The following is a 60,948-nucleotide window of genomic DNA, read 5'->3' as shown; positions in this document are numbered from 1 at the left end:
TGACTATCTGGAGAGCCTCCTGGTCCAGGGGCAAATGCAACTGGTACAACAGATGGATTGTGCAATGTTCTTCCTGCCCCTACCTGCCACCTATCCTGAGCAAGAACTGTGAGTCTAAGAAAAAAAAATCCAGATTGTATACTAGTGTTGAATTGGGAATTACCTAAATATCCACAGCCAATAATTTTGCTAGAATTAAACCTGAACCCGTCTCTCCCTATACAGAGCCTTCTAGCATCCTGAAGGCAAAAAGAAAGATGACTTTAACAGAGACATGCAAGGACTGTTATCTAGGCAAAAGGGGCTGAGGCATAATTTATTGGTCTGAGATATCTAGTGGGGTCAACATCTTCAGACATTAGGACATTGGCAGTGTGTTTTGATCATCCTGTAATCACATGTACAGTCAAGTATCATCTATACTTATGGTTGATCTTGTCCACTTGTCTCAGGTAGATATTACAATGAGAATGTTGAGCTGCAAGCACCCCACAGATGAGGCCTTGGACCTGACTGTCAAACCAACTGTAACTGGCCACAAAGAAAGGAGAATCTTTACTTTGTAGTCCCCACTCCCCACATCCTTGGAGACAGTCCAGAAGAACATAATGATAAATATCAAATGATCCTGACAAATCAAGGAGAACCTGGACAATACTATCATTCCTATCTCATGATTAATGCTGTCTCCATGCTATCCTCTGATGTGAAACTTGAGTGTCAGGGTCTGAAAGGACATCAAATTGATGACTAAATTAAGGGCTCTGAGAAGATAAATGGTTGCAGTATGCTACTTGTATTGCTATTTTTCTAAGTTGCTTATACTGCATGCCCTTTTGTGCCAATGTTCTTTCCCTATTGTTTTCATCACCAAGATTCTATCTATGTTTCACCAAAGTTCTCTAAAGATGAGGTTAAACTGAAGTGACTTTATGTACGATGTTTAAGAAAGTTGTGTCTTCTCACAGTGTGAATTATATACAGTAGTGTTATATATGAGAATATAAGTAACATATAACGATAAATTGCAGAATTAATCTAATTTGATGTTTCAGCATAACTTTGTAAGTAAAATGGAATACCAGTTTGGGTTGCTCATCTACTTCTGGGGGAATGTTTTGAGTGATAACACTAAAGTAATTTATTTTAATTAACGTATAGAATAAGATGCTGAAGTTCATGTTTATCTGTGTTTCAATACATTAAATATAGAATATCCTGTTAAAAATTTGAATGGGGTAGGGAAAAGTTATAGTATCCTGCAGTACTTTGTATGATCAGAATATCCTAATCTGAAAAATACATAAATTGGGAAATACTATATACTCAGCTGAGAAATTGGTAACCCTCCCCACCACTCAGGAGCTACTCTCATGCTTAATAATAATAATAATAAAGTTGGAAGGGACCTTGGAGGTCATCTAGTCCAACCCTCTGCTCAGCAGGAAACCCCATACCATTTCAGACAAATGGGTGTCCAGTCTCTTTGTAAAAACTTCCAGTGTTGGAGCATTCACCGCTTCTGGAGGCAGATTGTTCTACTGGTTAATTGTTCTAACTGTCAGAAAGTTTCTCCTTAGTTCTAGGTTGCTTCTCTCCTTGATTAGTTTCCATCCATTGCTTCTTGTCTTGCCCTTAGGTGCTTTGGAGAATAGCTTGACTCCCTCTTCTTTGTGGCAGCCCCTGAGATATTGGAACACTGCTATCATGTCCCCCCTCGTCCTTCTCTTCATTAAACCAGACATACTCAATTCCAGCAATCGTTCCTTATATGTTTCAGCCTCTAATCATCTTTGTTGCCCTTCTCTGTACTCTTTCTAGAGTCTCAACATCTTTTTTACATCGTGGTGACCAAAACTGGATGCAGTATTCCAAGTGTGGCCTTACCAAGGCATTGTAAAGTGGTATTAATACTTCACATGATCTTGATTCTATCCCTCTGTTAATGCAGCCTAACACTGTGTTGGCTTTTTTGGCAGTGCAGCACACTGCTGGCTCATATGTAAGTGATGTCCACTTCACTAGAGCAGGGCCTTCTGTAAATCTTCAACTCTTGACTTCAAACAGCTTAATTTGACTGATTGGCTCAAACTGACTTCACTCAGATGCTCAATATGGTCTACTTAAATAAAAAAACCTTACCCCAGTTAGAATGAAACCACATTAAATAGTATTTCCTTTTACACAAAAGCCCTATTTTTCTCATAAAACTAAGATCAGGGAAGAAGTCAATTGAAGTGCCCTATGACAGACAGGTGATTACAGATCAGCAGCATCAGAACAGACATAGGTTAGACTCAGTAGTCTTCTTAGAGAAGAGACATGAAGAGAAGAGATCTGACATCATAGCTAGCTAAGATTCTTTATTAAAATTAGTCTGAAGCCACATTTGATTGAACAATGGTCTAAACCAGGGTTATCAAACTGCTGGCCCACAGGCCAGTTGCATCATATGGATGCCATGCCCACCCCAGCTCCAGGAATGTGAAAAACGTTGTGATGCATTAAGACACGTCACGTGATGCAGCGAGTTTGATATCTGTGGTCTAAACAAAGAGAAAAAGAACACAGAATGTACAATTTTATTTTGACAAATACAAAACATAAAATGAGTAAATAAAAAGGCCCTATTAATAACAATAAATTCACAAGTTTTTTTTTATAAATTCCATATAACAGAAGAATTGATAAAGTTACACCTGTTGTCATTAACAAAACAATAAATTCTGTCAAACTTGATAAAAATGTGATTCTTGCCTCTGGCAGACCAGTTATTCTAAGTTTGTCTAAGTTATTCTAAGATGTTTTTTTTTATAATAAAGCAAATGAGAACATCTTTTTTAAATCCTCAAATAAATGGTTAAATTTTCAACATTGAGTACTAATTAATTTGGCTTCCCGAAGTAAATAGACAATCAGCTCCTTATTTTTAAGTGAGGCATTAGATCATATAAACTGATTCAACAACTCTAATTCTGAAGAATATCTGACTCATAATTTGCAGTAATTCTAACATTTCTTATAATATTGTGCCAGAAGAGAACCACCTGATCCCTTCGCAAACGTCTTCGAGAGTGATTGTGTGGGATTTATGCTAATTCATCAATGTTAATTGTCATTTTTAATTGTAATTCTTGGTTAAAGGCAGAAAGTAAACCTCTTGATTTCCATAATGATTGCTATTTTGGTTCAACTATTACATTGTCCAAATCAGTATCCCAAGCCCCTTCAAGCCATAAGAGGGATTCATAATTTTAATTTTTAAAAATGGCATATACTGTAGATTTTTAACATTATTCCTTTTGGTTGTGCCAAGTAATATGATATTAAATTATCAAACATTTATGTATTTATTAAATTGATTGTTGCCCGTTAACATTATCAAGTGACTCTGCAAAGATAATGCAAGGATAAGTTCCAATTCCTAACTAATTCTTTTTCCTGTTCTGTGTTAATCTAGTGCTCAGTCTTTTCTTTACCATGTTGCCTGGCCTTGGTATAACAATCATTTATCTCATAAAAGTTGTAATTTCTCAATAATTTTAATTAAGTTAATTCATTTTGATTCTCCCACTTGAAAAAAAGCATTAGCTGTGTTAGAGGGGAGGTGAGACTAAAACCACAATCAATTGTGCTCCACAATATAAAGGCCTAATCCCATTTTTTATTCAAGGCAGCTTAAACCCATTGCTTTTTCTTTACATTATATTTTCTGGTTTTGTTTGGCATCTTTTCTCTCAAAACTTTGGTTCTTGGCTCTTGCTGCTTATAGTAATAGCTAAAGATATGGGGATTTGTGTTCATATAGAAATTCTATTGCAATTATTTTATTTGAATTAATATATTAATTTCACCTGTCTAATTAATTTGATCAGTATTACATTAAACACCCTTTAGATATGACCAGAAATAATTGATTAATTAAACATTGTTTACCTTTTAACAAATAGTATGAAAAATAGCTGTACACAATATCTACCGCAACTATGAATTTTCTTATCATCACTGTACTTTTCCTGTTCTTCTTTCCTTCCCTCAAGGAACTAACAGCACCAGAAAATCTGCATATTATGTATCACCTATGGATCAAATGCCTGGCAGCTTGGATATTTCTGAAGAGATTTAATGGAGTTCATGTTATGCATGCCAAAGCTCCAATGTATCCTAATGAGCCTTTCCTTGTGTTCTGGAATGCACCTACTACCCAATGTCGGCTGCGCTATAAGGTGGATTTAGATCTCAAGACTTTTCACATTGTAACAAATGCCAATGACTCTTTAAGTGGGTCTGCTGTGACAATATTTTATCCTACCCATTTGGGAGTCTATCCCCATATTGATGACCGTGGGCATTTCGTCAATGGGATTATACCGCAAAACGAAAGCCTCGCGAAACATCTCAATAAATCAAAATCGGATATTAACCGTATGATCCCACTGAGGACATTTCATGGACTTGGAGTCATTGACTGGGAAAACTGGAGACCCCAGTGGGATAGAAACTGGGGCAGTAAAAATGTTTACAGAAACAGATCTATTCAATTTGCTAGAGATTTGCACCCAGAGTTATCTGAAGATGAAATCAAGAAATTAGCTAAGCGAGAATATGAAAAAGCTGCAAAGAGTTTCATGAGAGATACACTTTTACTAGCTGAAGAAATGCGACCAGATGGATATTGGGGCTACTATCTGTATCCAGATTGCCATAATTATAATTATAAGACAAAACCTGATCAATACACAGGAGAATGTCCAGATATTGAAATAACACGGAATAATCAGCTACTTTGGCTATGGAGAGACAGTACTGCCCTTTTTCCTAATATATATCTCGAAACCATATTGAGGTCAAGTGACAATGCTTTGAAATTTGTGCACCATCGCCTTAAAGAATCAATGCGCATTGCTTCCATGGCTAGGAAAGATTATGCCTTGCCTGTTTTTGTATATGCCAGGCCATTCTATGCATATTCCTTTGAGCCTTTAACACAGGTAAGATATTGGAGTATATGAATTTCAGAATCAAGGTTTGTTGACAGCTACATTACATATTTGTTAGAACTCTAAAACTTCATGAGAGAATTCATAGAGGATCTCACTCCATCTGGTTCATACCCATAAGCATGCTTTAATTTTCTCCTCTTGAACACCAGCGTAGGACAAGTCCAACATGGGTCAATTTGTTGCATGTCAGATTCTTCATGTAATCAGGGATCCTGATTGTTTAGAATTCTTCATGCTAAAGGATCCAAAGTAAACAGGATAGGACTATTTTACATCATTATCAATCACATGGCCATGGGAAAGGAATAGTCAGCAAGTGAAATCCCACATCCCACAGATATTCCTTGAGCTGCATATATGTATACATTGACAATTGGAATGTTACCATATGATACAAATCTGAGTATGCATAATGTTCAACCCTATTTTCATAGTTCAGTGTGCTATCATAGGCTTGAATTACATATTGGCAAGGCTGATGTTAAATATTTTACGTCTGTAACACATAGCAAAAGCTCCTTGCTTCTCAAGGCAAGATGCTCCATACTCTAAGACAGGGTTAGGCAACCCAAAACACTCAAAGAGCCACTTGGACCCATTTCCCACCAAAAAGAAAACACCGGAAGCCTCAAAACCCTTTTGATATCTAAAATGAAGATAACACTGCATATATCTTTTTTTACCTTTATTATAAGTGTGTGTGTGTGTGTGTGTGTGTGTGTGTGTGTGTGTAAAAGGGAGTGCACATTTCTAAAATTTGGATTGCTAGCAAAGAATTAAGGGAGAACTGGAATAGCTATTTTGAACTCTTTAGCTCTTTTCAACCAGACATACCCAGAGTTCATACCCAGAGTTCGAAATAGCTATTCCAGTTCTCCTTAATTCTTTGCTAGCAATCCAAATTTTAGAAATATATATATATATATATATATATATATATATATATATATATATATATATATATTACACACACACACACACACACACACACATTAAAAATAAAAGTAAAAATATCACTCTTGGGAATATCCATACTATTAAAACAATGATCACCAAGAGAATGCTTTAAGAGAATAAAATTACATACACACAGAGGTAAAAAAAGGATATGTGCAGTGTTATCTTCATTTTAGATGTCAAAAGGGTCTCTCTCTCTCTCTGTGTCTCTCTCCCTCCTTCCCTATCTGCCCTTGGTCTGCCACTCCTCTTCCCCCACTCTCTTTCTTTCTCTCTCTCTTTCCTCTCTCTCTCTCTCTCTCTCTCTCCCCCTCCCTCTCTCTTTCTCTCTTTCTCCCCCCCTCCTACCTGCTGCTCACCTGGCAAGCTTCAAGCTGTTGTCCAACAAGCTCAGGGGTAGGCAACCTCGTCTCTTTTATGACTCATGGACTTCAACTCCCAGAATTCCTAAGTCAGCAGAGCTGGGCTAGCTAGATCTCTTCTGCCCTTCCTGCTTCCTGCAGAGACGCAGCAAAGGGAGGAGCTCCGCCCAGTAAGCTTTTCAGCTCCTCAGAGAACACTGTGAGTGCACTCTCTTTTACAAACACACGCACACACACATACACACACACACACACACACACACACACACAGAGAGAGAGAGAGAGAGAGAGAGAGAGAGAGAGAGAGAGAGAGAGAGAGAGAGAGAGAGAAGCAGGGAAGTGCAATTGCCTCTCTCTGTCTCTGTCTCTCTCTGCAAAGGCAGAGGAGGCTGGGAGCCACAGGGGAAGGCTCAAAGAGCCGCATGCAGCTCTGGAGCCGCAGGTTGCCGACCTGTGCTCTACGACAATCGAGTTATTTTGACTCATGAAAATTTCACAAAATACATTAAAATACAATGGGAAAACAATAGCTAGTTCAAATCGGGATAACATATTGTCCAGCAGCGCTCTTTCCCCACAGCAGTATGATTGGCTTTGCCAACATAAGAGATATCTGATTAGATCTTCCCACTTTTTACTAAACTGAAGGCTGCTATAAAGTGCAGCTGTAGATTTGCTCCTAGGAATATTGCAGAGACTGGATAAGGGATGAAGAATGAAATGTCCCATCCTCACTTTTTAGTCAAATTTCCTCTCCTGCAGTTGCAGTTCGACAGGCAGGAAAAAATAAATATAGATATTTAGATTTTTTCACTTGTGGATATACAAGTATGTCTGTGTGTATATGAAGGAAGTAAGTATAATTTTACCATTTCATTAAAGCATAAATAAAACATAAGCATTATATATTGGTTCTATTGTCCCTTGTCCCTGCTTATATAATTATTACAAAAACTAGAATGAAGTTTCAGGGATAGATGAAATGATCAACATAGTGGACATACAGAAGCAGAATAATATGGCTCACAGTGCTAGATAACTTGAATGATTACATCCAGTATTCCTGAACCCAGAACATATATATCATCCATATATATCATTTATATTTCTTATTGCTTTACTTTTAGCAATTCAAAAAGTACAATTCCTCATCTAAACTATAACTCGTGAATGAAAATATTGGAATAACTTGAATCTCCAACATGGTGCTTGATATATCTTACACATTTTGATGCTTACTGAGATCCCTGCCCTATCTAGTTTATTTTTAAGGCTCTTTTAAAGACAATATTGGGAAGGAATGATGTACTTAAGCAACACAACTTCAAGCATATCTAACAAGGTTTTTGAGCCCTGCATAGGCTATACTGGCATTTTTAAAAGGTGGGTCTCTCTTTTCCTTTCCTTCTAGTGTGTAACATTTTATTAGCAACAGCCTTCATAGCAATCATTTTAAGAGAGTCTCAATACCACATTTCAAAATTACTAATGCACCCACTAGCTCAGAAATCAGATTTATTGGACATACACTCTCAACAAAGAATTATAGGCTATTTTCTGAACACAGCATTTGAATGTAAAGGAATTTTCCTAATACTATAAAGTCCACATATTTAGCATATTGTAACTCAGGGGTTTCCAAACTTGGCAACTTTCTGGCTGAGGAATTCTGGGAGTTGAAGTCCACAAGTCTTAAAGTTACCAAGTTGGAGCAAAGCTGCTCTAACTTAATAATCTGAAAAAGCCTCATATCTGAGAAACTATCACAATAATTTTTACTGGGAGTATGCATCAGCGTCGTTGACGTTCAGCAAGGCATTTGATAGAGCTATGAAAGAGTATTCTTTCCCAGGGTGCTAAATTTGCTAAACAGGACTTGTGCTTAAACCTGTTTTCTCATAAATAGCCCTCCAAAAATAAGGGGAGGAGGGGAAATGGCTGCCAATATTTTAACTGTTTATTATCAGTGAGTGGTGCTCTATTAAAATAATCCTATTCATTGCCTTACTTTTCAGGAAGACTTGGTGACTACAGTTGGTGAAACAGCGGCCATGGGGGCAGCAGGAATTGTCTTTTGGGGAAGCATGCAATATGCCAGTACTGTTGTAAGTTAGTACGGCTGAACAAAATGCCCATAAGCCATATTCATTAAAATCCTTGAGACCCCTTCCTTCCTTTTATGTCAACATTTACAGCTTGTAATAAGTGGTCCAGGAATTGATATCAAGTTAGGATTATTTAGGGGATTATCAAACATGTCCGACACAGGGTGAAAACTTATTAAATACAATAACTTTCCTCAGTTACTGAAATAGTATTGAGAAAGCAATTAAGGGAATGAAGAGATTTGTAGCATCATTGCCTAATGTCTTCACTGGCACAGAAAAATAAAAGCGAAAACTACCCAAGTGTACCTTACCTACTGTAAGAAATCACATTATTTTTCTGCTCCTTGGTAGTAATGAATGGACAACTGGATAACATGTTGCTTGTGACACCAGTTTTAAATCCTGATCATTTCTCTAGATCAACCAGATGATAAAAAGGATCAAGTTTCTGACCCCCCCCCCAAATATTCTCAGAGGTAAGAGCAGGGCTTTTTTCCCTCATAGAACGCCCAGAACGGAGTTCCAGCCTCTTTTTTGAATGGAACCTTGTAGGGTAGGCAAGGCGGATTGTATGACATGTGTGAGTTCCGGCACCTTTTTTTTTTAAAAAAAGAAAAGAAAAATAGCACTGTGTAAGAGTAACAAACAGGAGCAGTCTGTAGTATTTGAAGGAAAGAAAAAAAAGAGACAGTCCTTAAGATCATTATTTTAATTTATTTTTAATTTAGTCAAGAGCACTATTAGCAGTGAAAGACTAAAGGTCTGCAGTAGAAAAGGGATCAAAATTATTGCCTGCACAATTATTTTTGTGATGAGAATATGCCTATGGCTATTCACACACCAGTATATGTATTGGTAAGTCTATAGTGTGAGGTTATAAGCATTTGTAATAATATGTGCTTAATTAATAATTGATTCATGGTGTTGGTTATGACCTAAAAAACCCTCCATGGCATGGGGTCAGGCTACCTATGGAACCATCTTTGTCCCATTACATCAGTCAGGCAGGGAAGGTATGTTGCAGACCCCATCAGTTAAGGAATTATGACTGATGGGGTTTAGGAAGAGATCCTTCTCTCTGCCATTGTCTCCACCCTGTGGAATATTCTCTCCCCAAAGATGAGGCAGGCCCTCCTTCTCCTGGCATTCTAAAAAGGGGTTAAAACATGGCCCTGTGACTTCAGGGGGGACCCCAGAGGAACATGCAGCCATGGTGTAGGTTGGCACCCTGAGACCTCTCCCTTCCCTTTTGAGCATGGTTTAATCATCCTTGCTTCCTTTTAAATTTTTATTTTTATACGCTGTTTTTATATTTAAACATTTTATTGTACACTAAATAAATAAAGATATAATTGAATAGATATGGAACTCCTGATATCTACACCACATCATGTGAATAGAAATGTGAGATTAGAAATGAAATCATTCTCTCTGATGTTTAAAAATGTCAGTGTTAATTTCCTTATTCATGTTGACACTGGAGATTATAATATGACTGTGCATGTATGAATCAAGTAAGAGTGTGAAGCTGTAAAGCAGTAATAGGTAATCCTGACCCATGGTCAGTATAAGCTTTTGTGTTCCCTACAGCCTTATGTGAGTATATGGTTAAAAATTATGTTATTTTTAAAATTTTTGAGGGTAAAAGCAAAATAGATGCTATGATTTCCACAGAGAACTTGCCAAAAACTGGGAAAAACTAATCTGTGTTTATGACCATCAGAGCTTTAATAATAAATAACAGCTATGACAAAAAACACAACAATCTGGGCTGCAGACAAAAAGAGAATTATAAACTTTAGAAAAAAAATATTTTTTTAACGCTTTGGATTACAAATATCTATTTAACCGGGACTCTAAAGCTATTTGCAGATAAGAAGGAAAACTCCAACTTTTGGCCATCATGGATCAGAGACATGTAGACAGAACACACCAAGAAAACATAAATACCTCTCAGGAGGAGATATATAGTATACTGCAATTAATTCAAATAACACTGAGTTCAAATCACAAAGAAATCCAAAATAACTTTGAAAATACAAATCAATCTATCTCTACAATACAATCTATCTCTTTACAACAAAAAAACTTCCAAGAAACAAGAACAGAGAAGTAACAGACAAAACAAATAAGTGGACATAAAATTGAAAATAGAGACTCAAAGATGGAACTTAACAAAGCAAGAAAACATGATTTCCCCTAGTGGGGAAAAATGACAAGAAATGGAAAAAACAACTCATCCCTTGAGGCTACAAAATAAATCTGAGGACAAAAAACCAGATTGGATAAAATGGAATGTAGATGTTGAACACATCAGAGAGAAAGGAAATGATAAGAGAAGCAAAGAAAGAGAAAGAGAAAAACATTTTCAAGAAACATGGAATGGCGACTTTCGGTTCCGGTTTGCAGCGACTCTAGTTGCATGGGGAGACTCGTCTCCTTGGTGGCTAGCTTTCCCTCTGCCAGTCGACTCTTATACGGGTCGAAAGTCACCCTGGAGGGTGAGACTTCCATCGAAGAGGCTTCAGATCAGCTATGGAGGAGTGGCGGCTCCTCCAGCAGTCCGGCGATCTCTGAGGGCTGACAGAGAAGAAAATCAGCCAGTAAAATGGCCAATCATCCTGCTGCTTCAAACCGCAAGTCAAGAACATCTAAGCTGTAAGAGCCCCCGTGGTGAATCCGGGTGAGATTTTTCCTTGTTACTCTGTCTACCTGACTTTCTTTTTTGCCTGTAAGAGCCTTGTTGGAATTATTTCCCTGGCCAGAGAAAGCAGCTTTTATATTTTTGGGAAAGAAGGTATTTTACAAGATAAAAATTTACTTTCATATTTTTGGGGACATAGAAAACTCTCTCTTTTTTGTTCTATCACCTGGTGTTGGAAGATTATTTCTTCTTTCACATTATACTTTTAAAGATAGAAACAAAGCAATGCTGTCTGGAAAAGACTCTTTCTTAACTTACTGAGGACATGTAGTGGCGAAAATTTAATATTGCATCTTCTGGTTACTTGTTTGAAGTTAGACCAGACCTGACCTTCAAATCATTTTTGGAAAAAATAAGCTGAGCTGTGGGAATTGTGGGGGTGGATATAGACTAACCCTTACTAAATACAGCCTCCACAAACAAAACAAACAAACAAAAAAATCTACTACTAACTACTATCAAAATGGAGAATTTGCATTCACAATTAAACTATAAGCTTATACTGGAAAAGATACATGAGGCCACTACAGAAATTTGTGCCATATTGAAAGAGTCTACTTCAGAACTAAGATCCAGAAATTTCACTTCAAACATTCAAACGGATGACCAGACTATACCTGACTATTTTACAAACCAAATTATATTAGAAGAGGAATTAACTGAGATAAAAGAGGAGCTTATTTTATCTACAAACCTTTCATCTGTAACTTTGAGGAACAGAAGAAGCAAAGATTGAGATTTGAAACTACAAAGCGATGATATTTTAAGGAGGAGAAAAACAGATGCTTGACGCAAAGGTTGGGACTTCTATTTCTTCAAAGGCCATTCCAAGCAACAAAAATAGACTCACTGATTGAAAGGGAAGCGTGTTTATGGAAACCTTCCTGGTACAGGAAAAAATCTAGAATTAGACTTAAAAGAGAAATCTAAAACTGTGTAATGGATTAAAAGGCAATACTGGATTACTGGATTTATGGATTGTTTTAAGGATTAAGATTTAGAGTTAGAAGCATATATATATATATATAATATATATATATATATATATATATATATATATATATATATATATATATGCATGATTATTAGAATAGATATTTTAAACAGATTAAGAATGTATTGGATTGTACTTATGTAGCATTTGGGAAATATATGAAAATCATTATGTACTGGAATATAAATCCCAGGCTGCAAAATGTTTACAGTTCTACTACATGCACTCATTTTCTGCATATGTATTTCTGCTTATAAAGTTGTATTCCAGCAGCTATCAAACTTTGCCATTGCCTCTTTTTTGTCAGACTTTGAATGGAAGGAGAAAAGAGCTGGTTCCATTGGAGAGAAATTGGGTGGGAGGAAGTGGATTCTGGGACTACCAGAATTCAGCCACAGCCACTTTCTGTTTTCCAATGCTTTGCTTGCATAGCCATTTTCCAATATTTGATTTCAATTCAATTTCTGAGTAGATATGTTTTATGTTCTATAGTAATGCAAAAATCAATTATTCTTTGTTTTATTTTAGGATAGCTGTAGAAAAGTGAAAGACTATATGGATGGTCCATTGGGACATTATATCGTTAATGTGACTACTGCAGCCAAGATTTGCAGCCACTTCCTTTGCAAGAAACATGGAAAATGTGTTCGAAAACATAGTGATTCAAATGCCTTTCTACACTTGTTTCCTGATAGTTTTAGGATCCTGGTGCATGGCAATGCAACAGAAAAAAAAGTGATTGTAAAAGGAAAATTGGAGTTGGAGAATTTGATTTTCTTAAGAAATAACTTTATGTGCCAGTGTTACCAAGATTGGAAAGGACTATATTGTGAAAAGCATTCTATAAAAGATATAAGGAAAATATAAGGAAATTAAATGCATTGAAGAGTCTTTCATTTATTCCCAAACAAAACAAAATTGTCACACAGAAATCCAGCTTTGATCTGAGGGCAATTTTATTAGATCTTCTGAGGACTTACAAATATGTACAACTTTTAAGTTTCTAAGCAAAATAAGATGCTATAATTAAACATTAAGGAAAAAAGGATACAGGTGGTTGTGTACTGTAATGTGCTTTAGGAGGAAGGAGGGACATGACTGTTTTTCAAATCTTGGGTCTACCTAATTAAAACATTTGCTTCCTTTTTCCTGCATTCCACTTGGAGTGGTCTTTGTTTACTTCTAATACTTCTTCAGAGTCTTCAGAACTGAATTTAGGAATGTATTGTTACAACTGCAGCCACATTTTTTTCTTCTACCCTCTTTCCCCACTGTCCCCCCCTAAATATGAAAGTATTGTGCTGGATAAAAAGTTCTTGGGAATTTGAAAGCTTGCAATCATTTTGTTAATCCTTAGTACTTCAATCTACTTCAGTATTGATTCTGAATACCTTATCAGAAGTTATGGCTAATTTATTCACTAACAGCCAGATTTCAACTTTTGTAGCAACTTCCTTCAGAGTGGGCAGAGGGTAGACAAAAATATGGGGCCTGTTTTTGAGGGAAGAGGAGAATCAGTGGGTTGTGGAGCAGAGAATCAAAATGGTTGCCTTATGCCAGAAAATAAGGTTCAATTTCTTTTCTTAAAACTTCAGTGCCTCTAAGGGGTGATTTTTTTATATATTAGGGTAGGGATTAAAAAAGAAATCAGTACTTTAAGGTTATGCAAGTGTAAGGTTTTCCACTTAGCCTCACAATTGTCCCAGTGCTACTCAGGAATTTAAAAGAGCCAAAAGAAACTCCTGAGCCGAGGTTTCAGCAAAGAATTACAATTTTATTTTGATCAAAACAGAGAGGGGTGACCTTATTTCTCTTTGTGGCTGATAGAGGAATGAAGACAACAACCAGGAAAGATGTCTTCCACCTTTTATACCTTTTCAGAACAAAAAGATCAGGTCTCTGTATCAGGAGCAAGAAGCTATAGAAAAACAATTCCAAGATGATGACTCATACACAGCAACTCAGGCTCCATCTGTAACTTTCCCCCCCTCCCCTTACCGTGCTCTTTTCATGTAAGCAATCTCCTGTATAACATGACACTTTTATTTTTCCAAGATACATAAAGCATCCGCTCAGGCAATTGGCTACAAAATAATGATTACAAAATAACAAAACAATGATTACATAGTAACACTACAAGTATCAATATAAAATGGTTACGGAGCTTCCTGTGACGGTGGCGCCGATGGCGGCTGTTCTCAGCCGTCCGCCCTGGAATGTATCAAAGCCAGCTGAGACAGCGAGCAACAGCCGTCTCGCGGCTTGGAATCTCTCTCCCTGGGCGAAGGGGAGGAGATGAGTTTCCCTCAGATAGTGGCAGGGCTCCCTGAGAGACCTCAAAGTTTTTTTTCTTTGGTGGTCGGAGGGTGAGAGCTCCCACGGAGTCTGAGGTGTTCTCCACATTCCAGGATGCCTTTGCTCTAATTTTTTTGGGGGGGCAAAGCTAGACGCTGCTTACACATCTGTTTTCAAAATGAACTTGTGAGTAAAATTTAAAGCAGACAGAGCTGACCAGGGAGATTATATCTGTGATTATTTTGAGACTTTAACTCTGGAAAAGATTTCATCTTCTCTCTTTTCTTATTTGAGAGGGGTGAAAAATGGCGCTGAGATGTTGTTTTTAAGAGTGAAAGGACCGGAACTTTAATTTGAAACAATGTAACAGCTTTCTTTTTTCTTCTTTTTATTTACACAGGGGGCTTTTGTCTTTTTTCCCCTCCTTTTGTCTTCTTTTTTCTCTCTCTCTCTTTGTTAAAGGTTTTATAAGATTTTAAGAGTTTTTTTTTTTTTTAAGATGGCTTCAAAGTATTTTGGAGCTTTTGTTTCTAAAGCCTCAATCTCCTCTTCAGTAATGCAGACAGCTCAGCAAGTTGAGTCTAAATTTCCACCTCTTTTCTCAGCTTTACCAGCAGTTTTACCTAAAGACTTACAGGACGCTTTGGAAGATAGTGTACGACGGATTGAAAAAGAGATAAGTGAAATTATTGAAAATAAATTTAGGAAATTGAGAGAAGATATAGCGTCTGTGCTTCAGAAGTTTGCTGATCACATAGATCGTTTGGATCAGCGTATTGATGTTGCTGTAGAAAATTCTGAAAAATTGGAAGATAAAATAGAAAATAAGGTGGAAATAATTCAGGATGAAATTACTATGTTACAATACAGAAGTATGGAATTTGCTTTAAGAATAAGGGGAATGCAGGAAAATAATCAAGAAGATTTGAGACAAGTGGTTGCAAAGGATATAGCTCTTATTTTGGAATCCGAGCCTGAAGAAATATTGAGAGAGATAGAAAAAGTTTTTAGGGTTAACTCAAGGGTTGCAAGACAGAGGAATCTGCCACGAGATGTGGTTATTTATTTTTTTAGTAGATCACTTCGTAATAAAATTTTACAAGCCTTTTACAAGCAGAGATTTCAAATTGCAGCCCAGGATGTTATACTTCTGAAAGAACTACCTTCAAGAATTCTCAAAGTAAGAAAGCATTTTGCTTTTTTGGCTGATGAGCTTAAGAGGCGACAGATTTGTTTCAGATGGGAGATACTGGCTGGAATAGTGGTGAATTATGCCGGGACATGCTACAGACTTGATACAATTTTAAAAGCGAAAGATTTTTATACTTCTGTTTTGAAGGCGGGCTCTTTATTACCTACAGCTGAGATATTAGAAGAAAAGTTGGAAGAGCAACTGATAGAAGATTTGCAGGTTAAACCTTTGCAACAATCTTTTTTGACAGAAAATTCATTAATGAAATTGAGTACTTGTGGAGCTTTTAGAAGTAAGACAAAGGTGGAAGAAAAGCCGGAAGAGCAGCTGATTGAAGAAAATATGCAGGTTGTACCTTTGCAGCAGTCCTCTTCAACAGAAGATTTATCAAAGATATTGGGCATGACTCGTGCAGTTTTTAGAAGTAAAATAATGGAACAGCAGAAGGTTCTTCGTCATCTTCTAAGCAATAGATAATAGAAGAAGAAGTTGGAATATCAGCCGGCTAGTTATAAGGAGTTTTGTTAAATCTTTGTTATTTAGGGGAAAGTTTAAATTTATGATCTTTGCCTGGGAGAAGATTTGATAGGCTTTAATCTAGGGATTTAATATCTGAGAGTATTTACTATAACTTTTAATAAATGTATAAAGTTAAATTTTTGTTCTTTAGGGGAAAGTTTAAAAGCTTAAAATTATGATTTCTGCTCGAGAGAATAGTTGATAGGTTTTAATTTGGTGATTTAATATTTGAGAGTACTTATGATATATTATGATATATTAAAAGTGGATAAGAATGTTGTAAGGTTTTGATTTGGGAGAAAAGGTTATCACAAAATTTATTTGGGTTTGGGGGGAAAGTGTTAAGAGCTAAGTTTATATTGTTCAAAAGAAATACACATCTCGGTGTGGAGAAGGTGGATAAATTATATGAAGAATAAATGTGGGATTTAATGGGTAAATTACGATTAGAGTAGATATGATTAAAAGTATTGTTTGGATTATGAATAATTTTCGTTTTACTTATTGTGATTTAGTTTGTATTAGTTAAAGTTAAAATAAATATGGGATTTAATGGGTAAACTTTGATTAGAGTAGAGATGATTAAAAGTATTGTTTTGATTATGAACAATTTTTGTTTTAAATTTGGCATTATTTGATTTCGATAATTGATTTTCTTTAACTTGTTTAAATTTGTTTTGTATTTGAGTTAAAGTTATTGATTTTGTTATTTGTATAGTTGGATAGTTTAGTTAGATTTAGTTTGCATTAGTTAAAGTTAAGTAGATTTTGTTTAATATGCTTGAAAAAAAAATGGGTAAACTTTGATTAGAGTAGATATGATTAAAAGTATTGTCTTGATTATGAACAATTTTTGTTTTAAATTTGGCATTATTTGATTTTGATAGTTGATTTTCTTTAATTTGTTTAAATTTGTTTTGTATTTGAGTTAAAGTAACTTATTGATTTTGTTATTTGTATAGTTGGACAGGTTTAGTTAGATTTAGTTTGCATTAGTTAAAGTTAAGTAGATTTTGTTTAATATGTTTGAAAACCCTGTGCCAAGCTCTGGGAAGTGGGGGGAGGGGAGGTTGGGGTGGGTGGGTTTTTGGGACTGGGAGGGAGGGGGGTCGGGGTGGGGGGGTAGGTAGGTTAGATGATAGGATCAAAGTAAGATAATAAGAGATAACTTATGAGAGAGATGTTGCTTGGGCATTTCCCTGGTACTGTATCCGAAGAGGGATGAGAGAGGAGGAGAAAGGTTAGGGAGGAAGTAGGATGGTGAGAGGAGAGGGGGAGGGGAGAGAGAGAGGAGGAGAAAGGTTTGGGAGGAAGTAGGATGGTGAGAGGAGAGGGGGAAGGGAGAGAGAGTTGAGGGGAGAGAGAAGGAGGAGGGAAGTAAGGGAGAGTATAAGAGAGGGCGGATGCAGTTTTGGTGGGGTAGGCAAGCGACATCTAGGTGTATTCATTCTATCTTGTCAAATGTGAAATTTCTTCTTTTTTGTTTATGTAATTGATAATTGAAAAATAAAAACTTTTATGGAAAAAAAATATAAAATAGTTACTATATATATAAAATAGCTGCTAGTGTCAAACTTAAACATACTAAAATCATACACACAATAAAATCCCTTCACAAGACTTAAAGCATTACTTTCTTCCCTTGACCAATACCTCTAAATCAATCTTTCCTAAAGACCACATACTCTAGCTTTGTCCACTTCAGAGATGCAATGACATCACCAGCCTTGCTAATTCCAGTCTTTGGAGATCAAGGGAACCCTTGCAGTTTATTGATAGGTGATTTCCTGAATACAAAGCAAAAGAAATTTCTTATTCAATAGTTGGGTACTTGATTGTCTCATATACATTTCAGAATTGCAAAATATCTTTTTGACTAATTAATTGTACTGACTTGTAATACATTTTTAAAAATATAATAATGATTTAAATATATACACATAGTCAAGTTGTTTGTCAAGGTTTACTATTCTGTAGTCTATCTTGAACAATACACACATTTCCTTCCTAATTTTATCACAATGTAAAGATATTTCTGGTTGCTATAATGGTTAATTTTCAAAGGAGATGGATTTATTCATTGATACATTCATACATTCATTCAAAAAACAGCTTTAGTAGTTGTCTAATAATGTACACAAGTCATAGGACAATTTAGCAATGGCAGCTATAAAATAAAATATACAGTCATATAAATCTAATAAAAAGCCACTGGTTGTAGAGATAGAGGTCAGGCAGAGGTTGTGAGCAGCAAACTGCCTACCTCAAATGCATGCATGCCTCAAATCCCTGCATGATCTCATCCAGTTCATATCGCCATGGTGATGTAGGAAACTACCCCAGGCTGGTACATGATCTCACCTAGTTCACATGATCTCACCTAGTTTACACCAACAGGATGTTGCAGAAAACTGCCCCTGGCTGGTGTCCCTTGGCTGGTATATTCTTAAGGATTGGCAGGAGAATCCACCAATAAAAATGCAGTTGCTATGCTGTTGCTATGTTAACTTTTGCTGCTTGTAAAAACTGTATAAGGGCAATAAAGACTGCAAAGGCAGTCAGACATCCTTGGACCCTGCAATGACTGGTCTAATTACTTCAACTGGTAAATTATTTTGTTATGAAGAGACTGCCAATTTATCACTTGACAGAAAGAGAAGAAAAAAAGAAGAGGGAGAAGGAGAAGGAGAAGAAGATCTCCAATTTACTTTGGAACGTATTAGCTGTAGATGGGGAATAGTCTAATTGTTGGAATTCTTGCAATTCCATTGCTTCTCAAGGATCTTGTTAAAGATACCATGTGAAAATTATGCATGGAAAAGAAATTAGTTTTAGTTTAAGTAAATGCCCAGCTTCCTGACAGTTATTAAGAAGCCTGGACTCAGTTCTACGCAAACGAGCTCATTCTTCTTACATTGTTAAATAATTTTTGTTTTGCATTTATATATTTGAAGCATTATTTAGATATAAATTTACATGCTGCCTCGGTCACCAAAATAATTTTAAATAACTTTCATAGCAGAATTCAAAACAAGGAAATAAAAGCCAAAATATATCTCACTATTCAACATAACTACTTCCCGGTGTGTTAGATATTATATTTAATGTTATAATGTTCCTATTAGTCTTTTTAAATGATCATTTATCAGAAGAGAGAGGCAAGCTTCCAGGTTTTGCTCATGATATGCATTTATTTTCAGCATATACCTAATCAATAGGATATGTTTTATTGAAACAACTTTTGCTAATTCAAGAATAAAGCTGGAAGAATTTATGAACAGTACACTTTTTGCTAATTCTTTTTTATTATCTGATTTTTTTTAACTTGAGGAAGTTCTAAGCAAGTATTAACATAAATTTCAATTCATAGCCAACATTTCCAAAGGAATACATTCTTTGTGTTTTTTATATCTCCAAAAATAAAATCAGGGTGTCTAAAAATCTCTATGTGCTAAAATAATTAAAAGAATTAACATCATTCACATAACCTTTTATATGAACAATTGAGAACTTTCGTGATTTTGGTGAGTTAGTGTAAAACCTATTGCATTCAAGAAGCATCCATGCCTGCTGTTTTGCCTTCTATGAAGAACTTGTATAGGCTTATTATTTTATGCCTGATTTTTTTTCTTCTAACTTAGCAAATGTACTAAGACATACATAGTGTCTTTATTTTAAATCAGGGGTACACCATTTGTAGCTCTCGAAATATTGTAAATTGAAATGTAGGAATGGAAAGTCAAGAACAGCTCACAATTATAATCTCACAGGTTACAATGAATTGAGATCAGGACTACATGATTTACTCATGTTCTGCAGGAAATTTAAAATAAGACCAGAATCATTTTGAAGATGAAAACTGTATAACTATAACACACACACACACACACACACACACACACAGAGAGAGAGAGAGAGAGAGAGAGAGAGAGAGAGAGAGAGAGAGAGAGAGAGAGAGGGAGAGATGAAAATTATAATACAAATGATGCTTACAGTTTCTCACTGTGTTAAGTGTCATGGTTCCGACAGATGAATCTCTTCAAAAGAACTTTGAGGCATTGTTTTCCTTAAAGAATCTTTTATTCGAGAAACAAAGTATCGGCAATACATAGTTGAAGCCAAAAACTGAATTGTTCTCCCCTCACACAAAGTAGCAAAGTGCAATTCCCTCCTCCAATTAACAGTCATAAATCATATCCCCCAATCAGCTTGAAGCGCAGGCTTTTTCCCCATCTCTCCTGCCCACCAAATTTCTATCAACTCTGGACCTAATAACCTTGGGTTCCCATGGCTGAGTTATTATTGTTATGACTAGCTGGACTCTCATCCACATTCCCCCTCCCAGCATCAATGAACTCTAAAAGCGATAGGGAAAAGATGGCTACATTTCCATCTGTTGTCAAAGCAAGAACAGCCAATGTTAGCAGCATTGACATTTGGCCCCCCTTACAAAAAGGACAAATCCTGTAATGCAAACAAAAGCATAGGTTAGGGGTTGCCTCCTGGTTTATTAGGGTGTTTCTTATAGCTATTAATGAGTCTGTCAGCACATCACTAGATTTCACCCAGGTGACCTCAGACAATGGATATCCCTTCCATTGCACTAAGTACTGCAATTTCCCCTTAAAAATTCTAGAATCAAGAATACGCTTTACTTCATAGTGAGTCTGTCCTGCCACCACAAGGGGTCTTGGTACCTTCTTAGGGTGAGGTCTTAAGGTGGGATCTAAAAAAGTTTCAACAGGCTACAATGGAAAACAGGGTGAATTTTTCCTAAGAGCCTAGGAAGTTTTAATTCCACCGGGACTGGGTTAATGATCTTTATAATGGGGAAGGGTCCTAAGTACTTCAGTCCTAACTTCATACTAGGTAACTGAAGCTGTAAATATTTAGTTGACAGATAAACCTTTTCCCCAACTTGGAATGTTCTTTGAGGAGCCCTTTCTTATCTGCCTATTTTTTGTATGTCTTGAAAGCCTTTTTCAAAGCAGTTATTGTGGTTTTCCAAACTTCCTCCCACCCCCTCACCCATTGATCAAGAGTCTGGGAAGCGGAGGGCACTTGGGGGTATTCGGGTATTGGGCTGAACTCTTTTCCTGTGGCCACTTTAAAAGGCATGAAGCTGGTGCTGCTGTGAACAGAGTTATTGTAAGCCACCTCTGCGAAAGGGAGGAGGGCAGTCCAGTTCATTTGTTGATAATCCACATAGCATCGGAGATACTGCTCCACCATTGAGTTCACAGATTCAGCCACCCCATTGGTAGATGGATGAAAAGCCGATGATAGTCCTTGAGATGAGTCAATTAGTTTAAGAAAACGCCTCCAAAACCTAGCTGTGAACTGCACCCCCTGTCAGAGATTATTCACTTAGGTGTGCCATGCAGTCTGTAGATGTGTTTCAGGAACATTCTGGCTAGTCGTTGGGCAGATGGGAGCCCTTTGCAGGCAATGAAGTAAGCCTGCTTTGAAAACAGATCTATCACAGTCCAAATGACCGTATTTCTCCTACTTTCAGGTTGTTGTTGTTGTTAATTGCGAAGTCGTGTCCGACCCGTCGCGACCCCATGGACAATGTTCCTCCAGGTCTTCCTGTCCTCTACCATCTCCTGGAGTCCATTTAAATTCACACCTACTGCTTCAGTGACTCCATCCAGCCATCTCATTCTCTGTCGTCCCCTTCTTCTATTGCCCTCAATCTTTCCCAGCATTAGGCTCTTCTCCAGTGAATCCTTCCTTCTCATTAGGTGGCCAAAGTACTTGAGTTTCAACTTCAGGATCTGGCCTTCTAAAGAGCAGTCGGGGTTGATCTCTTCTAGGACTGACCGGTTTGAACGCCTTGCAGTCCAAGGGACTCGCAGGAGTCTTCTCCAGCACCATAGTTCAAAGGCCTCAATTCTTTGCGCTCAGCCTTTCTTATGGTCCAACTTTCACAGCCATACATTGCAACTGGGAAAACCATGGCCTGGACTATACGCACTTTTGTTGGCAGGGTGATGTCTCTGCTTTTTAGAATGCTGTTTAGATTTGCCATAGCTTTCCTCCCCAGGAGCAAGCGTCTTTTAATTTCTTGGCTGCAGTCCCCATCTGAGGTGATCTTGGAGCCCAGAAAAATAAAATCTGTCACTACCTCCATTTCTTCCCCATCTATTTGCCAGGAATTGAGAGGGCCGGATGCCATGATTTTGGTTTTCTTAATGTTGAGTTTCAAGCCAACTTTTGCACTCTCCTTCTTCACCCGCATCAAGAGGCTCTTTAGTTCCTCTTCACTTTCTGCCATTAGAGTGGTATCATCTGCATATCTTAGGTTGTTGATATTTCTCCCGGCAATCTTAATTCCAACTTTTGATTCATCTAGCCCTGCCTTTCTCATGATGTGCTCTGCATATAAGTTAAATAGGCAGGGTGACAGTATACAGCCTTGCCGGACTCCTTTTCCAATTTTGAACCAATCAGTGGTTCCGTGTTCGGTTCTCACTGTTGCTTCTTGACCCGCATATAGGTTTCTCAGGAGACAAATGAGATGGTCTGGTACTCCCATCTCTTTAAGAACTTGCCACAATTTGTTGTGATCCACACAATCAAAGGCTTTTGCATAGTCAATGAAGCAGAAGTAGATGTTTTTCTGGAACTCCCTAGCTTTCTCCATGATCCAGCGTATGTTGGCAATTTGATCTCTAGTTCCTCTGCCTCTTCGAAATCCTGCCTGTACTTCTGGTAGTTCTCGATCCACATACTGCTGGAGTCTAGCTTGTAGGATTTTAAGCATAACTTTACTAGCATGTGAAATGAGTGCAATGGTGCGATAGTTTGAACATTCTTTGGCATTGCCTTTCTTTGGAATTGGAATGTAAACTGACCTTTTCCAATCCTGTGGCCACTGTTGAGTTTTCCAAATTTGCTGGCAAATTGAGTGTAGCACTTTTACTGCATCGTCTTTTAAGATTTTGAATAGCTCAGCTGGAATACTGTCACCTCCACTAGCTTTGTTGTTGCTCAGATTTTCTAAGGCCCATTTCACTTCACATTCTAGGATGTCTGGTTCGAGGTCAGTGACCATCTCATTGTGGTTATCTGGGATGTTAAGCTCATTCTTGTATAGTTCTTCTGTGTAGTTTTGCCATCTCTTCTTAATCTCTTCTGCCTCTGTTAGGTCTCTGCCATTTTGGTCCTTTATCATGCCCATCTTTGCATGAAACGTTCCCTTCATATCTCCAATTTTCTTGAAGAGATCTCTGGTCCTCCCTATTCTGTTGTTTTCTTCTATTTCTTTGCACTGTTCATTTAAGAAGGCATTCTTATCTCTTCTAGCTACTCTCTGGAATTCTGCATTCAATTGGGTGTATCTTTCTCTTTCTCCTTTGCCTTTCGCTTCCCTTCTTTCCTCAGCTATTTGCAAAGCTTCCTCAGACAGCCATTTTGCTTTCTTGCATTTCTTTTTCTTTGGGATGGTTTTAGTTGCTACCTCTTGTACAATGTTGCGAACTTCCATCCATAGTTCTTCAGGCACTCTGTCTATCAGATCTAATTCCTTAAATCTATTTGTCACCTCTACTGTATATTCATCAGGAATATGATTTAGTTCATACCTGAGTGGCCTAGTGCTTTTCCCTACTTTTTTCAATTTAAGCCTAAATTTTGCAACGAGAAGCTCATGATCTGAGCCACAGTCAGCTCCTGGTCTTGTTTTTACTGACTGTATAGAGCTTCTCCATCTTTGGCTGCAGAGCACATAGTCAATCTGATTTCTGTGTTGACCGTCTGGTGATGTCCATGTGTAGAGCCGTCTCTTGGGTTGTTGGAAAAGAGTGTTTGTTATGACCATCGTATTCTCTTGACAAAATTCTATCAGCCTGTGCCCTGCTTCATTTTGTACTCCAAGGCCAAACTTGCCTGTTATTCCGGTTATCTTTTGGCTTCCTACCTTAGCATTCCAATCCCCCATGATGATAAGGACATCATTTTTTGGTGTTAATTCTATAAGGTCCTGTAGGGCTTCATAGAACTGGTCAATTTCATCCTCTTCAGCACCAGTGGTTGGGGCATAGATTTGGACTATTGTGATATTGAATGGTTTGCCTTGGATTCGAATTGAGATCATTCTGTCATTTTGGGGATTGTATCCCAGTATTGCTTTTCCTATTCTTTTATTGACTATGAAGGCTACTCCATTTCTTCTGAGGGATTCTTGCCCACAGTAGTATACCTGATGGTCATCTGAGTTAAATTCACCCATTCCTGTCCATTTTAGTTCGCTGATTCCTAAGATGTCGATGTTCAGTCTTGTCATCTCTTTTTTGACTACGTCTAGCTTGCCTTGATTCATGGATCTTACATTCCAGGTTCCTATGGAGAAAAAATCTTTACAGCATCGGACTTTCCTTTCACCACCAGATATATCCACAGCTGAGCGTCCTTTCGGCTTTGGCCCAGTCGCTTCATTCTTTCTGGCGCTACTAGTACTAGCCCTCTGCTCTTCCCCAGTAGCATATTGGACACCTTCCGACCTGAGGGGCTCATCTTCCAGCGTCATATCTTTTTGCCTTTTAGTACTGTCCATGGGGTTTTCATGGCAAAGATACTGGAGTGGTTTGCCATTTCCTTCTCCAGTGGATCACATTTTGTCAGAACTCTCTGCTATAACCTGTCCGTCTTGGGTGGCCCTGCACGGCATAGCTTATAGCTTCATTGAGTTACGCAAGCCCCTTCGCCACGACAAGGCAGTAATCTATAAAGGGGTACTTTCAGGTAGATCTACTATAAAATCCATAGCAATTTCTTCCCATGGTTGGGAGGGTCTGCCACCGGTTGCAATAATCCAGCGGTTTTCCCTGGAATTCTTTTCATGGTGTCACATATAGCACAACTCCAGACATAGCTTTCCACATCCCATTTCAATCCCAGCCACCGGATGAGGTGTAGTGTTTTAAATATCCAAAGTGCCCAGCCTGTTTTACGTTGTGGCCATGTCGGAGCACATTAAGGCAGAGGGTCTCTGACAAATATAATTTCCCCCCTTTGTAAGCCAAACCATCCCTGAATGTTAGGGAGGTTTGATTGTCCTTGAGCCATTGGTCGATGAGGAGCTCTTATTTTATTTTCTTTGCCCCATAGTCATTGGGATTAGGGGCGTTTGAAGGTGGGACTCTGTGTGGCGTGAGTTGAGAAGCAGTTTGTGGAGATAACTGCCTCATTAATCTTTTCACACTGGCTTTTGTATTGGGGAAGTCTGGATAGAGCATCAGCTAAGAAGTTTTTTCCTCCCGGTATGTACTTTAGGGTGAAGTTAAAACAGTTAAAGTACTGCACTCATCATACTTGTTTTGGGGACAATTTGTGGGGAGTCTTTAGTGCTTCTAGGTTTTTGTGATCAGTCCATACCTCAAAAGGCACCTTGCTCCCTTCTAGATAGTGTTGCCAGTTTAATAGAGCCCAATGGATTACGAAAGCTTTCTTTTCCCACACAGCCCACCTGCTCTCACAGTCAGTGAATTTTTTCGAGGTGTAGGCGCAGGGTTGTAGGGTCCCACTCTGGTTCTTTTGCAGTAGCACAGCTCTGATGGCCACATCTCTGGCATTGGCTTGAACCACAAAGGGCTTCCCTGGGCAACAATGCTTTAAGACCGGTTCGATCGCAAATAGTCTTTTTAAATTCTCAAAAGTGGTTTGACAATTCATAGTCCATGCTAGTGGTTGGCCCAGATGTGGCTTTCCTCTCTCTTTGCCTGTTTTTAGTAATTCCATAAGGGGCAGGGCAATTTCAGCAAAGGAGGGGATGAATTGACAGTAGAAGTTGGTGAATCCCAGAAAGCTCTGGAGCTGTTTGTGAGTCTTTAGGGGCTGCCATTCAGTTACAGCTTTCATTTTGGTTGGGTCCATTTCAATGCCTTTCCTGGAAATCCTATAGCTAAGATAATCTAGTTGGATCTGGTGAAACTCACACTTTGACAGTTTAACATTAAGTTTGATGTTCAACAATTTCTTTAGCACTTCTCTCACTAGTTTTACGTAGTCAGCCATATTCGTGCTGTATATCAGGATGTCATCAAGATACACCAAAACCCCTTTGTATAAATGGTCATGCATGAAGACAGCTGGAGCCCCCTGTGGTCCAAAAGGCATGACTTTAAATTGGTAGCTCCCCATTGGGTAGTTAAAAACAGTCTTCCACTCATCTCCCTCCTTTATCCTCACCTGGTAATAAGCCTCTCTCAAGTCCAATTAATGAAGATTCTCTCCTTTGCCAGGTGGGTCAGTATATCCTTCAGGAGGGCGAGGGGGTATTTGTTTCCCACAGTCACTGTGTTCAGACGACTATAATCTATGCAGAGACAAAGAGACCTGTCTTTTTTTTCTTTAAGTAACACCTGGGCTTCCATGACAGACTTGGCCCATTTGATAAACCCCCTTGCTAAGTTTTTGTCCACATACTGCTGCATCTCCTCCATCTCAAGGGGGGACATAGCATATATTCTCGGTCATGGGAGTTTGGCTCCTGGTAACTGTTCAATAAAGCAATCTTTGGGCCGGTGGGGAGGTAGAGTGTCACATTCTTTCTCACTAAATGCCTCCACTAGGTCCCAGTATTCGCTGGGGATGAGTGGCTCACCTGGTTGAGTCAAGACAGCCATGTGCGCTAGCTCATTGGATAGGCTACGTTCTCCTGTGATGTCTGTTGTGTTAAGGGGGGGCTTGGGTCCTATAGGTAACCTCACAGTCCTCATTCCCTTCTCCCACCAGATAAATGGTTTCCATTTGTCTAACCAGGTTAGTCCTAAGATCACAGCCTCAGTCATTTTCAGAACCACCATGAAATGAATGAACTCCCGGTGTTCATCTATTTCTAAGCATAGCGGTTCGGTCAATTGTGTGACTAAGGTTCCTCCCATTAGGGAGCCACCGGCTTGCTCAAACCTCACGGGTTTGGAGAGCAGTCTTGCTCGTATGCCCATTTTCAGGGTAAGTGATAAGCTAATAACACACAGGGAGCATCTGGAGTTGACTAATACTTTCAAATCTACCTATGCCCGTGTCTTAGGGATTATGAGTTGGCAGGTAGTGAAAAAGGTGGGATGTGTTGACTCACCATCAGGTCGCTGTTGTAGTAGGGTAGAACAGCAGCAGATCCAGCTTAGGATTTGGCACTGTCCTGCATGGGGGACATGACTTGGGCAACAGATTCCTGAGTGATCCAGTTGGATTTCTCTTTCGCCGGCTGCTGGGCTAGTTTCTTTCTTTCTGGTGGTCCCGGTCTATTCTGTTGCTTAGGGTAAGGGACTGGGCAACTCGCTGCTTGATGTCCCTGTTGTCCACATCTGAAGCACTTGATCGGTGGGCCTGCAGATAGCCTGGGATTGTCAGTAGCCGTGGCAGTTGGAGGCTTTTTGGGTGTGTGTGGCTGTTGTTTGGGTTGATCTGGCCTCGGCTCGACTTCTTATGGGGGGCTGGCTTCATAAAAAGTCATATTGCTCAGTCTTGTCAGTCTGTTCCTTCAAAAATGGAAAGTTGACCAGTTTCATTGATGCACTGAATCTGACAAAGTCTCAAAAAATGGGGAAAAAAAGGAGAAAAAATCAAACTGATGTAATATCTCAACTCTATTTGGAAGTATGTCCAAAGAGCTCAACTGGACTCACTTTTGAGAAGAAGGGCTTAGGTCTTGTCTAAATGAGCTTAGCACATAACAGAATTGCAATGAATATTTTAAGGTAATAATGGCTAGTTTAAACCAAGGCATTTACGTGGGACTGACTTCAGTTAAATAGAGATTTAGCACAAACTTCCAGTTTTGCTTGTTGCCCTGAGTCACCCTGTAATGACATGTTTTCTGGAAAGCAGACCAAAAACGTTTTGACATTCTGTTTCTCTCTGCATGGAATAACTTGCATACTGATGGCACACTGGAAGGTAATCATAATTATATTTTTCTCATCTAAAATGTTATGTTCATTCTTTTCGGAAGAAACTGAAATGTCTTGACATTTATGTTATTTATTTTGTTTGCCTAATATAATTTCAGTGCCCACTGCTGACATATAAACTGCTGGATGAACTAAATTAATTTGACTATGTGAAGATAATCAGACTGCCATTTCATGGTAATACATAATTAATCCAAATATTTCTTTAGAATAGCAACATAAATGCGATTTATTCTGTATGAGGGATTATATTCTTAAATCCTAGGGGCATTCCAATACCACTGCAAAAGGATTTTCCATGCTAATGCATCTTGCAAAGCATACACCTCCTGCCCCATAAACTAGACATTCAAATTAGATGTACTCGTATGGACTAATATTCTTATTAGTAAGTAATATCTTTTAAATTCTGCTTTAGAAAGAATATTAGATAATTTCAAAACCTGTAAACTGTAAGCTCTAGAAAGTACATTTTCCCTGTACATAATTTTTGTGATTTGTCATGAAAAATTTACAAACAGAAACATTAAAATGTTGAATTAAACTATTTGCCCAACAGAAATAGTTTCCAATTTGGGCTTTTAGTCAATTGTTTCTTCTCATTACAAATTCTATTTTACTGTCTTTGCACTTTCCATTTTTCTTTCTTAACATTCTGTGGCTATCCACTGTGGTAAATTCTCATTAGTCCTTATTTTGTCTTGCCTCATTAGATTTTTCTATTTGTGTTTCTACACATTTGGCAATCCAACCCCCCCCCCCCCCATGGTTGCCTCATCATTTTGGCTCCATTCTGGTTGGTCTTTGTAACCTGATATCATTATTAGAGGAAATGATTAATTCTTCTATATAAACGATTTAATTCTTTAGAGGTAGAGAATGAAATATTATATCACTAGTATATAACTAGTAATTTAATGACAAATTAAATTCAGAACACTAACACATATTCAAATTGTGACTGATATTTTATCTGTATTTCTTCTGAACAAATTATAAGGGAAATTCCTTATTATAAGGAATTGTAAGGGAAATTCCTTACTCAATATATACTCCTGCATTCTTAAGTTTTCTGATTTTGCTATAAGTATATACAGTAATATAAATAGCACTGTAATCATCCCACAAGTACATGGCCTTAAAAAATTATTCAGAGACAGATTTCTTTGATATTTCAATTATTATTTTATCATGCTACCTTCCGCTGCAGGAAGTTTTTTTTTAAATTTTCCTTATCTTCACAACTTATAAGGAATAATATGCTGAGTTTAATTTGCCTAAGATGAACGATACACATGACAATTGGGAAGTTATATCAAGCTGGGTCTCTGTTTTTGAATCTGACAAGACAGCAATGATACCACTTTAATTATAAACCTGATGGATAATGCTTACGTTTGTTCTGAAGTGAGGTAATTTGCTCATTGCTTTTTAATATTTTAATAATTGAATAAACTAATCTAGGGATAGATTCCCCTGTTAAAATGCTCTTTTATTGAAATAGGCACTGTACTGGTGTCCCTGTAGAAAAATAATAGATTTCTGCAGAAGATGGTCAAAAAACTCAAGATGGCAGTCACAGCAATCAAAGCCCGTACAAAAAGGGTGGAACTTTGATCAGGCTCCTGTGACTGCCATCCTTGACTTTTTTGACCTTTCTGACCCTCCCCGATGGACCTCACCAGTATCAACAATGCACTCTCTCTACACAGTTTTGAATACTGCTAAATGGAAGTCTACTCAAAGGTTAATCCATGAGTTCAGTTGGGATTACTTAATTTTACTGCTAGGAGTTTAATTTAGGAACAAACACTTCTTATATTCTTTATGTGGCTCAGTTGTTTTCTAGATTTGTTGCAGTAATAAATCTGGGCTATTTCAAAGGTGAACAGAAATAACATGTCTGTATTTCAGATAACAGTGCTTCAGATACTTCAAATAATACTTCAGATACTTCAAATAACATTCCTTCAGATACTTAAAAACCCTGTTCTTAGAACACAGTAAATCTAGTCAAGCCACTTTACAAGTAGTTCCAACAGAAGATAAATACAGTAATCAGGTCCATCCACCATGGTAGAATCCCCATTAGTTTTCTGCAAGAAATATCTACAGTATTTTACATTGGAAAAAGTAACATGACATCACTGTCCCTTCCCATTGACCAGACAGGCGCTGTGTCCAATGTTTGGGTGGTTTGTGCTCTATGGTGCCATGCTTTGGTGATGATTTTTGCAATGGAGAAGCTTACTTTCTCTTTTTCTCCATATCCTTTCCTCCAGCCTCAGGATGCAAAATCAAGTCAATTGAGTTGATGTGAATGTTGCAATCACTGCATAGAATTAGTGAAATGTTGTACATAACTGTGTCTGTTTTGCATATCATCTTGGTTATTAGTTGCTCAATGTTGGTATTCCCATAACATGTTTATCTGCCCTACAGACACAGTTAAATCTTTTATGGGCATAAGGCCCATAACAATGTAGTGTAATCTAATTTAAATTCAACAAACCCTATTGTTAGAAAATGTTTTTTAAGATTGTAATCTTAAAAAAATGCTTTTGGTACTTTGCTACCAACTTTGCAGTCCAGATCTGATTGTACCAGTCTTTAGCACTACAAAATGTTCAATATTATTTATTCATTAATGCAAATATCACTAATTCAATAACTTTACTAATAATTTGGTTAAATATGAGACACAAATTCTTCCAGCAAAGAGCTATGGGGATAATAGATACTATATAAGACACAGAGGTGAAATTTTATTAGAATATTTCAAATTCTAGCCAAATCTAGCCAAGTTCTAGCCTTTGAACTCTGGTGCTGGAGAAGACTCCTGCGAGTCCCTTGGACTGCAAGGCGTTCAAACCGGTCAGTCCTAGAAGAGATCAACCCCGACTGCTCTTTAGAAGGCCAGATCCTGAAGTTGAAACTCAAATACTTTGGTCACCTAATGAGAAGGAAGGACTCACTGGAGAAGGGCCTAATGCTGGGAAAGATTGAGGGCAATAGAAGAAGAGGACGACAGAGAATGAGATGGCTGGATGGAGTCATTGAAGCAGTAGGTGTGAACTTAAATGGACTCCAGAAGATGGTAGAGGACAGGAGGACCTGGAGGAGCATTGTCCAAGGGGTCGCGATGGGTCGGACACGACTTCGCAGTTAACAACAACAAGCCAAATTATATTTTCTAGGTTGCATATAAAACTGCTAAAAGTAAAAATAAACCAATTGCAACTGTTTCTTTTTTATTTCTTTTGAGGTGCAGGCTAACAAGCAGAAATACATAAATTAGATTTCATAAAATTCTGTAATTTAATGCTGCATTCAATTTAGAACAATAATGATTAAATTCAAAGATTAATTATTTTGATATGAGTTAGCCAGTTTGATATAGTAGCTAAAGTATCAGGCTAGAAATGGAGTATGATTTCTTGGCCTGCCTTAGGCACAAAGTCAGTTAGATGGCCTTGGACCAGCCTAAGCCAGCCACTCTTAGCCATAAGCAAGTAATGACAAACCACTTTTGAAAATCTTGCCAAGAAAACCGTTGGAACTAGTCCGGGGGTGAAGACTTCCCTGAAGGCACAAAGTATTAAAACTAAAGTTTAAAGTAAAGAAACTAAGCTATAGAGATAGATATCCATTATATCTCTGAATTCGGTCTTTCCTGCCTTGCCCATATATGAAAAGAAATACTGAACTTATAGTTCATCCTCCAATCTTTCTAAAGCAATTTCGGAGGATAGGCTATTTGATCTGACCATTTCAATAAAGATTTGGTCTGAACATATCTGTTGGTCAAATCTCCTCTGACATTAATTATTCTCAAGTTTCGTGCAACTCTAGTGAATGAGAATGTGACTTTTTTTTGAAAATCTTAGCATCATATGTGGCTAAACCATTATGATTTCTAAACTTAGATAAACCAAGCCATTATAATTTCTTTAATTAACCTTTGTTACAATGGCACTGCGCATGTGCAAACTATATTTTTTGACTTATTCCCAAATTAATGTCTTGATGAAGCTGCAAAATAGTTGAGATAAAAAAAGGGATGGGGTGGATTTTATTATATGATATAATGTCAGAGTACTGAATCATTACATCTTTTTGTTTACATTCTTATTTTCTTCTAAATATTACTTGTATTGGAGAACTGTTTTAAACCTTTATTTAATGGGATAATGGGATTCATCTTCTCCCCAAGGAGGTCATGTATCCTTTTAGGTCAAAACAAAAGCCATTTCCTATCAATCTGTGCCAGCTTCAGAGAGTGGGAGCCTTTGCAAATGCAGGTTTGCTAAAAATAAACAGGAAATTATAGTTTTGTACACAGAGAATGAATGCCTGGACACAACTTAGTACTTAAAAAAAACCCCAAATCTTCAACATGACATCATTGTTCTAGCTCAAGTTAAAAGATCCATGTGTGGAAGGAGACTCCCACTTCCACTTGTTGGATTAGGAACCTTAAACTTAAATGTGGATGTTCATTTGCAAGTGATATTGTTTTTAACTGGAGGTCTTTTTAGGTGACCTCTTATCCAGCTTCGCATTCTAAGGCGAACATCCCCCCCCCCCATTCAGAGACATTTCAGATTACATCTGGATCAGAAAAAAATCCTGATTATTATAGATTCAGTGAAGCTTTCCAGATCATGAACGCCTTTTGAACATTTAATTGCAATCCGAATATTCCTGATGTGTCTTTACCACTTCTCACAGCATCATAATCATATACTTATAAGATCTAAACCTCGTAGTCAAGAGCAATAATGCATTGCTCTCTTTTGCTCTCTTTGTGTCTTCCCCAATCCCCATCCAGACTGTGAATTAATAAAAAAAATATTTTCTACTTCTCTCTAAAACAAAAGAAAACAAAATAAAAAATAAAATGATAATAAAAAAGCAACAACAATAACAAATGCTTTCAGATACTTATTCTAGTTGATTGCTATTCCTAGCATTCAGGAAGTCTTCTTGCAAGTGCTTTCTTCCAAGAACATGTTGACTTCCCAGATGAACCAACAACCTGTTTCTAGTTGGGATTCCCCCAAGGACTAGCAAAACCTGAATCTCCATTGCATCAGGGATCAGCTAAGAATAGCTAGATGAGGCCATCTGCTGAGATTCATGGTCCTATCTTTTTTCTGTTTCCTCTCCCTCTCTCTCCCTTTTTCTCTTCCCCTCCCAACATCCATATTGATGTTGTTGCCAAGAAAACTACATAGCTGGGTCTTTGTATTCTTCAGGACTTGAACTTAACTAAAATTATTTTATTGAGATTGTTCTTCTCTTATAGGGGACTCAGTAATTATCACAAAAGTTTTCCTGGCTGTTCTTTCTTGTTAGTATTTGACTGATTATTTTTTTTTTAACCTCAGCTATTCTTTCATTTCGTTGGGAAGGGAAAATAATGACAATTGCAAATTTATTTATTTATTTATTTATTTATTTATTTATTTATTTATTTATTTATTCATTATTCATTCATTTAGTATAGCCACACAATTCAACCAACTGATTCTGAGAATCTTATAATTCTAAAATTCTAAAACAATTAAAATAATTTAAAAGATATTAAAACAATAAAAACACCACAAAACACTTATAAACAGCATCCATGATGACTAATCAGCTAATGTTCACAAGTAGTAGCAGAAATGAAATAATCCAGAAGCTATATTATACTAATATTTCCTTTCCTAAATCAATTTTGACTTTATCCAGATTAAGATGAGCAGTCTTTTAATCCTCAACATTTTTAGACATACAATTCATGCACATGTTGAAATGATTAGAACTTTTCTTCCAATAGATTTCTGCTGGTTTTTTTAATTTTTTTTTTTTTAAACTTTCCCTATTCCGCTTTCCTATGGGCTATATCAGCATCACTTGTTCTGGCTAAGACAAATGTGGCCATTCCAGTTTGACAGCTCCTGAACATTTTTTAGCAGTGAAAATTTTCAAAGATGCCTTTAGCTTTACAGCTGCAATGACTTTAATGTGCTAATCATCTAATGCCACTATGACAGAATTGATGTGAAGAATATCACTGGCCCATCCATGTCTCTTGAAAACATTGCACTAATTGAATTTGGGAATAATAGAAAGATGTTGCCAGCTTTAGGTCAGTTTTGCAAACTCCTGCCTACTAAAAATAAGAAGCTGAATTGTAATAGAAAAAAAACATGGCATATTTAGAAGGAAATTAAAAAAAGCTCATGTTTGTTTATGCAGTTTCTTTATGTGTGCCTAGATTTCAATAATTGCCTATATTTCAAGTCTGAATCCTGAAGATGTCAATTGTTCAGAATAATTTACACCACACATTCAAATTTAAATTGTCAACATTTTCTCTTTTTAATAGAGCTTTAACAGCTTTGATATAAAATCTATAGAGGGAGGAAACTGAGAACTACATTTGACTTTGATTATTATGTCACCTGTCACACAGGTAGTCCTTAACTTATAACCATAGTTTGGAATTTCTGTTGCTAAGCAAGGTGGTTATTAAGTGAGTTGTGCTCAAATTTATGTCCTTTTGCCATGGTTGTTAAGTGAATCACTGCAGTTATTAAGTGAATCATGAGGTTGTTAAGTAAATCTAGCTTTGCCTACTGACTACTGCTTGTTGGAAACCAGCTGGGAAGATTGCAAATGGCACTCACACGACCCTGGCATGTTGCAATTGTCATAAATAGATGCCAGTTGCCAAGCACCTGAATTTGTATCACGTTACCCTGGGGATGCTGTGAGGACCATACATAAGTCACATTTTAAAGTGCCATTGTAACTTTGAATGGTCATGGTTACTCATTGAATGATTGTAAATTGAAGACTCCCTATACTTGTGAAAGTAGACACTATTATGCAAATGAAATGTATGGGATCAAATAAAATAATGCATCTGACTAAATTATAATTTAGTTTACTGCATTTACTATATTATTCTCTACATCAGGGGTCTTCAAACTTGGCCCTTTTACGACTTGTGGATTTCAACTCCCAGAATTCCTTAGCCAGCCCTGGCTGGCTGAGAAATTCTGGGAGTTAAAATCCACAAGTTATAAAACGGTTGAAGAAAACGGCCAAGTTTATAAATGTGGTACTCTTTGCACCCGGCTCCTAGACCTCGTTACAGGTCCCAGCCAATCCACCTGCGTTTCGATCGTAATTTCCGTATTGCTAGCCGTAATTTCCTTGCTTTCCTTGCTTGTACCAATATCACCACCCTTTCTCCCCTCCTCATGTGACCGTAAGCCGAGCGGGCCCCTTAGTTTTATGTGATCAAATGTTTGTTGCCCGAGTTTTCGTTGTTTTTTCTCCTCACCTTCTCTCCTAGTACTCTCCATCCTCGTTCTCCTCTCATCTTTGCTAGTTAATATATATACAATATATATACATATACAACTTTTCTTGCACTGCTATTAAATGAATCATTGCAATTAAGTTAGTAACAGTTTGTTAAGTGAATCTGGCTTTCCATTGGTTTTGCTTGTCAGAAGGTCGCAAAAGTTGATCACATGACCCCAGGACACTGCATTCATCATAAATTCCTAAGCATTAGAATTTTGATCATGTGACTATGGGGATGCTGCAAAGGCCATAAGTGTGAAAAACGTTCATAAGACACTTTTTCAGTGCCATTATATACATATATATGGATTAATCCTCTTGATGTCAAGGCTTGTTCTACTCTTCTTGATATAATAGTATAGATCCTCAACAGAGATAAGTAGCCATTCTAAAAATGATTGTTTTCCTTTTAAAACCTACTGTTGAAAAGACATATATTTTTAAACTATGTTTTTAAACAAAGGCATTCCAGCCAGTGTTTGCTATACACCTAAATTAACACAAAACCACACTCTGAACTTTTCTTTATATAGCTTTGTTTTATTTTAAAGGTGCTTGAAATAGAATCCCAATGACTGACAGTGGCAAAGGAGAAGATCTACAACTCTACTGAGTTAAATTAAATTCAGTTAAGTTAAACATAAAAAGCATAGTATTTCTTTGGAATGAGATGTTTTTGATCACAACCTTAAAATCATGGTTATATATTTGTGGACCATGACCAATGATCTTGTAATATCCATTGATCTCTTATGCAACATGATTTTATTCACACGCAGAGTAAGAAACTCAGGCTTCCTATTTGTAGAACAGATGTTCCAAACTCCATAAGATGACAGCAAAGAGATACAGAAACCACTAACACTTGGTCATCTAGTGAGGCGGGATTAAGAACTATAGGCATTATAGTGTTATATTGTAGAAATATATAAATTAATTATTCTGAACCACCTAAAATTATTTGTAGTGATATTTTTGTGTTTCTTGTGCTATGTTAGGTTCCTGGTCAGTCCTTTTTGATAAAGTTGCATATGTATCCATTTTGTTGGAAGATTTTGCATAGACATCTATGTAGATGATGAAAACATAATTTCCAACAAAGTGGTCTGGCAACCTTAACAAAAAAACTTTTATAATGTTTCCATACATCAAAAACATCTCAGAAACCACCAGCAGACTATTACAACCATATGGCATCTCCATAGCACACATACTGACTAAACCTCTCCAAAACATCCCAAAAGACCTAGCAGCCCAGAAGAAAAAACAGGAGTCACCTATAGCATATAGTGTAAGAACATAATATGTAGGACCAATAGGTAGAATATTAGCAGAGCACATCCATGAATACCAACTAGCAGTCAGAAGATACGATGAAAATTCTTTAATTTCACAATACATGGACAAACTTAACCACAGTTTCAACTGGGAAACTGTGACCATCCTAGACCAAGACAAGTCCCAAAACACTAGAAAATTCCTAGAAGTCTGGACTCAGACAAATCGACCATCAATAGATACACAGAGATAAACAGGATACACATACCATTCAAAAGAGACAATCAACAGGCCAAGAAGGAAACAAAAAGACTTCTCACCAGCAAAAAATCCTCACCAGCAATCAAAACCTGATGAAATTAACAGAGATTACACCAAGATTAATACTAGATCAACAATCAAGAAGGAATTACCAACTCAGACAAAAAAGCTAAACAGTAAAGAACAGCGTATTCAAGGAACCACCAAGACCTCTCCCTCCAATACTGGCAGGAAAGCCGCCAGTATATAAAATGAGAGCAAATCCCACTGTCTTCTAGCACTAATTATATTACCTAGTTTTGTAATAAAGTATCTGCAGAAAACAACCAAGCTCAGAGAGCACCACAGAATCCATAGTTCAGTCTGAGGGCTACAAATATTTTCTTCTCTTGGAATTAATGAATACAAGCAAAGAAACAAAGTAAAGGTTAAAAACAAGAGGATATATATACAGTATTATGCAGCTCATAAAAAAAATTAAAAATGAAAAATAGATGGGTCATTTTTAGAATGTTGTTATGCTGATAGAAAAGTAACAAAGTTTATTTAAAAGGCCGGAAGTCCAATTATAAAAGTATATTTCCACTTATTTAGTTATATGGGAGTAAAAGTTGGGTATGTAAGGAAAATCATGTAAGTAAATCAAATACAGTGGATATGTGTTATTTAAGAAGTACAAGAAATGATAAGCTCCAGAATGAATGAATGTGGAATGAATATAAATGTGAGTGATGTATAAATATGTACTATATATTATGAATCAGCACTGAAATGCAGAACAAGTATACGAACGAAGAATGAATGAATTGAGAAGAAGACTCAGGAGATTTTCTTGCCAGAAAGAGAAGTGAAAAGATAATGTATCAAGCAACGTATGGATGGGTGTTGAAGCCAAGATGGCTGATAAGGACAGAAAGAAGCCAAGAGAGCCAGTGTTAAGCACCAGGCAAGACACTAGGAAATTGTGAATTCTAGTCCCATCTTTCCTATGAAAGCCAGCTGGGTGCCCTTGGGCCAGTCACTCTTTTCAAACCCAACCCACTCACAGGATTGTTGCTATGGGGAAAATAGGAGGAGGAAGTTGTGTTGAATATGTTCACTGCCTTGAGTTATTTGTAAAAATAATATTGGCTGAAAAAAATAGATAAATATATTGAGTAGCGTTGTATACATTTGGCTGATTTGGCTCTATTTTATTTCCTTTTCTTCTCTCATGTCTTAATTTCTTTGCATTACTCTTCTTTGCCATGCTTCTGCTTAATCTTACTTGATCCTTTGGAGCAGGGGTGTCAAACTGCCAGCCTGCGGGCCAGGACACGTCATGTGGAAGCGGCACCCACCCACCCCATTGCTGGCAAGGGCAAAACCGGCCTGATACGTTGTGTGATGTCATGTGATGTTGTGAGTTTGACATGCCTGCTTTGGAGAATAAAAAGATGGGCCTGGATGTTTTTATATGTCAAAGATTTTGATTTTCCTTGACAGTTCAAAATTGTTTTCTATTTCCTAGCAGGTCCGCTCTACATTCTGGTTACAGATGTCATTTATGTGGAGTTCTGTTTTGGCCCTGAAGTCCGCTCAGCTTCCAGTGTTCCAACGGATGCCTTTCATAGCTGCCTGGAATGCACCGACAGATCATTGCTCCATCCGATATAATATCACAATCAGCTTAAAAATGTTCCATGTGATTGGAAGCCCATTTGCCAAAGCAAGAGGACAGAATGTTACCATATTTTATGTCAACAGGCTGGGATATTATCCCTGGTACACATCACAGGAAATCCCAATCAATGGTGGCCTCCCTCAGAATTTCAGCTTGCAAACGCATCTGGAGAAAGCTAACCAAGATATTAACTACTATATTCCTGATAAGGATTTCACTGGGTTGGCAGTCATAGACTGGGAACACTGGAGACCCCAGTGGGAGCGTAACTGGAATACCAAAAACATTTACAAGAGACAGTCAAGGAAACTGATTTCCAAACTGCAAGAGAATATTTCTGCAAATGCTATCGAAGGTTTAGCTAAATTTTCTTTTGAAAAATGTGCTAAGGCTTTCATGAAGGAAACAATTGAGCTGGGGATTAAAAGCAGGCCCAAGGGCCTCTGGGGATATTACTTATATCCTGACTGCCACAATTACAATTTCCATGAGCAGAACTATACTGGCTCATGTCCAGAAAATGAACTCATGAGGAATAATGAACTGTTGTGGTTGTGGAATAGCAGTGCAGCATTATATCCCTCCATTGGCATTAAGAAATCCCTCGGAAGCAGTGAAAACACATTACGCTTTTCACAGTTTAGAGTGAAAGAATCCATGAGGATTTCCTTTATGACCTCACATGATTATTCTCTCCCAGTCTTTGTATACACTCGACTAGACTACAGAGATCAGCCATTGTTATTTCTTTCTACGGTAAGCTCTCTGGAGATCATCAGTTGCTTCTATAGAACAAATGCACCATTGCCGTGGACCAGTGGAACTCTTAATCAGGAACTCTTAATTCATGTTTAACTTCAACCAAGACTGCCTAAGGGCATTTGATTGGCCACAATGGGAAAATAATACTGGATTAAATAAGACCTTGCTCTGATCCAGTAATTTTCTTTTTAAATTCTTAAAAATACAGGACAAATTCTCTCTCTCCTTCACTGTCTTCCATTTCCCAGATAACTAACCACATCCTTACCAACACATTCCTATTGTTCCTGACTCCTTCTTGCTCCCTCAGACAATTACCTAACATTCTGCTTATAGTGAGGTCCTTCCTTTTCCTAATACAACTCCTAGATTTGATTAATGGCCATTGTCTCTAGTTGGAGTGGAAAATCTGTGAATTAAGTTGTGAAGAGTCATTGGATTGTGGTGGAGATGCAAGTTAAATAAATACACATTTATTCAAGGTATCAAATCTATTTGAATGTCAAGTAAGAGAAGCATAATGTCTAAGTATCCGGAATGCTGCATGATCATCGTTAGCCCTCAATTCATTTCTCTTCTAAACCAACATTTTTTCATAGTAAAAAAAAAAGTTCCTTGACATATAGAATTTCAACTTTAGATATTTTGTGGAAAATCATTTGAAATGATTTATTTTAATACATCACAATATCATATCTTGTTTTTGAGTGCAGACATGTTACGTTTGAAGAATTATTTGCTTCTTTCCTTTTGATTGAGGGTTCTCACTCCACTTGTTAACTAATGACCCAGGATTTATTTGTTTATATAATTTATGCTTTCATTTGAATATTTAAGAGCCGAGGTGGCACAGCAGTTAGGGTGCAGTACTGCAGGCCACTTTAGCTGAATGTGTTCAGCAGGTCAGCGGTTCAAATCTCACCGGCTCAAGGTTGACTCAGCCTTCCATCCTTCCGGGGTAGGTAAAATGAGAACCCAGATTGTTGGGGGCAATGTAAATATATATATACATTGCTTACTGGTGTACACCGCTTAGAGAGTGCTCGCACTTAAAGCGGTATATAAGTCTCATAAATAAATAAATAAATAAATAAACATTTATAAATCTCAGGTTTGGTTTGTTATATTTGAAATCAACCCAGCATGAAATGAATATACTATATGTACCAAATAAACATAATCACATCCATTAAAGATCTTAGGGCTTCATCTGCACAATGCATAAAGCCTGGCTAATTTCAACTTCTCTCTCTCTCTCTCTCTCTCTCTCTCTCTCTCTCTCTCTCTCTCTCTCTCTCTCTCTCTGTGTGTGTGTGTGTGTGTATTAGCATATTCAGTTGGTTACTGTATGGTTCATTGTATTGTTATATTTTGTTTTGAGCTTCTTTTTTCTCTATAACAATTACATGCTTTACATATAATGCGACCTGAGAAAATAGAAATAGGACTGAAATAAATATAAATGATATAAACATTTTTTTTAAAAAATAGTGATAAAAGTTTTAAAGGAGACGTCTAAAATTCAGTCACCAGGAAAATGGCCCTAATTGTAAAATATCAGGGAAACAGTCTGGAAAAAAATATTAAGTAGATATATTTTTACTTTTATTCCCTCCTCCAATATTCTAATGTTGAATAATATCTGATCTCATTTTTGAACAGCAAGATTTTTCTAGATTCATGATAGAAAGCATTGATGGAACTTCTATCTTATCTTCAAAGTGAAATGCTATAACTGAAATAACAAAATATCCTTACTACAGTAGATATAAAATTGACTGACGATGAAACACATTAAAACTTTGAATATTTGCAGCAATTAGTTACTAATTCTTCTGAAAGCTTGGCTGCTCAGAATGGGGTGCCTCATAATAAAGCGTTAATGTGCCGGTTTTTAATGGCACCAGTGATGATATACAATATTTGACTGATAATATTTTCTTCTCTTCCTGTGTAGCAAGATCTTGTCAGCACAATTGGCGAGAGTGCTGCCTTGGGAGCTGCAGGAATTGTTATTTGGGGAGACATGAATTTAACATCATCAGAGGTAAACTAAAGTCATTGTTTTAAAATCTTTAACTTGCCTAAAAGTTCTTCTTTTGACATGAGATTCTTTAATATAGTAGACTCAGTTTTTATCTATCCATTCTTCCTTATGCAAGGTCAGATTATGAGTAGAAGCTTTGAGGAACATTTGGCAAAAATCTATAAGTTTATTTCAAAGCTTTGGAAAGTAAGGTTACATAGGGTTTTTTATATATATATTTATGGTATAGACACAACACTGGACAGCCTTCCCATGATTCACATATTCTTCTTTCTTGCAGGCCAATTGCACAAAGGTGAAGGAATTCATTGCTACTAATTTAGGTCCCTACATCACCAATGTAACCAAAGCTGCGGAGGTGTGTAGCCAACATCTGTGCCAGAATAATGGAAGGTGCATACGAAGAAATTGGAAAGCTTTGGATTATCTTCATTTAAATCCTCAGAATTTTCAGATCAAAACTTCAGAGAATGGAGTTATTGTGAGAGGGGTAGCATCTTCAACTGACCTTCAAACAATGGCAGAAAAATTCACTTGCCATTGTTATCAAGGATTTGAAGGAGGTGATTGCAGGAAAATTAAGACTTCTGGCTGGCAACCAGGGCACTCTGTCAGTTTAATCTCACCCAGAATACTAATTATGATAAACTTTGTTTCCTTCATCTTTTGACAATGTTGAGATTTCTTTTTGACAATGACAAAGTAGTAATTCCCCATAAGATCTGTTGCTCCAGAAGAGCAATGGAAGTGTAAAGACAGTTATTGTATGAATTATTTCCATGCATAAGATTGTAGACACACATAACACCATGAAACCACAGTTTAACCCACCATGGTACAGTGATCTTGGCCTGCAACAGGCAAACATCTGCAGTGATTTATGCTGCTTATATAATGGTGTCACTAAATATTTTGCATCACACCTGACATAGTGATGCAAATAACATTATGCTAATGATATAATCTCTGCAATTACATACTTTAATATTTAATGGGCATTGCCTAGAATAACACATCTCCTCCCCACCCCACTTTCATTCCATTAAAATGAGATGTCACTCTATAGGAGAAATCTTGAAACTAATGCATGTAGCATTTTTATGTGCTTCTGCGAGCTAGCTTTTTGGTGCTTTCCTATTCATGCAAACATGTAAAAATTGGCAGGCACATTTCGTACAATCTGTCCGCTGGTTTTATTCCAATGTCACAGCAGTCAAAAGGAGCAGTAGTGAAGTCTCAAGTACCTTTCACACAATCATCAACTTTGCCCCATTCAGCATTATTTGTACAACACTTGGTAAGTGTCGTCATCATCCCCTCTTTAAGCTCTATCAGCAATTCTTCCAGCTCGCTAAGATGACAATGCTCAAAAAGGCAGTTTATTTTACTGGGAAGAGAAGTACTTCAAAAAGGCCCTAGAATTCACCTGCAATGAAGTAGTATATTGTAACTCCTTATTCAGATACATGCTTACCTACACAACATTGTGGGTGGCCAAGAATCATTTATTGGAAGTAGTGTCAAAATACAAGGCAGTCCCCTTGGTGTGACAAAGAGGCATGCTATATGGGCATGGTGCTTTATAAAAATAGAATAAGAAAGATAGACTTCATTCACCACTTCCAAATAAGGTGACTCTTCTCTGAATTACGAAACCAATTCTTCCAATTTTTTCTCTCATTACTTTCATTTGATCTTCAGGCACCTACACCGATGAGGCAAATAAAAGGAGAGCAAACAATTCAGTTTTAATTCTGGATGAGGCATTTGTCCTGAGTTCAAGTGTGCCTAAAGTAAATGGGAGAATAGAGATATGGATCATCCCAATTGCCAATGCCTTTTTACCCATCAGCTTGGATTTCTCTAATTCCATTCTCAGTGCAAACATTTGAACTGATTTTCAGCTAAGCTTAGATTTATACAGAAGCTCTATTAATGTTCCCATCATTTGTAGGTTTCTAGGCTTCCAGAATTTAGAAGAAGCTTCTAAAACATGTAAGAAGTAAGATGCAATTATTAGAAAGGGAGGTAGTAGTTACATCGGGTTGTAGTATGGTTATTTGTTGTTATTGTGGTTGGTCACACAGTCAGCCAGATATTTAGGGTGGATTTGCAATTTTTATCAACCTATTAAGTCCTTCCCAAGGACCTGGGCTAGGCAGATGTTGTTGTTTCATGGTGTTAAAGTTGTTGAATGATGGATTATTGAAGTCTTGAGTTTAAAGAGCAAAATGGATGCCTTAAATCTTGCAGATACACACTCCTTGTTTAAAGCATGATACCTCTATACATCTCTGAGACTCACAATAAGTTTAATTAATGGATTAATTAACTTAATTATGACAGGCAATTATTATATCTTGTATTATGAATTAACATTATTATTTGATGGGAATGAAATGGATTAGTGAGAGTAAGGAAATTATAATAAACCTTGGTTCAATGGATTGGAAGAGTTAGTCATTAGTAAAAGAGGATTATTGTGCTACAGGACACATAAACCAAGCATTTTTCTTTATTTATTTACCAAGAAGTAAATAAAAATAAAAAAGCTTTTCTGTAAGAAATTGGATCAACCCTCCCCAAATAAGGAAAGTGAAATAGTTGTTTCAGTAAGCATGTGGATCTAATGATATATAGTGCTGTTCTGCAGTTGGAAGTGTTACTTTGCTGTATTTTATCAAGAGGATAAAATACAAAATTTTCCTGCTAAATAAAGCTCATTAGCATAACAAGCATGAAATATAAGCAGCCATTTTTACAGGTCCAGGTTAATGTATGAACAAGACATAACTGCAAAAAAAAGCTATTATGCATAATATAAATAATAGTACCAAACCAAGACAAGAACATAATATTACATAATATATAGCACATACATTTTAAGCTTCGTAGTAATAGTATTGTGCTATTTTTATTAAGTTCAGTAAAACTAGGGTATATAAAAGTATATATTATACTGTTAAAACATAGTTTCCTCACTTCAGCCCAGTCACAGCACAAACATATCTTGGCAGAATCTTCTTTTTTCCTACTATGTCCCCAGTATGTTATCTTTACTTCATCCCTAGCCCATGATGAGACTGGCTTAAGTCATTTTTAATTGTAGTAGCATTCAAAGAAGGTGTTCCTCCTTATTACAACATGACTGTAGGGTGCAAACAACCAGGGCCACATGTAAAGAGTTTGAATGTAACTACTTTATTGTTCAATGCCTATTTCACAGGAATCAACCCGGACTGATACTTTCACGTAGGAAAAGATTAGGTAAGGTTCAAAGGCATTTGGGAATGGGGATGACCTTGCCCTCTTGTTTTTACATAATGATTCCAAATAATTTCCTGTTTAAGCCTTCCCAACTGGGATGATTGGTCTCCAACAATGATCCAATGTAGTCTCAAAACATGTAACATTTGGTACACTTTATCTTACTTCGGAAAGAAGTCAAATTAATATAGGGACTTCAAACAGAAGAAATAAAGGCAGGGTAAGGATCGGTAATGGGGGAAGGTTTCATATTGGTATTGTTTTCTTCCGGTTTAGGAGAAAGATTCTAGTGGTTCTCCCTTGAGTTGGAATATTGATAATGTCTTTATCTTCTTCAGGGTTCTCTGAATGCATGAGTTGGTTTTAATTCTTCAAGTCTAGTTAGGCATCCATATAACCATCATTCTGTTTTGGTGGTAGAGAGAGAGCAAACAGATACTAGAAACTGTGGGAAGGAAATAGAAGAGAATTGTAGTCTAAGTGAAAAAACATAACCCGGATGTGAGAAGATGGCATTTTAAAGAGATCCTCTCTTAATTTACTCACTGTAACTCTAGCTTGGTGTGAGCTCTTTGAGTTTACAAGAATCTGGTTTTATAACAGACTAGCATTTAAGAGATAAGTCTGACATCCATGCCACTTTTACTTCCACAGTCTTGTCCAGATGTGGGAGGCTTTGCAGGGCACAGCAATAAATAGCCTGATTTATATTAACTAAAGCCCAGATAGAAGCTTTTTGGTAGCAAAAGGAGTTTAGGTTAGAATTGGAATGGGCTTTGTTTTTGTTTTAGAGGATATAATATTATATTTATATAATACATAATGAGGAACTGTCTCACTCTAATGGTATTGAGCCCACACCACCTTGCTGGCAGAAGGGACATGCTACAGACCCTGTGGGTCAAGGAATTCTGGCTGGTGGGGTCCAGGAGAACACCTTTTCTGTCATGGCTCCTGCCTTTTGGAACCCTAAGGTGAGATCTGCACCTTTTTGGCCTTCCGAAAGGGCCTAAAGACCTGGCTCTGTCAATTGGCCTGGGGCTCCAGTGGGAGTATGTCATTCTGGAAGTGGTTAATGGACTAAGATAAGACCCCATTTCCTCCCTGTGTGCATCTTTGCCATATTGGCTAATTTTAAAGACAGTTTTAGCGTTACTATTTATTATTTTATAGTTTTAATGTTTTGCCTTGTTTTTACTGATTGTAAGCCATATAGAGTCACTTTTATGTGAGATGGGTAGCATAGAAGTTAAATCAATTGATCGATCGATCGATCCATCCATCAATCAATAGTATAATTCTCGCCTGTTTCCCAGCTTAAGGTGGAAATGATGCTGACAATTTTCAGCAATGATGGCTAAGTAGTCTGAGCCCACAAAAGAAGAATCTTAAGGTTTTTTTTGTAGTCCTGGGATTTCAGATGCCCATAATTGAATTAAGGATACTGCTATAATATATGCTGGGTGGGTTTTATGCTTTCAAAATACATCTTAGCTTAGTCTTTATCTAAACATCCTGACCCATGTGGAAGTATATATACATTTATTTGTACATACAAAATCTTTGCTCCCTTGCAGTTAGTTGCAATGAATGCAAATTTGCCTTATGAAAGTTAATGTTGCTTGAATGAACCTAATGAAAGGGATTTTTCCAGAGGACTCATGTGATGAGTACTCTAAATAACCCACACATGGATAGGATCTTTCCTTTCCCTTCCTAGAGCCACAAACCGAAGACTGGTGTAAGAAACATGCATTTAAAATGAAAGAAGTGTGATCTATTGATCTATTTTAATGTTTGGAAAGGAGTTCTTCAGCACTCCCTCTTCCCTGGCATTATCCTGCATTTAATCTTTATCATTTGCAATCAGATGGAAGTCATTTTGTGGCTTTTATTGCCAAATTCCTAAATGCTTGCTAATCTATTTTTTATTTATTTAGCTTTGCTTGCAGGAAAATCAGGTAATTTTGATTATATTCCATCCTCTGGGCCATTGGATTGTTGCTATAAAGATCCATATATCCCACTGGTGGTAAGCCCTATCAAAATCCAGGAACCTTACTCCTAAGTAGACCTATGGAGGCTAGCCCTCTAAAACAGGGGTTTCAAACTGCCAGCCCACGGTCCGGTTGGATCATATGGAGGTCACGCCCACCCCAGCTCCATCAATGCAAAAAAAGTCACGATATATCATAATACATCCCGTGCACTAAAACGTGGAGAATAGAAACAGAAAATTAATCTTTCATAGCCTTTTAGAGGTTGTGCAGATTTTCACAACTTAGCTCTGGTACAAAAAAATGATCACCTTTCTTGCAATGTGACACATGTATTTTATATCATTTGTAGAGAAAATTGAGAGCAAGAATGGGGATTTCTCATCTACTTAGAATTAAACTTTCTTGACAGTTATCCTCAGCTGGATACTGCTATATAAAACTATTTTACAGTCAACCACTAGGTGGTAGCAAAGAGATACATATAAAGAATTTGAAGAACAAGTTTTTAATTTAGAGTTGTTCCAACTGTCTTGAAATGGCAGGGCTATACTGATGATTTTGTAAATTCCTAAACATGTTAGATTTGACAGATCTTATTTAACTGGAATTTTACCGCTGTATTTATTAATATATTTACAAATAACTTTGTGCCAAGAATATTCCAGACCAACAGACAGAATAAAAATTAAAATCTAAAGCAACAAACTCACTCAGAATCTCAGCAGAAAATCAACAAGTAAAATCAATAAATTAAAACCAGCTCAAAACATTGTCAGTTAATATAGCAAAGCAAACACAAGGTGAAAATATGAGTAGAGTTAGTGAGCTTCCAAACTTGAAAAATCACATGATTCAGTAACATCAGCTGAAATAAAATATCAAACAATAAATCTCTTTTCTTTTTATTGTGGAGAAATTAAAAAGGATCAACATCAACATTGAGAAGAACTTTTCATAATGAATTACTATGCCAAGGCTGATAAATTAAAAAAAAAGGTAAGAATATCTAATTCAGTAGACACTACCAGGCAATTTGATTGCAGTGTCTTGCTTTTATAACTTATTTAACCTTCTCTGTTCCATGCTCCAATTCCTGGAAGCTCACATGGCCCCCAAACCTGGATTTTCTACCCAATGTTGGTATTTATTTTCAACTCAAATATCCAGGGGGTTCCGAAAATTGTCTGCACAGCCAAAATTGTATTCTCTGTATTCTTGCTTTTACCACAGTGTCTCTCTTACAGAAATAAATATCTGTGTGCAGGAACTGTTGTCCTTTGAGTGACATTAATGATTAATAGCTCATCTGGAGGTGATGAATACTCTGAATATCTGGATTTCTGAAGGGGGTTACTCAGTTTGAAGAGACTATGATCCAGCCAGCTTCTCTTAAAGAGTATTACCTTGCATTCAGGATATCTCTGGTGATTTTCAAACATGTCTTTTCTCTCTAAAGAAAAATGACAAAGATCACTTTTACTTTTCACTGCCAGCCTGCAGTGTGGCAGGGATTTTAAAGGAGATGAGAGAGAGTGAGCAAAAAAAGCATAACTAAAAGAGAAAGAATGGCTGGTTTCAATGACATATTCCTGCTCTGACTCCATCTGGCTTGTAAACATGAGCAGAAGGATGTTGCTCACTCTTCATTTAAAGCATCCTAGTTCTTCAACGTCTCCCCGAGAGATTTTAGTTGGCACAGTTTCAATTGGTAAGTCAGATGTTCCTTATATTGAATAGCTTTTTGATCGAGCCAATTTTAAAACAGGAAGTCTGGTCACTTCATTGTCCCTTGGTAATTCTAGTAAGATGTCTACTTTGTGATTTGTTTTTCAGATGTAGTGTTTGGGCTATCATGTCTTATATTTTACTAAATTTTATTGCACATTACCCATATAGCTTTGTTTTGGCAACACAGAGACATTAACTATAGCAGTGATGGCGAACCTTTCAGAGACCGAGTGCCCAAACTGCAACCCAAAACCTACTTATGCATTGTCGGGTGCTGGGTGGGTGTGGCCAATTGGGTGGGTGTGGCTGCAGTGGTAACAGCAGACTGGGTGGAACTAAAAAGTTCAATCAATCAATTCCAACTTTGCAAGATTTTTTTTTCGCGCGAGAAGTTGAAATTGACTGATTGATTGAACCTTTTTTTTTTGTACACAGCGGCGGACGCCTAAAGTGAAAAGGTTTTATAAAACCCAGCTGAAGGCATAGGACTGGGGTGATGGTACGCATGCCCACAGAGAGGGCTCTCAGTGCCGCCTCTGGCACCCGTGCCATAGGTTCGCCACCACTGAACTATAGTAATAAAGTAGTGTTTTTAAGAAGCGAACTAACATAATCATTCAGCAACAAAAATGCTATGTTGAATGATGATATTCTTGGAGTGTTTTTCCTGTGATACGAGGTCATCATTGATTTAACATTTCAATTGTTGAAGAAAAAAACATCCTTGGTTCTTCTAAATGACTAAATGCATTTAATTTTCTGAATGGGTAGAAATATAGAAGTATATCCTTTTCTGAGATTTCTGTACACTAGGGGAGAAAAGGATACTAAGCAATAAATAAATCAATACAAATGTACAGTAATTTGGGAAAAAAGAGAAGAAACAGAAATTGCATCTTACCTGGATGCTTACAGATGTGTAATCTATATAGAAATTAAAGTCAGTCTGATATTATGTCAGATGAAATTTTCTTTGCTGGGTAGAATCCTCTATTAGGCTATTCATTCTATTCAAACTCTAAATTTCATTCAGCTTTTAAAATTTCCTTCTTTACTCTCTTTCTCTTTTTCTTTCTCAAATTAATCTTGCTCTAGTGTCAAGTCTCATACAATTGAAACAAGTCCTCAGCCTCTAAAGATAATTTGGGGAAATATAAATGGCAGGAAAAGGGAAACAATGAAAAACTTTTTTAATTAATTTGTCTTAGCAACTTGAACCAATTTGTACAAGATTGGTTTTTCCTTCCCTGCCTACCTTTTGAATTAATTTAATTATTTTTCTCATCCATTCCACTTTGCCATATAAATAATGAAATATGTATTCTTTCTCTGTCCCTACTTCCATGGGGAGATTGCAAATATGCTGATGCATATACTCACTCAAAGTGCAAATGACCAGATACATTATGTGCATATGGACATACTATGCAAAGATTTAGCTTTTTTGAAAAGTCTGTAGTGCTGGGAAAGGTGGAAGGAAAAAAATAGATGACCAGCAGCAAATGGATAGAATCAACTACAGTATTAATAAGTGTTGCATTGGAAGATCTGGAGAGTCATGTTGGGGACAGATCATCCTAAAGATCATCTGTCTATATGGTCATCAAGAACCAACACCAACTTGATTGCACATAATCAATCAAAGGGGTAAAACAATATAATAAAAGTATTCACACTGCAAATCAATATTTTAAATGTTTGAGATAGATAGATAGATAGATAGATAGATAGATAGATAGATAGATAGATAGATAGATAGATAGATAGATAGATAGATAGATATTCATTATTACAGTCATTGACCAATTACAGAATAATTTAATGTCACAAATATTATAAAGCCCCATTTTCCAAGACTACTATAATTCAAAACTATTCTTGAATCTAAAACTTTCTGGCTTTATTTACATGGCTACCAAGCATAATAAAAAGTTGTTCTTTTGCTATTGTTGATGTTTCAGAAATATCATGTGTCCAGAAATTTGATCCATTTCATAGAGTGCTTTGTGATCATCCCTCAGTTTTATATCAACCAATTCCCTTGCATCTACAATATTTTCCCCCAACTGCTTCACACTAGGGATTTTTTAAAATCAACTACAAATTATTTCTATGAAAAGAAATTACATTGTCTAACTCTGTTTTGCAGTAAACATTGTATTTATTGAACTTGCTGCAAATTTTTTATGTACTATTTTTATGGTGGTGTACAATCAGAATAAAATAAATATATATGTTTATCCTCAATATTATTATGTATTGCAACTTTTATTTGCAGCTTACCTCTTTATTCCTTTATTACATTAAAACCAATATTTTAAAATCATTCTTTCTAATCTCTTATAGGTTATATAACATTTGTACAGTTTTGTGTTATTATTTTTAATAAGAAGAATGTTATTATGTATTTTTATCATACTAACAGTCAGTGATGTAAATGAGCATCTCATAGTCCCAGCCAGAATAAATTAAGAATGGGAGAATAAGAGATTTTTCTTTAGCAATGAAAAATCAGACTAGCCTAGATATCCTACTGGAAATAATTATAGGCATCCTATATGGTTGTCAAGGTTATCCAATTCCTATAGGTAACAAAGGTAAATCAAATCCATAAGCTTCTTCTCTATTTTGTGACAAGAGCTATACTGAGCTCTAATAATGGAAGATCAGTGCAGTCTGAATATACAGGTCATCCTTGATTTTAAGTGAGCCTGGAATTATGGCTGTAAATTGTGCTAGTTGTTTAGTAGATCACAATGTGACTACATTCAATTTTATTTGTGTGTGTTTGTGTATGTGTGTGTGTGTGTGTGTGTGTGTGTGTGTCAGCCATTAAGCAAATGTTAATAGTAGTAGTAATAACAATAACAACAACAACAATAAAGTTGGAAGGGATCTTGGATGTCATCTAGTCCAGGGTTTTTCAACCTTTTCACCCATTGTACCACTTTTAGGATATGGCAATATTCGAGTACCACCTGTTGCCTAGCAAAGTGTCAAAAACTTGATGACCAAAAAAAAAAAGTGATAAAGTACAGGTAATCCTTGACTTACAACAGTTCACTTAATGACTGTTCGAAGTTACAGTGGCACTGAAAAAGTGCCCCCCAAGACACAGCCAAGCAAGACACCCGCCTGCCCACCCAGCGGCGCTCTTCCTCCTGTTCCAGGTTTTCATTGTTATGAGCATTTCTGTTGGGGATTGGTAGCGGAGGTGGGGTGGGGGGTGTTTGGTTTTTATTCCCCCCATCTGCTGGGTGGTTGCAGTAGGTTTTTTGCACTTCACATGACTCTGGGACACTGTGACCATCGTAAATATGAATCAGTTGCCAAGCATCTGAATGTAAATCACAAGATCCTGAAGATGCTGCAAAATTCAAACTGATTGGCGCTTCTTCTGGGCTCAGCAGAAGCACCAGGATCAGCGCTGAGCTCCAGTGGAGTCTGGCGCTGATCCTGGTGCTTCTGCTGAGCCCTGACAGCCCTGCAGCTCCAGCCATCTCTCACTCAGGCTTGTGCAGTGCTGCCACCAGTTCAGCTCATTCCCCTCCCCTGCTACCATTTTTCTAAGATGGTCGCATACCATCTACCAGGTGCCAATGTACGACAGGTGGTACCCGTATCAGTGGTTGAAAAGCCCTGATCTAATCCAACCCCCTGCTCAGGCAAGAAACCCTATATAATTTCAGACAAATGGCTGTCCAATCTCTTCTTAAAAACTTCCAGTATTGGAACATTCACAGCTGCTGGAGGCAGGTTGTTCCACTGATTAATTGTTCTAACTGTCAGAAAAATTCTCCTTAGTTCTAGGTTGCTTCTCTCTTTGGTTAGTTCCATCCATTGCTTCTTTTCCTGCCTTCAGGCACTTTGGAGAATAGCTTGATTCCCTCTTCTTTGTGGAAGCCCCTGAGATATAGGAACACTGCTATCATGTCACCCCTTGTCCTTCTCTTCATTAAACTAGACACACCCAATTCCAGCAACTATTCTTTATATGTTTTAGCCTTCAGTCCTCTAATCATCTTTGTTGCTCTTCTCTGTACTCTTTCTAGAGTCTCAACATCTTTTTTATATCATGGTGACCAAAACTGGATATGGTATTCCAAGTGTGGCCTTACCAAGGCATTATAAAGTGGTATTAACACTTCACGTGATCTTGATTCTATCCCTGTGTTAATGCAGCCAGCACTGTGTTGGCTTTTTTGGCAACTGCAGCACACTGCTGCCTCATATTTAAGTGATTGTCCACTAGGATTCTGAGATCCCTCTCATGGTTGCTACTATTGAGCAAGGTACCACCTATACTAGACCTGTACATTTGATTTTTCTTGCCTTAATATAGAACCTTACCCTTTCACCATTGAATTTCATTTTGTTAGATAGCGCCCAGTGTTCAAGTCTGTTCAGATCCTCCTGTATCCTAAGCCTGTCTTCTGGAGTGTTGGCTATTCCTGCCAGCTTGGTGTCATCTGCAAATTTGATGAGTTCCCCATCTATCCCCTCGTCCAGATCGTTGATGAAGATGTTGAAGAGCACTGAGTCCAGAACACTCCCCATCCAATCAGAGCACAGCCAACTCCCCATCCAATCAGAGCACAGCCAAGCTCCTAACCAATCAGAACACACCTCCACCCAATCAGAACACAGCCAAGCTCTCAACCAATCAGTTCATACCCCCACTGGTAGTTAAAAGGAAAAAACAGCTACGATCACACATTGATCCTAGAAGCACGAAGACACCAGCCTGAAGATGACGAATGAGACTTCGTCGAAACGTCGCCAAGACACTTCCAATTTGACGCGGGAGAAAACTCGAATAACCAAAGACCTACATCCAAACACCCGCGAAAACCTCATATATATGTAGGTCTTTGGTTATTCGGGTTTTCTCCCGCGTCAAATTGGAAGTGTCTTGGTGATGTTTCAATGAAGTCTCATTCATCATCTTCAGGCTGGTGTCTTCGGTTTCGTGCTTCTAGGAGCAATGTTTCTAGAATATATACATATATATTTGCATACATTAGCAGCACAGTTGTCAGTTGTTTCTCATTTCCCTAAACCCTTTTATATCTCTTGAGTTTTATACAGAGAGACTAAATGTAAGGGCTGACACTTTTTTAAAATTGATGTGAGGATTATAATTGGTTGCAAAGAGACAAAATGTAAATAATAAATACCATAGAGGGGATGCTGCTGTCATGTTGAGTGTCCCTTCTCATAGTTCCTTATTAACAACTCTTCATTCTTTCTAAAGTTGTCTTTCCCTCACATAATCACCTCAGAATTTGGTTACAAATACTTCAATCTACATTTCCTCTTGAGACACACAGGGAACTAAACTCAACAATGTGGTTGTGTCATTATTTCTATGTATGCCCAACAGCTGTTTAGAAGAATGAGAATAATCCTTTAATTCAAGATTCTTGCTGCAAAAGAAAAACATCTTTTAAATTTTGAAAAGTACCATGAACATAGGCTGAAGTTTCTCATGTGTTGAGAGATTTATATTAATATTGACATGACTCATGTGCTCTTACATTCTTTTTGAAAGCTGAAAATTTCAAATCTTTTGTTTTATTTTGAATCTACTTCATACTAATGGCAAGTGTATCAGTTGTTATTCTGATAGAGGAGCAAAATTAGAATCCAAGCAAACTTCACTTTCTCTTATTGAAAGTCCATTTGTAAATTAAAAATTGTAGTGAAAGTTACTAGTAGTAAGATGGGTACCCCAAAAATTTGACAAATAAATAAATAATCCCGCATTAGGTATTACCTATATCTAACAATGCCCAAATTTTATGGGTCCTGTGCTTTCAAATCCATAAACATGTCAATTGGTGTTATGCCAATTTTGTAAGCTGAAGCTTGTCATGTAATTGAAAATACTAGACTCTGTTTTATTTGTAAGGAAAGATATGTGACATCCCCCAATGAATCTTTTATACTTTTCAACTCATCACTCATATTTTTATTCATATGCTTAAAAAAGACATTATACTTTCACTTTCTGTCATAGATACTAGGCCTTCACTGCCTTGGGAGGTTAAAAGACTTGTATTTTCTATTTTTAGAAGATATTTACAGTACTTGTAAGCTATTTCTCAATTAGGTGGCAAAAGGAAGGAATAGTCACCTGTTTTCCATTCTAGTGAAGGAACTGCTTGAGGACACAATAAGAGTAGCTAGAGTTGCCAAACTGACTATACAGACACGTAGATGGAAAATTGAAGTCAGTAACATCTGCCGGGAAAAAAAAAATCAACATTTGTTCTTTCTTTTATTCAGCTATCCAAAATTGTTCCAAAAATTTATTGCTTATATCATGACTGGAAAATGGAAGGAACAAATGAAGACTGTAGGAGAGAAAGGGGGAAGAGGAAGAAGGTTTTCCTTCCTATTTTTTTAGGAGATACCAGGATCAAATTCATGTCCTCTCTTTGCCTAATCCTATCAGATACACATTGAGTTTCCTTGCCCAAGACAAGGCCATCTGCAGTCCTATTTAAACCAAAAAAAGAAGCCTCCTCACCCACAACTCACAGCCAAGGCAGGCCTTATCAAGGGAATTGCAACTTAGAGAAACCCCATCCTCCATCCGTTCATGACATTCTTTCTTCTTTAACAAAGGACTTTCCCAGCTCTGTTGTCCTTCTGAAAGGCTCATTTTTAGAACCTAACCTCAGGAACTTCCTAGCTTCTCCAAGCTGGTCAAGCAATCAGATCCAGAAAATTTCCAGCCTTGTTGCTGTCAATGTGTATAAACATCGGTGCTTGCTCATAGTGTAGGTCCTTTTTTCTTGTAAAGCAGGCAATCGGTGATTATTGCAGTAAATTAGGGTTGGTCTCAGTATTCTGCTTCTTCTTCATGAATCCATGACAGATCCTAAACTCTTTCTTCTTGTTTAATTTTCTTTTCTCCAACTGTCAAATCATCAGTTTTATTCTCAGAAGGGCTTCCTAGGCTGGGCGTCCCTCAATTAAAAAAAAGTAGGCATGGAAAGGTGTTTCGTTATCAGTAAGAATGAAAATATAGCAAATTCCTCTCTTCCATCCCTTCTCAGATGTAAAAATAAAAAACGTCCAAAGAGAAACAGCCATCCTTAATAAAAGAAGTACTAATTACTTGAGATGTAACACCTTTTTCTCTAGAACCAACTGCTCTGATTGTATATTTGCTGTGGCCTTGTAGGGCCTTGTAACTTTCTTAGCTGGAGGTAAGTAAATTAGTAATGTTTTTATTAACACAGCAGCAAAGAAGCAAATGCAATCTTATATCAGAGAAAATGCCACTAGATTGAAACCTCAGGTAGAGGAAATGATTGCAGTCACTTCTTAAAGTTACAATATAGGTAGTCTTCAAATAATGACTGCAATAGAGACTAGAAGGTGGTTGTTGTGAGTCATGCCTGATTTTATGACAATTTGGCATGGTCATTAAGCAAAACACTGCAGTTGTTAAGAGAATCTCTGGTGATTAATCAAATCCAGCTTCCTCCATTGACTTTGCTTGTTGGAAATTGGCTGGGAAGATCACAAATGGTGATTGCATCAATGGGGACACTGTAACTGTTGTTAATACAGGCTGATTGCCAAGCTCCTGAATTTTGATCATGTGACCAGGAATGCTGTGATGTTTGTAAATGTGAGGACTTGTCCTAAGTCACTTTTTTCAGTGCTGCTGTAACTTCAAATGATTATTAAACAAATGGTGGTAAGTTGAGGACTACCTATACTACACCTCTCAAGATAGAAGAAGAATTTTGTAACACAGACTTTCCTGTCCTTGCCGGTGACAGTAGTTTTCCTGTGATTTGCTCTAGTCTCAGTTTTCTCTACTAGATAGGTTGGGCAGATGGCTTGTTTTTAATTTCATCACAGAGCAAGTGAAAAACAGCAACCCCATTTAATGAATAGGATTATAGCACAGAGTGAAAATCCTTTCCTACACTGTTTAATAAATCAGATTTCTTCCTATGCTTTTCTATGCCTACATATCTGTCTTGTAGTATTACAAAACAAGGATACAGGAGGCAACACTGCTATTTTTAATAATTAAAAAAAGCTTATAAAGGATGCTACTACCTTATAAAATCACAACGATATTTGCAACCAAACCTCATATATCTGTGGTGGCTTTCCCCAGAAACAGAGATACTATACGGAGAAAGGAAAATGCAGAAGAAACTTAAGTTTTGCTTTCAAGAAGAGGAGAATCATCTCAAATAATTATTGGTTTACCTCTGCTAATAAAATTAACTGTCAGGCCTGCTGGATTCCATTTGCAAAGTTTGTATTTGCCAACTGACAGAAGTGAGATAATTTAAAAAGAAAGGTAGATTCCATTTTTCCTACTTTTCATTATAGTAGGAAATAATATCTTAGACTGACCAATGTTGACCTACTAAAGGTATTGTCTTAATAAGGACTTGGGGTGCTTTTTTCATCATGGTGTAGCAGGCTTCCTTTTATTGTTTTTAATATACTTATAAATTAAGATCAGTGAATGTTACATTGTAGAACATGTAGACCAAGTTGCTACTGTTCTATGTATATATATCTTAAATTTTGTAAAATAGGGAGTTTCTCTTATTTATTTTTTTAAAAGATATTAGTGGCAGCCATTAGGGGGAAAATGATTTTTCAAGAGATAGCAATATTACAGAAGATCTTGAGATACCGTATATTCCAGCGTATAGGGCGACCCGGTGTATAAGACGACCCCCTAGTTCGACGCCGGGTCGCAAGACGATTGACGCCGAGTTGCAAGACCATCGATGCTGAGTCGCATGCCTAGAAAGTCGACTTATATGCCAGAAACTACCGGTATTTCTGGCATATAAGACAATCGACGCCGAGTTGCATGCCTATAAAGTCGTCTTATACGCCGGAAACTACGTTATTTCCGGCATATAAGACGATCGACGCCGAGTTGCATGCCTAGAAAGTCGTCTTATACACCGGAAACTACGTTATTTCCGGCATATAAGACGATCGACGCCGAGTTGCATGCCTAGAAAGTCGTCTTATACGCCGGAAACTACGTTATTTCTGGCGTATAAGACGATTGACGCCGAGTCGCATGCCTAGAAAGTCGTCTTATATGCCAGAAACTACCTTATTTCTGGCGTATAAGATGACTCGGCGTATAAGATGACCCCTGAGTTCGGAGGCTGTTTCGATGCTCTCAAAAGTCATCTTATATGCCGGAATATACGGTACATGGCTTTTTCTGATTTTTGAATGGCTTAAATAGTTTCAGACCTGTCTTTCTTGCCACAATGACAAGTAAAAGCACAGGGTAGACTAGATCCAGAAACATAGTTATTGAAATATTAAATAATTAAATTTCTGGAGAACAGTGAAAAATACATAATTGAAAACTATAATGCTTCAGAGTTTAGTTTCTACAGTCTCTTTCAATTTATGCATCATTGTAAGGTGTGTGCATAATATATATATTATAATTTGGTAGCAATTTAGATTAAAAAACACTTCAACAATGAAGGATATTAATTTTCCAATACTAGGATGCAAGTTGTGGCCCATGCCAGGGAAAAAGAGAAAGAGAGAACAGCAATTAAAATAAGCCTTAATTCTGTTGCTAAATCCATAATTGTTACAGATTATTGGTTTATTTATTTTTGCAAAATGGGATTTTCAAATGGTTTTGATAGAAATTGGGGTCTGGGTTATTATGCGGTCTTGCTCATGAAGTCATTTTAGATAATGATGGAATTTTAAAAAAAAATCAAATAAAATTTATGGCATTAGGGCTACAACTCTAATGCTTATGTGGAAGGAACATTGTTACAGTTCATTGAACTGGTTGCCTGAATGAGTATACTAAAGGTCATGCTGGAAAAATCACCCAGGAAATTAGATAGCGTATCTCATCTAAAAAGCTTTGGTTGGTCAACCTGCAGAACCAATGTCCCCAAAATAGAATTTTATTTATATACAGTAAAATTAATGATTTTAGTATTATAATAAAGACCATCAATAGACTCATCAATAGCACTGCAATCTTCATTTAAATAACAGAGAAGAAAATGAATTTCTATGTGTGTGTATATTGTCGTATTCTATAGATTCTATAGGTTGGAAATTGGTAAAAAAGAGATGACACCCAATTTGATAGCCTCCAATTAAAGTAAACAAAGGAGCAAGCATTTTATTTATTTATCAATATTTTATACCACTTATCTCCCCTACATGACTTTGGGTGGTTCACAAATAAACATGACAGTTTTGGTTATGGGGATTTGTTTTTTACGTGCTAGATATCTTTTGTTTAATATTTTTGTGGTACACTAAACCATATTTAAAGAATCTAACTTTCTTCATTCTGTTAGTTAAATACCAGCTTTCTCTCCTGGGCTAACTTCTAGGTATATTGAAATGCATCTCCCATTATTCTTGGGCAAAAAGGGTCTGGGTATTATGGCATTTAATTAGTCTGGCAATAGGCACCATTGGAAGATTTGAAGAATCAGAGTAGAGACAGATGGTTCTGGAGAAAATTTACCTATGTGGTCACTAAGAATTGACACTAACCTAATGGTACACAATCAATCAAAGCCAACAGATACAGACTTATCAAAGAAGGAAACTCTTATAATCTACATCTCTCTCCCTCCCCCAAATTTCTTTCCTGTTAAATCAGTGCTTTTTGATTGATTGTACTACTGTAGATCCCACCGTGACAATCATTTGCCATAGATAAGTCCCCTTACAGCAGCCATTTTACAAAAGAAGCCACTACATGATCTCAATGTTCAAAATAAGCTCACGTCCAAAAAGTTGGAGATTTTGTCAATTAATATGTTGCATATAAGTTAACAGCATGAAAACTGCAGTGCTTTCCTAATAATTGTCACGTTGCAGCCATGCATCTTCAGAATAGTACCTGAACATTCACTGTCTAATTACTTCTTTTGTGCAAATAGTAGCAGAAAATTAATTGGGGGATAACAAAGAAAAGATTTAGCTAAGTTATTCCAGTCCCGTTCTTCAGCAATCTTAGCTGAGATTTGGTGGCTATGCATGAATAACTATTTCACCCGAACAATAAAAATTACTATGTAAGAAGATGGAGAAGTTGACTGGACAGAAAGAGATCCAGAATAGGCCAAGATAGTGATATTATTTGCTCAGATTAAAAATAACTCAGATCTGGAGCTGGGTTTCTTTATTTTTCCTTTGATATAACTTCCTTCATGGAAAAACTAAAAGACCTCACTTATAAATAGGAATTGTTCTGATTAAATATGCCTTGAACTCTCCTATGCAGGCTTTAATTATGCATAGATTCTTACATTTGTTTTGGTATATAAGGTACTGGTTTTAATGCAAGATTTCAATGGAACAGTGTATATAAGTTAATAATATAACACTGTCACCGTCTACTCAAGAGAAAGAAAAAGAAAGAAATACAAGCACAAACTCAAATTTTAAATAGCATGCATTTCTGTATATGTGCATATATGAAATAAGTTCATGCAAAAACATTAAGATTTGGGATTAGCATATGAAAATTCCTGGAGGAACTGGCTGAGGAATTCTGGGAGTTGAAGTCCACAAATCATAAAAGGGCCAAATTTGAAGAACTGTCATAATTCAATGATATTCAAGGAAATGTATTTAAAGATACATCTCTGGGTTAGAAAAAAATGCAATGGGACTCATTGCCTGAATAAAGAATGAACTTCAATGAAAGAAATTGAGCAGGTACTCTCTCTCTCCCTCTCTCTCTCTCTCTCTCTCTCTCTCTCTCTCTCTCTCTCTATATATATATATATATATATATATATATATATATATATACACACACACACACACACACACACACACACACACACACACACACACATATGTGTGTGTGTGTGTGTGTGTGTACGCACGCATGTGTGTGTTGAATTTGGATTGCTAACAAAGAGTTAAAGGGAAGCTGGTATAGCTATTTCAAGCTCCTTAACTCTCATCAGCCAGCTACACCCTGAAGGGGTGTAGCTGGCTGATGAGAGCTAAGGAGCTTGAAATAGTTATACCAGCTTCCCTTTAACTCTTTGTTAGCAATCCAAATTTAACTCAAAAATGATTGTCGCAGTAGTGACTGCTGACTGTGGATAGCCCTAGATTGGGGCTGATACAGGCAAAAGATTTCTTCTTCCCATATTTGGGCCGAGTAGGTGTCTTATATATATATATATATATATATATATATATATATATATATATATAGAGAGAGAGAGAGAGAGAGAGAGAGAGAGAGATATAGATAGATAGATAGATAGATAGATAGATAGATATTATTAATTTTTACAGGGTTAGGGTTTTTTAAAATAACATTCTTAATATTTAGCAAACAGCATGTTGTCTGGGTTCATGTATTTAAAAACAATGAGTAATAATTAATTTCTATATTATCATAATCAATATGTTAGTTAGTTTCTGTAAAATCTCCATTTACAATTACTTTGGCTGTTTGTTTATGATAAATTGTTTGTTTATGATAAATTGTTT

General features: G+C 37.0%; 2 protein-coding genes across 2 annotated transcripts; both read left to right on the top strand.

Annotated features, from left to right (window-relative positions):
• The first annotated feature begins 924 nt into the window (after positions 1–924).
• On the top strand, positions 925–13,244 carry LOC120301267 (hyaluronidase-like). Its single transcript, XM_039328265.1, has 4 exons — positions 925–1,064; positions 4,041–4,991; positions 8,338–8,427; positions 12,657–13,244. The coding sequence occupies exons 1-4, from the start codon at positions 1,047–1,049 to the stop codon at positions 12,993–12,995; spliced, it is 1,398 nt and encodes a 465-aa protein (XP_039184199.1). The 5' UTR covers positions 925–1,046; the 3' UTR covers positions 12,996–13,244.
• Positions 13,245–38,493: 25,249 nt separating this feature from the next.
• Positions 38,494–43,320, top strand: LOC120301278 (hyaluronidase-4-like). Its single transcript, XM_039328303.1, has 5 exons — positions 38,494–39,375; positions 41,339–41,428; positions 41,709–42,038; positions 42,593–42,725; positions 43,130–43,320. The coding sequence occupies exons 1-5, from the start codon at positions 38,494–38,496 to the stop codon at positions 43,318–43,320; spliced, it is 1,626 nt and encodes a 541-aa protein (XP_039184237.1).
• The last annotated feature ends 17,628 nt before the right edge of the window (positions 43,321–60,948 follow it).

Source organism: Crotalus tigris, unplaced genomic scaffold, assembly GCF_016545835.1.
Source record: "Crotalus tigris isolate CLP2741 ecotype Arizona unplaced genomic scaffold, ASM1654583v1 scf7180000024375.2447938, whole genome shotgun sequence".
NCBI lineage: Eukaryota > Metazoa > Chordata > Lepidosauria > Squamata > Viperidae > Crotalus > Crotalus tigris.
The sequence above is the reverse complement of the archived record's forward strand: the minus strand, read 5'-3'. Positions and strand labels throughout refer to the sequence as shown.

What these genes read in the sequence shown, in the direction of transcription:
- LOC120301267 (XM_039328265.1), top strand. An exon ending in CCTTTGAGCCTTTAACACAG is followed by an intron (nt 4,992 to 8,337) that starts GTAAGATATTGG and finishes CTTACTTTTCAG; the next exon opens with GAAGACTTGGTGACTACAGT. An exon ending in TGCAATATGCCAGTACTGTT is followed by an intron (nt 8,428 to 12,656) that starts GTAAGTTAGTAC and finishes GTTTTATTTTAG; the next exon opens with GATAGCTGTAGAAAAGTGAA.
- LOC120301278 (XM_039328303.1), top strand. Translation starts at nt 38,494, where the DNA reads ATGTCATTTATGTGGAGTTCTGTTTTGGCCCTGAAGTCCGCTCAGCTT. An exon ending in TGAATTTAACATCATCAGAG is followed by an intron (nt 41,429 to 41,708) that starts GTAAACTAAAGT and finishes TCTTTCTTGCAG; the next exon opens with GCCAATTGCACAAAGGTGAA. An exon ending in GCTGGCAACCAGGGCACTCT is followed by an intron (nt 42,039 to 42,592) that starts GTCAGTTTAATC and finishes AAAAATTGGCAG; the next exon opens with GCACATTTCGTACAATCTGT.